This window comes from Rosa rugosa, chromosome 6, assembly GCF_958449725.1.
Source record: "Rosa rugosa chromosome 6, drRosRugo1.1, whole genome shotgun sequence".
NCBI lineage: Eukaryota > Viridiplantae > Streptophyta > Magnoliopsida > Rosales > Rosaceae > Rosa > Rosa rugosa.
Window position 1 is genome coordinate 40490345 of NC_084825.1, and position 62330 is coordinate 40552674.

General features: G+C 39.1%; 4 protein-coding genes and 1 long non-coding RNA gene across 7 annotated transcripts; 2 read left to right on the top strand and 3 right to left on the bottom strand.

Moving 5' to 3' along the window:
* Positions 1 to 11892: 11892 nt before the first annotated feature.
* LOC133718357 (cytochrome b5-like) lies at positions 11893 to 13940 on the top strand. The gene is made up of 4 exons (XM_062145187.1): positions 11893 to 12058; positions 12210 to 12302; positions 13266 to 13332; positions 13464 to 13940. Exons 2-4 carry the CDS (start codon positions 12216 to 12218, stop codon positions 13715 to 13717), a joined length of 408 nt encoding a protein of 135 aa, XP_062001171.1. The 5' UTR covers positions 11893 to 12058; positions 12210 to 12215; the 3' UTR covers positions 13718 to 13940.
* A 7669-nt stretch (positions 13941 to 21609) lies between these two features.
* Positions 21610 to 23681, bottom strand: LOC133715503 (cytochrome P450 78A9-like). Its single transcript, XM_062142015.1, has 2 exons — positions 22624 to 23681; positions 21610 to 22524 (listed from the first exon to the last, which is right to left on the bottom strand). The coding sequence occupies exons 1-2, from the start codon at positions 23587 to 23589 to the stop codon at positions 21892 to 21894; spliced, it is 1599 nt and encodes a 532-aa protein (XP_061997999.1). The 5' UTR covers positions 23590 to 23681; the 3' UTR covers positions 21610 to 21891.
* Positions 23682 to 42669: 18988 nt separating this feature from the next.
* On the bottom strand, positions 42670 to 45749 carry LOC133715368 (uncharacterized membrane protein At1g16860-like). Of its 2 annotated transcripts, XM_062141849.1 has the most exons (4): positions 45128 to 45749; positions 44095 to 44250; positions 43164 to 43372; positions 42670 to 43079 (listed from the first exon to the last, which is right to left on the bottom strand). In XM_062141849.1, exons 1-4 carry the CDS (start codon positions 45437 to 45439, stop codon positions 42866 to 42868), a joined length of 891 nt encoding a protein of 296 aa, XP_061997833.1. In that variant the 5' UTR covers positions 45440 to 45749; the 3' UTR covers positions 42670 to 42865. The 2 variants fall into 2 exon arrangements, with proteins under 2 accessions (XP_061997833.1, XP_061997832.1); XM_062141848.1 differs by having other exon boundaries at positions 42670 to 43372.
* Positions 45750 to 46050: 301 nt separating this feature from the next.
* Positions 46051 to 48033, bottom strand: LOC133715369 (homeobox-leucine zipper protein ATHB-12-like). Of its 2 annotated transcripts, XM_062141852.1 has the most exons (3): positions 47506 to 48033; positions 46986 to 47314; positions 46051 to 46201 (listed from the first exon to the last, which is right to left on the bottom strand). In XM_062141852.1, the coding sequence occupies exons 1-3, from the start codon at positions 47887 to 47889 to the stop codon at positions 46192 to 46194; spliced, it is 723 nt and encodes a 240-aa protein (XP_061997836.1). In that variant the 5' UTR covers positions 47890 to 48033; the 3' UTR covers positions 46051 to 46191. The 2 variants fall into 2 exon arrangements, with proteins under 2 accessions (XP_061997836.1, XP_061997834.1); XM_062141850.1 differs by lacking the exon at positions 46051 to 46201 and having other exon boundaries at positions 46360 to 47314; positions 47506 to 48032.
* A 10007-nt stretch (positions 48034 to 58040) lies between these two features.
* Positions 58041 to 60690, top strand: LOC133718067 (uncharacterized). The gene is made up of 2 exons (XR_009850086.1): positions 58041 to 58456; positions 58555 to 60690. It is a non-coding gene; the product is annotated as an uncharacterized LOC133718067 (long non-coding RNA).
* The last annotated feature ends 1640 nt before the right edge of the window (positions 60691 to 62330 follow it).

Below are 62330 nucleotides of genomic sequence, written 5' to 3' on the forward strand. Positions count from 1 at the left end.
CGTGTGGCCGCCAAGGAGAAGAAAATTAACATCCTGCAGCGGGAGTCTGCCGCCAGGCAAGGGGAAGTGAAGAGACTGGAGGGTGAGGTAACCCGGCTGAGGGACGATGGAAGCCGAGCCGCTGCCGCCGCTGTGGAGAGTTTCAAGCAGTCGGCGGAATACAAACATGCGATGAATGAAGCGGCGAAGGCCGGCGCCCTGGCGAATGTCGAGATGTTGCGAGCGAAGGGTGCCATTGATTGGGCCAAGGCGTCCCTGCCCAAGGCGCCGCAAGCAAAAAATGCAGCGCCGACGAAGAAACCCCCGCCAGTACCCAGTCCCCCAGCATGTGGCGGCAGCTCAGGCAGCGGGTATCAGACTCCGGCGGATGGGACCATAGAGACGCCAAGTCCCACCGCTCGAGGGACTGACCAAGGAAGCTGCGGACAGCCGTCGCAGTCCGAAGTAGGCGACGCCGGGGCCAACCCCTGACATGCCGGACGTGCTCTGTTTTGACTGTAGCCGCTGAGGCTGAAAATATTATGTACTTTTGTTTTTTTTTTTTTTGAATGTAAGGAACAATTTTTGGGTGGGGAGTCCCAGCCCTGAATATATGAAGTATGGAATTTTTGACGTTGTGTGATGACATGCCTATACCGCTAGAGTTTTGACTTAGGATTTTCTTTTGCAATCAATGAAAAATTAAAGGAATTAAGATTGGTCCAAGTGCACAACGTAGCGGACTAGGTCCGCTGACGATTGCCGGCGTTGCCAGCTGCCCTCAGTGCTAGACTTGGTAACAATGGTTTGCATAATTCCTCGTTTCATTGATAACTAACTGGTCAGCGTTAACAAAAGTGGGGATGTACCCGTTGGGTAGCTTCCCTTAGCTAAATATTGAACAAAAATTTAGCTAAGTCAAGATGCTCCTGGGTAGCGACATGACTATTTGTAGTAATACCGAAGGTGTTCGGTATTCCAAGGGTGGGTCGTAGTGACGCCATCCTTGTCCATTAAGTAGAAGGTGCCTGGGCTAACGACTTCTACTATTTTATATGGACCTTCCCAAGTTGGGCGGAGTTTTGTTGGTGCTGGAATGACTTCCTTCATTACCCAGTCCCCCAGTTGGAGGTTCCGGGCCTTGACTCTGGCGTTGTAGAAACGCGAAACTCGTTGTTTGTTTTGCAGGTTTTGCAAATGGGCCTTGTGTCGTTTTTCCTCTAGGAGGTCCAAGTCCAGGTTGATGCCATCGCCGTTGGTCTCTGGGTGGTAGCACTCGACCCGAGCGGTGGGTTGAGCTACCTCGACAGGCAGAACGGCCTCAGTTCCGAACGTCATACAAAAGGGGGTTTCACCAGTGGCGGAGGATGGAGTCGTTCTGATGGCCCATAGCACTTCTGGAAGCTTTTCCGCCCACAGGCCCTTGGCAGTGTCGAGTTTCTTTTTTAGCAGCTTCTTGATTATCTTGTTTGCCGCTTCGACCTGGCCGTTGGTTTGGGGGTGGGCGACAGAGGCAAAGCTCATCCTGGTGCCCAGATTGGCGGTGAATGAAATGAGCTCCTCATTGTTGAACTGTGTGCCGTTGTCTGTAATGATTGTGTGTGGGACACCATAGCGGCAGTAAATGTTTTTCCAGAGGAAGTGAATGACTTTGGCGGTAGTGATGGCCGTCAGTGGCTCTGCTTCTATCCACTTGCTGTTGTAGTCGATAGCGACAATGATGTACTTGAACTGTCCCTTGGCGGTTGGGAATTTTCCCATCAAGTCGAGGCCCCATGTAGAGTGGACCCATGGACCGATGATGACTGAAAGTGGTTCAGCCGGCGCGTGCGGGAGATCGGCGAACTGCTGGCATTTGTGGCAAGATCTTGACACCTGCCGGGCGTCCTCACCAAGCGTAGGCCAAAAGTAGCCCTGTCGCATTGTACGATTGGCCAGGGATCTGGCGCCCGAGTGGTTTCCGCACTCCCCGCCGTGGATTCCTGCCAACACGACCTTTCCTTCCTCCGGGGTTAAACAGCGGAGGTTGGGGTGAGTGAACCCCTGTCGGTAAAGCTTGCCATTCTGGATATTGTAGCGGGTTGCTCTCCGCTGAATTTGGCGTGCCTTGACCTTATCCTCTGGTAGTGTGCCGCTACGCTTGTATGCAGTGATCTCGTCCATCCAGCTGGGGTTGATTTCAATGTTGAAGATCTCTGCTAGGGTTTTCGTGATGCTTGGCTTGTCAAGGCATTCCACCTTTGTGTCCGCTGGACTTTGATGTGGCTGGGCGGTTGCCAGTCTCGCCAGGGAATCAGCCTTGGCGTTCTTTTCCCTGGGGATTTGTGTGATGGTGTGAAAGTTGAACTTTTTGAGCAACGTTTTGACATATCCCAAGTATGCCGCTAACTGCTGGTCCTTGGCCTGGAAGCTGTCGTTGACCTGGTTAACGACTAATTGAGAATCGCTGAATATGTTGACGCTGTCAGCCCCTGAGTCAATGGCGAGAAGTAGACCGGCGATCAGTGCCTCGTACTCCGCCACATTGTTTGAAGCTTTGAAGTTGAATTTCAACGCGTACTCCGCGTTCAGTCCCCCGGGTCCTGTTAGGATGACTCCGGCGCCGCTGGCCTTGGCGCTGGCGAATCCGTCCACATGTAGGTTCTAATCCGACTGGGGATTTGCCTCCTCGACGGTTATCACTTCCGCTCCGGGTACCATCTCTACACCGGGTTCAGGCTGACGCTCGGTGAGTTCAGCGATGAAGTCCGCCACTGCCTGGCCCTTCATGGCGGTTCTTGGTTTGTATTCTATGTCGAACTCGCTGAGCTCGATGGCCCACTTGCTGAGGCGCCCCGAGTGTTCAGGGTTCTGCATTACTTGTCTCAGCGGTTGATTTGTTAACACATGGATCGTGTGGGCCTGGAAGTACTGGCGGAGGCGCCTGGCGGCAACGATAAGTGCAAGGGCCAGTTGTTCCAAGGGAGGATACCTTGTCTCCGCTCCGTTCATGCCTCTGCCGGCGTAGAAAACCGGGAGCTCATCTTGGCCTTCCCTTCGGACAATTGCGCAACTTACCGCTAATACGGATACCGCTAGGTATATGAACAGGGTTTCTCCTTGGACAGGGACGGAGAGGAGTGGGACTGCCGCCAGATATTCCTTCAGGCCCTGAAACGCCGCCTGACATTCTGGATTCCAGTCGATGACCTTCTTGTGCGTTGTTTTGAGGAGTTTGAAGAATGGGGCACACTTATCAGTGAGTCGAGAGATGAACCGAGAAAGGGCGGTTAACTTGCCCTGGAGGCACTGGACATGCACCTTATACTCAGGGTCCGCCAGGTCAAGGATGGCCTGGACCTTGTCTGGGTTAGCCTCGATGCCCCGCTCGCTGACAATGTATCCCAGGAATTTGCTAGCGGTGACTGCGAAGAAACATTTTTCCGGGTTGAGGCGCATACCATAGGCCAAGAGAATGGTTACTATGATCCTGAGGTTTGCCACATGTCCGCCGGCCTTTATGCTCTTAACTAGCATGTCGTCCACGTAGACCTCGATGATTTTTCCCAGATGCTCCGCGAACATGGCGTTCATCAACCGCTGGTAGGTGGCACCGGCGTTCTTCTGACCGAAAGGCATGACATTGTAGCAGTAGAGGCCTTTGTCGGTGGTGAAGGTTGTGCATTCCTGGTCGCTGGGGTGCCTTTTGATCTGATTGTACCCGGAGAAGGCGTCCATCATGCTGAGGAGCTCATGTCCGGCGGTGGAATCGACCAGCTGATCGATACGGGGTAGCGGGAAACTATCCTTTGGGCATGCCTTGTTGAGATTTTTGAAGTCAACACACATCCGCCACTTGCCGCTGGGCTTTTTGACCATCACCAAATTTGAGATCCACTGGGGATAGATGACTTGGCGGATGAATCCAATGTCCTGGAGTTTGGCGACCTCTTCTCCGATTGCCCGGTATTTTTCTTCATCGAAGGCCCTCCGCTTCTGCTTGATGGGATAAAAAGAGGGTTTGATGGTCAGTTTATGAGTGATAATCTCAGGGGAGATACCTGGCATGTCCGCGCAGGACCATGCAAAGACGGAGGCATTATGACGTAGGAATTGAATGAGTTCTGCCTCCACTTCTGGATCTAGTTGGGCGCCTATGCGGACTGTCCGCTCAGGGTGCTCGTCCGAGATGCAGACAACTTTCAAGGATGTGTCCGGGTTGACCAGCTCCTTCCTCACATACCTCTCCTCCTCATCCCTAGGGTCCTCGAAGATATTTGGTGGCGGTGCCTGGTTTCCCACCGTTAGGACATCATGGCGGCGTGTTGACCGCGCCATAGTCGTTGAATAACACTCGCGTGCCAACTGCTGGCTTCCCCTCACACTGCCTGTGCCGTTAGGTGTGGGGAACTTCATGAGAAGCATGTATCCGGCGATAATGCACTTAAGCTTGTTGAGCGCCGGTCGTCCGAGGATGGCATTATATGAGCTGAGACAATCAACGATTATAAATTCTGTATGTACCTCCGCCATACACGGACTAGTGCCAATAGTCAACCGCATGTAGTCAGAACCGAGCGGCTGTGTGACGTCACCAGAGAAGCTGAGCAGTGGCTCATGATCCTGGAGCAACTTGTTATTCCGCTTGAGATGGCTGTAGCAACCGCTGAAGATGACGTTGACAGCAGACCCGCTATCTACCAATATTCTCCCCACTGAGAACCTACCAAGAATGGCGTCGACCAAGAAGGGGTCATCATGGGGTAGGTGCACCCCGCGCTCTTCCTCCTCAGAGAATGTAATAGGTTCCCAACCTACCTTTGGGATTTTGGCGGATCTCTCGTAACGGATATTGCAGACTTCCTTTGGGTGATTAATGCGTGTGTAACGCTTCCTGGCTCTGTGAGACAAGCCCGTGATTGGAGCACCGCCGTCGATTGTGTTAATGCGGCCCAACGTCTCTACGTTGGCGATCACTGGTGGCGGTTGGCGCACCTTGAACTGTTCCATCTTGCCTTCACGGTACAAGGTCTCAATTGCCGTCTTGAGTACGTTGCAGCTGTTGGTATTGTGGCCGCTGTCCTCATGGTATTTGCACCATCTGCCGGTGTTTTTGGGTTTGCCCGTCCTTGGGTATTTTGCTGGAGGAGGTGGCGGGATCTGATCCTTGCACTGATTGTATATTTCCTCGTACGAGGTTGTGAGGACCGTGAACACTGCATACCGTTGAGAAGACTCCGTTTGTCTGTTGCGGTTATCTTCCTGGGTTGGGCGGTTTCCCTTGTGGTATTGATCCTTCTGCCACTTGTTCTGGTAGTGGCCCTGTGGCCATTCCCTCTTCTTGTCAGTTGGTGATGCGGCGGGTGCCTTATTAACGGTTTCATGACTGGAGGTAGGCTGTGTGGCCTTTGCTGGCGTTACCGGTGGCGGTGGGACTTCTCCATATGTAATGAATTCCGCCTGGGCGTGAATGACCGCCTCACTCATGATATGGTCATATGCCGCATTTGGATGATTGTAGTTGAGGTGATAGAGGAACGGCCCTTTGAGGAGTCCTTGCTTGAAGGCCGCCGATGCCATCGATTTGTCCAGATCGCGGCACTGAGATGCCGCCGCTCGCCACCTTGTGACGAATGCCTTGAGTGACTCATTCTCTCCCTGTTTGACGCTGAACAGCTGACTCGTGTTATGATGTCTGGCGGACAATAAGATGAACCGGGAGAGGAAGGTATGTGACAGTGCGTTGAATGAGTCAATGGATCCTGGCGGACATTCGAAGAACCAATTCATTGCCTCTCCGTCCAGTGTTTCGCTGAACAAGTGGCAGAGGGTGGGGTCGTCAAATCCCTTGTTGTTGGTGACCTTTTTGAAGGTGTCCATGTGGACGAAGGGGTCGGTTGTACCGCTGTAATGCGACATCTTTGGAGTTTTTGCGTACGCAGGCCTGATAGCTTGTAGGATTGCAGCGGTGAAGGGCCCTGGTCTGGACGTGAAAAGTGGACTTTGAGTTGACGGCGCGGCGCCCGACTCTGCCCGGACCAACCTTTGTTCCAACTGCTGCATCCTCTCTAGGATTTGGGCTGTTGCGTCGCCGGCGGGTCCGGCGTATGTACTCCGCTAGGTCTGCCTATGCCTTGGCGCAGGCGGATCACCCTCAGTTCTTGCCCTAATTTCCGAGCGGTTGGTGCATGGTACCGACTCTGCCTCCTGCTCCAACATGAGTTGGGGAACGGGCGGCGGTCCCATCCCTAGTAGTTCGGGGGGGTCCAGCGGGACCTGCATCTGTACGACTGGTTCTGGTCCCAATGTACCAGCGTTGGGATGACTACGCCTTGTGCTATGCGAGTGCTCGCTCTGTACCGGGTTGGCGGTTCTTTCCAACGTCCTTTTCAGGTCATCAAAACGTGACATCAGCGCAGCCACCTGTTTTTGGGCCTCGGTCTTCTCTCTGCGCTCCTCTTCACGTTCTCTGTTTGCCTTGTGAAGGTCTGCCAGTGCCAACTCGTACATGGCGGCGAGGTCCTGGCCTGGTGGGCGGCTGCTGCCTGGATCCGTCTCACCGCCAGGGTTAGTTGGGGTGTTGAATAGTGCGCGGTTAACACCTACCGCTGGATTGGATGGTTGGGGGATGGCGGACTGGTCTGCCTGCTCATGGGCGTTTCCCCCGCTACCGCTAGTCATGGTAATTGTGATGGGATGACCTCTTGTTCAAGGATTCCCACAGACGGCGCCAATGTTAATGCTCAAAGTCTGGCGGTAGCCAAGCCTTCGTTTAACGCGGGTCCGGCGGGCGGACCGCTACTCCGTATATTTGGTGATTCCTGCTGGTTGCCAAATGAAAGACAGGGCGTCAGAGGGAGACCGCGTTGGGCGGTCTTCACTTCTCCGATGCCTAAGTCAGTTGATGCATATAGGCAATACAATAATAAATGAGTAGTTAATGTGTCCCTAATGAAGGGAGAAGAGAGGACCTTTTATAAGTGAGGAGAGGTCTGATCTTCTCCTTGTTTTCGATGTGGGACTGATATGCTTCAGTTTCCCAGTTCCAGTAGCTTCTGATGCCGTCTTGGCAGAGTGCGTGGCGGCGCGTCAGCGTTGATCCCGGGGAACGCTTGTGCTCAGGCCGTGGCCCGCCTGGCTGCCTATCTGTGGGTTACTCCTTTGACGGTAGTTGGTATCTCTGGCGGTACGATGAGTGTGTCTGATTATAGCTAATTATGCTTTGCAACGTACATGTAGGTACAGATAGTTAGTGTGAATCACCCAACACTCCCACGTTTCCATTAATTTGAAAATCCAGATTTAATTTCTTGTTTGATAATTAGTTGTTTGGTTTACTTTTCAGTTGCGTTTAATTTAGTTAATTCTGAATTCACATTTTCCAACAAAATTGTACATTTCATTGTGCATAATCCATTTCAGCTACAAGTTAGTAGCTTTGATTAGGCTTAGTGTGATATAAACCGAGCATTGCCAAGGCTTGGTGCCTTGTGAATATTTTATTTTAGTTTTCCTTGTATGCTATTAAGTCATTCTACCGCCAATTACCTCGGTTAGGTCCAACACCTAATCTCCGAGATACGATAATCAAGGTTTTAATACTTCCCTTACTTGAAAACTATCCGTACGCTTGCAAGAGTTTATGATTCAAGTCAATCGTTTCGTCGATTTAAATGTTCTAGAGCATAACCGAGGGAACCACAAATCGACAACCGAAACTCCAAAATTCAGAAATTTTTGATCAGTATCAATTTTTTTTTTTCGATTTCCACCAAAATCATATCCACAAGCTCTAAATTGTAAACTCAACCCAACCAGCCAAAGTAGAAGACTAGAAGCAGCCCCTCGCGTTGCCACTTAACCCATGATTTGGGTAGCGAGACATATGCCAAAAATCTTCCTCTCAACATCCCAAACCACTTTCCTAACTATAACAAAGTCCAATTCAAAGCCAAAAGTTTGGAATTTACCTCGAAAAAGAAAAGGGGCCGAAATCTTCCAAGCTCCGATTCTCCTTCCTCGATTCAAACTGGTTTAAGCTGCTTGGATGGTTTGCTATGCGGCCTAAAAGCTCCAAAACACAAAAAGAATCGTCCTAAATGGTCGCAAGAATTATGAGTTCCAATAGGGTCTTCAAAACGGGTCTGCCACAAGAATCTTTAGCATATTAAGGCTTCTACACTTCAAATCGTGCAACAAAACCCCCCAAGGATGAAGAGGTGAGTCGGATGCGATCGGTGCGGAGTCAATCGATGGTCGAACGGCGGAGTTACGTACAGCCGAGTTTGGGTTTCGGGTTGGGTCGGTTTCGCGAGTCAACTGGTGAGAATTTAGGGTTTCTACTTTGGGGCGAGGTGAGAAAACTGACTTGCCATTTTCAGTAAGTCCTCCTTTTATACCCCTTTCTCAAAATAGTAACTTTAGTTTTTTTACCATAACTTTCACTTACAAACTCTATTTTAGCATGCCATGTGTTCATTGACTCAGTTTAACGTCCTCTACAACTCTCAAGAAAAAAATTTCTTTAAATGGTCATCCTATAAAGAGTCAACTCTTCGGGTCCCCTAAATCGTTAAAATAGAAATCGAGAAAAGTAAAACTGAAAGTAAATCACTTTAATACAGTAAGGAGGTGAACTAGATACAAGGTGTATCATTCAGTGTGACTCATCTTATCCTCACCACATTTTCGTAGTAGCTAATTGGTCCAACTAGTTAGGTGTCGTCCATTATGTAGCCTCCATGATACAACCGTGAAGTAATCCAGATGTATTACATTTAAAATGACAAGACTTGATCAGCAATGTAATCAATCCAAATTAATTTACACACCAATAAAACATCATTTCCAGCAACCACACAACCAAAATATGAATGAAAAAAGGACATGCACTAAAAGCCTTGAGCTCAGCAAACTTTTTTTTTCCATGTTAGAACCACAAATGTACATACATCTACCACAAATACAGTATTAAAATGCATATATCAGACCCCTAACAACCTTCACATGCACTCTTTATAGTTTAAACAAGTTTAATCCACAATGAAACAAAACCCTAAACGTATACAGACAAGACATCAATTAAATATGAATTTGGAAGAAGAAATCCACACCCTTTCTCATTTATTCAGTCTACCATCCACTATGAAACTCTAAAAACAAATCGACATCTCAAAACCCCAAATCAGAACATTCAAAGACCAGAACCCTAAAATATTCAAAATCCACCCCCAATCCCGATTTAAACGAAAACACATACATAAAACAGTTGCAAATCACTCGCAATCCCAATTTAAAAGAAGTCCCAGACATCAAACAGTTCAAAACCATTCCCAATCCCAAGTTAATCGCTGACCTATACCCCAAAATATAGCAACAACCTCAATCCCAATCCCAAGTTAATCGTTGACCCGAACCCTAACAGAATTCAAAACCATTCCCTATCCTACTCTAATTGAAAGGCTGAATGGTTGTTGTCCCTTATGTTGCCACCACGATACATCTTCACAGTGAAGTAATCTAGATGTATTGTATCTAAAAGGACAAAACTTGATCAGCAATGTAATCAATGCAAATCAATATACACACCAATAAAACATCTATTTCCAACAACCACACAACCAAAATATGAATGAAAAAAGGACAAGTACTAAAAGCACTGAGCTCAGCAGACTTTTTTTCTTCATGTTAGGAGCACAAATGCACATCTACCCCAATCCCAAGTTAATCGCTGACCCTAAACCCTAAAATATAGCAACAACCCCCAATCCCAATCCCAAGTTAATCGTTGACCCGAACCCTAATAGAATTAACCATCCCCCATCCCACTCTAATCCAAGACATGAATCAATGTTTTCATAAAACATGAACTCACCATAGTTAGGGATTTCATCAGGTCCTTGCACAATTCGAGATACCCATTCATCTGTTGTCGACCACTTCAATGGATGATTTCCTTGTCCTTGGTTGCACGATTTTAGGATAGGGTTTAGGCGAGATTGTTCTGGGTTGCTCTATTTGGGAGATAGTTAGTTTAGAGTTTCTCGATTTGGATAGAGTTTAAGTCAATTTAGGGTTTAAATAAGCTTAATCGAAGTTGGTAGGGGGAGGCGTCCTTTGATAGATACACCATTAGGGTATAATAGGAATTTGCTTCAAATGAGGCCTACTTGATCAGTTCAACACTGCCACATCATTACTTAACGTCTAAACTAGACACCTCGAAAAATCTTGGGCACGGTTGATTGAAATTGAGAGCACATGGGTGTTGCTGATGAAATTGAAAGATGAAGGACTAACATGACGTTGAGTGCAAACCTCAGGGTAGTAAACTGAAATTTGTCCATAAGAAATTAAAGTGGGTATAAAGGAGAATTCGATTTTTTTTTTTTTTTTAATAAAGGGCTGGTGCGGCTGCCCTCAAATCTTGATTAATGAAACTGTCAAATACAAAGGGGACATTAGGCCTAAACCCCTTATTACAATAAGTATTTAAAGAACATCCTGAAATGATATCAAAAGTCTCTACCAAATAAATGTATTCAACCAGACATCAACTAGCAAAGAGTGCTCTATTGGCTCTCTACCAAGAGAATTCGATGTTAAACTATTAGATAAGGAAATGCAATTACTTTCGGTAGTGACCTCTTTGTCATTATCCTTCTTGAGTGAATCATTATTTGTAATTTTTGTTATCAATAAAATTTTGTCATTCTTCACACAAAAAAAACTACTGATATATTTGAATTCATCAAAATGTTAGGAATTCGCCAATAATAACTCTTTAATTTCTTCATATAGAAGATAAAAGAAGTACAACAGCTTGCCTTTTCTTCAAAGGGGAGTGAAATTCACTCTTCCTATTTTACAATCCACACTCCATGCATTTTTCTTTTTATAGTATGTTAACATCACATTTTTACAATCCACACTATAAAAAGACAAAACTTAAAATACTAAAAAAAGAAACATGGAGCATGAATTGTAAAATAGGTGTGTGAATTTCACTCCCCTTCTTCAATTGGCCCAACCCCACAATTTATCATGAAGGAGGTCGTTAAAATGGTTTGTTGACCCATGCAATTCTAAAGAAAGGTTTCAGGATCCTTCAATCCAAAAGGGTATATGTAGGTGAGATTGGCTTAGGGTGACCAAACTTTATACAAAGCTCACCATGAGTGTAAAATAATTACTTGGTATTTAATTTCAAGTGTAGAAAACTGATTAAATAGAGAGTTTTTATTATAACTTTTGAATTTTACACCCATATATATATATATATATATATATATATATAAATGGTGGTTTGCACTTCTTGGACTTGTTGGGTTTCACCCATTGTGACAGCGGTGAGCGCAGTGGTTGTTGGTCTTACGATGGCAGCAAACATGCTATGGAGAACGACGACATCGACATTCAAACTAGGGTTATGCTTAGGTGGCTTTTTCGGCCTTTTGGTTGTATAGGGCCCTTTGGAACCCTAGGGTTTTATTTCTTTATTTTGTTTTGGCCTTCGTCCTTTTGTACAAAAGGATGATAAGGTTCTTTTTCCTTTCTTGAGTGTGAAGAAATTGCAAAGAAGCTAGTAGCTCTGATGTACATTTCATTCTCTTTGGGGATCCTAATTTTCTTTGTTCTGAGCGCAATCTTAAAAGGTAGGTGTGCTAAAAGTGTATTAGGTAGTTTACTCTATGTAACGATTATTTCCAACGATCCTTAGGGGTGTGTTGTTATTGTATTACTTGCTGAATTGCATAATAAATATTTTTCAAGTCATAAAAAAATAATTTAAAAAAACTAATAAGTTCTTTTTTTTTTTTTTTAACTTTTGAGAAAGAAAAAAAAATCAGGAAGCCAACTTGGACCAAACTAGAAATAGCTGCAAAAATTTGACTTAAAATACAATAATTTAAACATGGTGGTGGGTGGGTCAGAATAATACTACCAAAGTAACAATGGATCTGGATTCCAGATTCAGGCAACAAAATATATAGAACCCCAAAAGTCGGGTCACTATATAATATTGGAGGCAAGGAACACAAGTTCTAACCACTCAAAGGAGGAGCTCTGCTGTGCTGCTCATCATCTTCTTCTGTCATATGTAAGAAACTCAACTTCTCCATCATTTTTGGTTGTCCATGGATCAAATCTAGCTTCAAAGTTTCTGTCTTTTCATAACTTGGTATGGTTTTTGTTGGGTTTTCATGTTTTATTTGTTTGGTGTTGGTGGGGTTTGACTTTGTGATCACCAGACAGAGATGGCTTCAGATTCTAAAGTCTATCACTTTGATGAGGTGGCACAGCACAAGTACAAGAAAGATTGCTGGATTATAGTCTCTGGAAAGGTTGGTCTTTCTCTTTGATTTTCTTTCTATTGTTCATGTCTGTAATATTTGTGAATCTATTATCTGAATTGTGTTTCTGGGTTTATTTATGATTTATCTGTTAAAGTCTAAAGGCAAGCCTTCTGCTGCCATTATTTGTTATGTGTGCTAAAAGAGAATTGCAAATGGAAAGGGAATTGCATACGGCAAACCTAAGAGATGAGTGATTTGGGTGTTATATGCATCCCAGCAAACTAATTACTTAACTTAGCGTTGTACCAAAAAATTTGAAGTTCCTTTACCGGTTGTTGAACTTGAAAATTGTTTCCTAAACTCTTGGCAGAATAGTTAAAGTGGACAATTGTGATATCTGATGGAATGTGAGGCAATTGTTACACTGTGTAGGCAACTATCTGAACTGCAGAACCATAATTGAAAAAAAAAAAAAAAAAAGTATGTCTGCGTTGAAATAATACTTATGATAGAAAAGCAAACCAGGCTGCAGATTGCTTGGCCTAGTTTGGTCTAACCTTTCAGATGAGAATCTTGAACTAAGAAGTTTCTGCAAGAGATTTTTAGGTCATTGTTTGGGGAAGAATGAATATGCATTAGCCGTTGAGTTTCTGTAATCTTTCCAATAAATTTGTTTAACTAATTAAGAAGACAAGGACGTATAGCATGTAATATAATTAGTTTCGACTTGGGACTTCGTGTATGCCCTGTTTCTCTTCAACCACTGGTAATACATGTTCCCAGTAGTGAATCCTAACCTACATGGGACGTTTAATTTGTTTCCCAACTATATGATCAGTCTCATTGTTTATAAGTTGATCAGTCACAACTGCAACAGATAGAGTAGTAAAGCTTCTCTCTGGTTCATTAAATAATTCATTATATGTTCATCTCATCCATTTTTATAAATTGATCTACTCTACTTCATTTTATATCACTGCTTACTAGTATGTCTTGAATCACTTTCCCCAGGTTTATGATGTCACTCCTTTTCTGGAGGAACACCCTGGAGGTGATGAAGTCTTGCTATTAGCAGCTGGTAAGATCGTGAATTTCGCCACGACTTAATTTGTCTTTGTGACTGTTGTTTCTCTACTGGTTCTGGAGTCCCAAGAAATAAACAACATTTATGATGTGTGGTAATCAGAAGTCTGTTTCAACGTCTTGCAGATAGGGATGCAACTGATGATTTCAATGATGTTGGCCACAGCGATTCTGCAAAGGAGATGATGGAAAAGTACTACGTTGGCGAGGTTGACACATCCACAATACCAGACCAGCCAAATTACAAGCTGCCTGCACAAGCAACAGCTCCTCAAGCTGACCAATCTTCCGGATTTGTGGTAAAACTTATACAGTTTCTGCTGCCCTTGTTGATCTTGGGGGCTGCATTTGCTCTGCAATACTACAGTAAAAAGAAGTAGTTCAGTTCTCCTTTCACACGGAACTTAATGTTATTTGAGACCAAGAATGTCTATCACTCAAGTGGTAATAATGTAGTTTTCCATTGGTACTTTACATTTTTAAATATCTTGTACTACCCTTTCATATATTTGTATGTGTGCTTGGAATCTATCGACTTGGGAATGCATATTGAAAAGATTTGCCTTTCAGCATATTGAAAAGATTTTTATGTTTGCTTGAAAAGATTTCCTATATGTTTGCTCATTTGGATTAATGGGTTTAGGGTTTAGGGTCTTCACAACCAGATGGAAAACCATCAACTAGCAACTCAAGATATGAGTCGTGCATCTGTGGATGTGTGAAACTGTCAATCAGAGTAGATATAAAATCAGAAAGCGTGGAGGCAGTGTTGTTAGAACTTCTCCAGATGTGGGTTCTTAACTTCACATTGCTTGGATTTTGTAAGGGTTACAAATTTGATTAGCTGATGCCTATAAACCCAGATTGATATTGTTCTTGTGATAACAAATGGGAGTTGGGCTTGGTGCACATCAGACCTTGAGCGCTAAGATTTGTGTAAGCCTTAATGACTCGAATGGCACCAGCTAGGAGTTGAGCAACAGTTGGTGGTCTGGTGGATGACATTGTCCGAAATTGACTCAAATTAGGGTGGTTTCATCTGTTTTCAACCTCGTGCATGCAACAATGTAGCTCATGTTCTTACAAAATATGCTTTGGTTGATCGTAACCTTAATCTTTGGTTAGAGGAATGGCCGGAATGGCTAATGAAATGTATATCAGATGATATATCTGTACCAATTTCCTCGTTTGATTGAATGAATGAATGAATTTGATCAATAAAACAAAGACCTATTTGTTGGGGACTCCATAATGAATAGGACAATTGATGATTTAGCATAACCTTAAATGAATTTCCATACATTTGCCCCTGTGATAAGTGTCTAGTACCCTATTAAAGAGTAGGCGAAGGAAGATCAAAACCTCGCGTATGCATCTGTGATCTGTTCACAATATATTTTGATGTGCTTGATCTGAAGAGTGGATTGCTTGATGATGTTGGTTTTCAATCATAGCTGCATTAGGTTCATACTAACTTTTTGTTACTGGTTCCTTTCTCATTTATCATTTGACAATTTCAGGAAGCACATAGGGGATTAACAGCACATCCCTGAGGCAATCATGAAGGATATTAAAGTGTATTTAGCCACAAAATGTGACATGGTAAGTTCCTCAACAAATGAGTGTTATTGCTCAATTGAGAAGTATATTTAAGATGGTAATTAAAACCTTAACCACATAAATACATTTACGTACCACAAGTTCATCCCTACCTTATCCTGAACCATTTGTCTGATCCCAATGGGCATGTGGTTTTCTGCATATATACCATCCTTGTCCAATAAATTTTGCAAAGAACAAAGCTTTTTCATGAGAAAAGGGTTTTTGCTAATTCTTGAAAAGGGGACATACAAATAGCTAATCCATGCAAAGTGCAATGTACAGCATATAATTGAATCATTGTATCCAGAAAAAAAGCCCAAAGACATGATTATCCGTATTCATCATTTCACCATCACAATAGAGATAGCCCAACCATAACATCATTTTCTGTTCAATCTCTTAAAGGTATGCTATTACACTTGCCTAATTTATTTCTGTGTATCATCAGCCAACTTCATCAATTTGCTTAGTGACAATTCAGCCAAATCTGCGTGATTTGTGGGATATGCTGTGTTCCTAACCAGGGTGGATTTGATAACATGGATAAGCAAGCTCACCAACTGAGAATAGAGAATCATCAAGATAGTGTTAACATTTTCTCATGAATTTTACAAAGCATGTGCCTTGCTACCAGAAAGAAGGTTTGCCTTTTTGCCATTGATGTTAATTGGTTTTCTTATCTCTTCTGGTGAATTCTCACTATCTTCAAGCTGTCTCTCTGCTTAACCTTTCTGAGGAGTGTAGGGCGCTTTGTTGAGCAGGTGAAGTCTCTTTATTTCACTATCATTAATTTTGTTTGGCCTGTGGTATTTTGGCCCTCTCACTTGCTAGTTAATTCATTGTGAGAAAGTATGATATTTGCTCTTGCTTAAACAATGGCCCTGAGTGGATCATGTCATGTGTTGCGGATGACAAGTCAAATCTTACTTTGTATCGATGTATGTATTCTCTATAAGAAATTGTTCGATATGTGATGATAAAAAATAAAAATAAAATTTAAACTTGATCGATGAAGTTTGGATTCCTTATGTTTTATTTTAAAATATCATCTTAGATCGACTGCTACTAAATTATAGCCCATGTAAACCCTAAATACCAAACTCTCACCTTAGAATGCTTCACTCGAAACCAAATTAGTAGGTCATATAACCAACTATGCCTTAAAATAGAAAAAACTGAACTAACAATATCGCTGTAACAGAAAAAATCTGCTATGTAGGTACAGTACTTATCATGATAATCTTTACATTTGTCTACCCATTAGTTGGCAAAGATATTAGGCTCAGAAAATAAGACGATAATACATGTTTACACTAATCAGTTTTGAGCCTCATGCAATTAACTTGGGCATTTTGATAGACGTGTTCTTGTTCATGATTTGATCTGAACTGAAAAATAAGTTCAATACAATTATTATACAGATACATAAACAGGTATGCCAACAATCAACAGGAGGATAGTGTTCTTGTCTTATTTCTTTCAAATTGGCGACAGATACACCAATAGAACTAGCTTGAAAGACGTATACAAACATCTGATCGAATTAGCTACAATGGTCCATAGTTCCATACCCTAAAAACTCAATAACAATTTTTATAATGACGATGTATTTTGACATTAGATGTCAAAGCATATCTAGAAAACTCCACTCTTCTTTATGATTATGTTATGTAATTCAATAATCATACCTTTTGGCTTTAGTCTTTGTTTATTTTAGAAGCAAGATTAATTATATTACGAAATTCAAAAGCCAAAATAATACACACAACAATACTAACACTTTAAACAAGTATCTCATGTTACGATCGAGTTCATCATTCATAAGTAGAATACTCTGTAAGCCTGAATAAGCGATCCTACAAAATGAAGAAAAAAAACTTTGCATTCATGATCCGAGATCGATGCTAGACTGTAACTTAGATCAGTAACCAACAAAACTAACATAAGGCGGTCTAAAGTTTGGTCAGTCTTTCTTAATGAATTTAAATTGGATGAAAGAGTGCATTTCCTCGACCATGTTTCCCATACCTCTCTCTTCGTAATGGAAAAGGAGCCCGAAAAGCCAATATTTCATTTCGTTAATCGACCTCGCAGAAAAGTAGAAAATCTCATTCTTATCCTGCAATAACGATATACCAAAATCTCAACCTATTCTATAATAGTATAATGTTCCAGGGGGTCCCGTGAATTCCTATAGGTTAGGACCAATAGGACGTAAGGCCTTGTCTCGTATGTACTTGTGGACACCTACAAGAACAAAGATTGTGGTCAGGAGAGAGGAATGATTATTTCTAACTGATAAATTTTAACTCCAAAATGATTTCTTATGGTATACCTAAAGAATAAATGATTTCAACCACTAAACCTTATGAGACAAGCGAATTGTCTCTTGAAACAAATATGGTTCATGAGTTTAAGTTATTCATAACAAATTCATGAGCGAACGCCGCACTTTTCAATAGATTTCTTGACGCTTGCTCTAAATTCCTAGTGAATAACATTTATTTCTCAAGAATCACATGTGCTTATCTCAAATTTTTTTTTTGGTTACAAGCTTATCTCAATTATTGGCAAGTGGTTATTAATTAATCTAGAGATCAAGTGTAATTAGCAGCAATCACAAGTGACAAGTCAAACAAGCATCCCATCCAAAACAGTGATTAATTGGATTAAAAACATGACCAAACAAACCCACAAAGCCATCACAAGCATATTAATTCGAACATAATATATTGTACAAGTACTTCACCATCCAAAATTATTAGAAGTTTAGAATGTCTCTTCAGGCTACTCTTGTTTCTTGTGTTTGCCTTTCTTTCCCAGTCGATATCTGTGTTCTGGGAATACAGAGCAAACATTGATCTGGAGCTCTAGATTCTTGCGGCTATTGTCAATTTTAATCCATTATTTGATTGATATACATGTAGTGGTAGGGGGGTCTTTATCAAATTATCAATTTTTTTTAAGAGAAAAAGTCTCAAAATTTTACTGTTTGATAGATCATTGTCTATGGCTCCATATGTTCTTCTCAACTGTCCTAATTGCATGAGCCAAATGAACGACAACAACTTATCAGCATCGTACACGTAAGGCACTGTTCGATTTTCTTTTGCTCTCGACATTTTCCTTCGTTTAAGGCCCCTAATAATCTTAAAGATTTAGGGAACTATTTGAATGATGTTTGCCACACCTAACTAGATGAGTTATCTGTTATTAGATGACTCATCTAATTTGAATGATGTTTAATTAGATGAGTCATCTGTTATTATTTGGAATGTACTCTATAAAGACTATTGTACTAATGTTAGAGGTGAAGACCTTATGTCCCTATCGATGCATATCTCTCATTCTACTATAATAAGTCAGGCGTGGGAATGAGCCTCCCAACTTGTCTGAGTTCCAAAGCAACTAATTTTGATCTATGTATAGAGATTTACTGTAGTGGTTTCCTCCTTCGAGAGAGGATATCCGCCTAGTATAGGCCACCACGAAGAGACTAGTATCGTCTTTTTCCGTTTATTTATTGATATGTATTAGTAAACCAAAGCCGCACAATTATTGATTGACTATATATTTGTTTAGAACTGTATAGAGAAGATCTATCATTATATTGAGCTAATCTATCGTTATCAAAATAGGAACCCTATGTATAGGCCGTAGTTCATGTAACATATATTGAAATCTATGTTGTTATTATCTTACGTATTAAGTTAGAAAGAAATCGAAAGTCTCTTGACCTGTTCTAATTCTTCACCTTTTTGTCTTTGAAATTAAGAATAAAGAAGAAAAATGATGTTGGCATGTGTGTGCATTTGTGTGCATGTTAATTTACGTTAGAACTTTTTGATGATCGGGAAATTTTGATAATCGTCAAATCCATTTTTAAAATTCTTTGTTGTTACACAACACAAGCAACTAACTGTGGCAACAGTATGATTTGATGCACCAAAGAAATTTTTTCAATTTAGTATATGTGAAAGAGACCAGTTCGTTTTGTAAATGATATTAATTAGCAGTCAATTTATTAGTGACACATGCTTAACCTATAGCTTTCCACCAGTTAATGATCAAGCCGAATAATTAATCTAATTGTTTAGCCACATTGTCAAATATAGAAATTTAAATTAATCAGGTTGAATTTGACACATAGTTGACGTGAACATTGTTCATGTCTGTTTCATACGAAGCCAAGATTTTTTATTACGTCTCTAAGAAGAGACCATAATTGATTTCAAGGAACATTAGGATAGTAATCGCGAGGTGGGGTGGTCAATAATCCCTTTTTTAAATAATTAAAGGGTGTTCATAATCTATATAATGAGCATGTTGCTCAAATTATGCCAAAATTTATGGTCTAGGTCAAGCATGAAAATGCATGGAATTGATAATTTGATATATAGTAATGAGCAACCAAGTAAGCAACTGAAAAGTGAGGTGAGGACTGTGAGGATTTGAAAAATAGCAATGGTTGAATTCAATTCAATAACTTCTATCGACTATAAAAATTCGCAAGTTATGGTGAATTTCATCAGTGAAGATCGCCTGGAGTCCTGGTGATTACTAATATTCAAGATTGCCAAAAGTTATTCGTTAGGAGGGTTGGACGAAGCCAAAAGTTACCCCAAACCAAGCCTAAACTAGCTCTTAATCTTGTGGTATCTTTATTTCTAATATTAAAGATTGCTTTCTACTATTGAAAGATACTCTCAATCCCAATTATATCTGCACTAGTTGATCAAAAAGCAAGAGAAACGAAAACATATTGAAGAAACTTGATTATGACTTTACATTGTAATGTCGAACTTAGATAATATTCACATGATAACTTTTGTTCAGTCAGGGGCAAATGTCATTCAAAGAATAATTTAATTTTTATGTCGAACTAAAAATTAAAAAAATTCAACCCAAAGAAAAAAAACAAACAAACAAAAACTAAAATGATTTTCTTAAGACCCAAAATCATATACGATCTCGCAAAAAACAAATATCACTAAATCTCTCAACGTATTGGCTATCCAAACACAAAGTAGTATATACTAATTCGATATTCACATTTTTCTATTCGTCAATAGGCCTAACATATTTATAAGTTTTAAAAAAAACTTTCTAAAAAGAAAAAAAAATTAAAAATGAATAAATGGATTCTCGGTCCATGTTCAATACTGATTTTGTGTCCAAAAATGTTGGAACAAGAGGACTAGAAGGGTTTGGAGTGTTGTGTGAGCCAGGTAAATAGCCGCAACAAACTGGGTCTAGTCCCATCATGATTCATAAACATAATTCCAAAATTTGGTTTGCTAGATAATACATGGATCAAATTCTTGGCTGTGCTTATGAATGTTATGGGTGTTCTTTCTCATCGTAATGCTTGATTGGAGTTTTGGTGTTTAACTGTTTATATATGCGGTATTGCTCTACAAGGTGTTACTTTGATGTTGACCATAATGGGTGATGTACATGCTTACATGGTTCTGTCTGATGTGGCACTGTTCAGTTGCCTTCTCTTCATTGGTGGCTCCTTGACAAGGGACTATGGTTATTCATTTACTCTTTTTGTAAAAGAAAATTTATAATAAAAAATAAAAAATCTTGGCTGTGCTTAGTTCAGAATCAATTTCGTTCATTATAAAATACAAGATTTTTTGGGTGTATGGAGGAGGCCGGAGGGAGTGTGTTTGTGCATACCAAGCAAAAGGTTGGTGCTTGTGGTGGAAATGAGAGGAGGTCTGGTCTAATTGCACCCAAAAAAAAAGGGTCTGGAATAAAAATCTCGTTCAGTCTAATTTTCTAAATTCATGAAATGTCACATTAGTTTGATTACATAGGCATGTGGAAGAAATCAAGGGGAAGTTAGTCCATATATAAAATTGTTATATTGCACATCAATTTGAACATGCATGTCTCTAGCTAGCTAATTATTCTTAAGGGTTGTGGTCCTGGTAGACAAACCTAAACCCACCACATCAAGGACATACAGTGCTTACTTGGTGCCTAATAACCTTTATCATTATTTCCAAGTTCTAACACATATACAAAACAAGATTAAGGGTAGTCATTATCTCAATGATAGATTGACTTGTTAATCATTTATATTAGGGTACCAATGATAATCAATTCTCAAATCCCATGCCATGATAAGAAAATTAGGGAAAAGAAAAGTGAGTAATCTAAAGATACATAGAAATACATAATCTATAAATCTCATGCCATGATAAGAAGAATTTGGTAAAAGAAAAGTGAGTAACCTGAAGATACATAGAAATACATAATCTATATATATTTTTAGGATTGTTCTCGGTTAAGAATGGTTCTTATAATATTTTATATTGTACGTATGTTTAGAAATAGAAATGCTAGGGTCAATTGTCCATGCAATCCATGCATCGAAAAATCAATAATTGCTTTTAATCGTTTCCAAAGAGTCTGACTCTACTAATTAGTTGTTGTTACTGAGAAAACTTACATAGCGGTTTAGGGTTTAACTAGCTAAACACATAAATAAAAGGTTGTTCATCTCATTTGCTTAACCCTCTATGTACCATGATGTTATATAGTGTCATTGCTAGCTTCGTTTGGAAAAACTTTGGGCTTTGGGTCACTGTCCAAAATGAAGAGAATTTTGTTTCCTATAACATCTTCTTCGTTGAAATTACACATAAAGCTACGGAGATCCATGAAATTAGACACTTTGATCATTATTAAGGAAATCAAATTTAATACTAGTTTTTTTTCATCATTATTTACAATAATTATAATTAAAACACTTCGATCATCTAACTCTCTTGGCATTCAAGACAGTGACAGACCAAGAAAAACAACATGACCCAACAAGTAAAGGGTATATGCTTTTGTGAACCCACCCGCATTAGCCCCCTACAACAAACAAACACTTTTTTACTTTTACCGTCTCTTGTTTTTTTTCGTTCTTTTACTTTTCTACTAATGTTAAACTTCACTGACTTGTGCTCATCCTACGCCTTGGGCACACGTTTACAGTCAGAGGCTTGGCCATCTCGCAAGACAGCTTTAGCACTTCAGACAAGTCCACGGTCTTCTGATCGGACGGCATCCATTCGTACTCGTGCAAAAGTGAAGCCACCCAGTACATGACAGTTGTCAACCCCAGTGCCTTTCCTGGGCAAGTCCGCCTGCCCGACCCGAAGGGCGCGAGCCTCAGATCCGACCCGAAAACCGAAAACTCCATCTCACCCTTTTGCGCCACAAATCTCTCCGGCTTAAATTCCAGCGGGTCCGCCCAAACATCTGGGTCCCTCGAAATGGACCACATGTTCACCATCGCAGTGGTCCCCCGGGGCACGTGGCGCCCGTCGATTGTTGTATCGGTGATGGCCAAGCGAGCCCATGATAAGAGTGGGCCCGGAGGGTGCAACCTCAACACCTCTTTCACCACAGCCGTCAGATACACCATCTGATTGACGTCAGACTCATCAACGGGTCGGGACCGCCCAACTACTTTGTCCAGTTCAGCATGCACCGCTGATTGAACTTCTGGATGAAGCACCAACCTCGCCAGAATCCACTCGATCAGAACCGCCACTGTGTCCGTCCCTCTAAATATCATTTCCTGTAAAAAAAAAAAAAAAACGACGACGTTTGGTTAATCACAAGAATTAGATTCTAATATCTGGGTAATAATATCAGAGCTAGCTTAAGCTTAATTTACCCAAAGCACGGCAATCATATCAAAGTCGGATAATTTATCGGGTCCTTGGAGCGAGAGCAAGACGTCAACGAAGTCCGGGGCAGATTTGTCACCGGTTCGGGCCCGGTGCTCGGAAATGATCCGGGTAACGAACCGGTTTACTTTGGGGACAAGTTCGGAGCATCTGAACCGGATTTTTTGGGTGTCAAAGTCCGCGAGCCAAGGAAGATGGTCAGACCAGTTCAACTTACCCAATAAGTCGTAGCCTTCGTCCACTAGCGACTTGAGCTCTTCGACTTCGTCACTGACCGAATCAAGCTCATATTTGCGTCCAAAAACAGAGCACATCATGTTGTTGAGGGAGGCTCTCTTGAGGGCCTCGCGCACGCACAGAACGTGCTCGTGCGCGCCGAACATTGCCACCATTTGGGAGGCAATCTCGGACCGTTGCGACTCAGAGGCCTTGATTTGTTTCGGACAGAAGAGATGCGCGGCCGAGATTCTTCTCAGGGTTCGCCAGTACACTCCGTACGGGGCGAACCCAATGGCCCGGTTGAACATCAGACTGTAGGCCGACTCCTTCACCGGCCGGTCGGCGAAGACGGAGCTGTTGAGAATCTCTCTCGCCACGTCAGGGTTACACGTCACGATGACGCGAGTCTGGCCCAGGCTGAACGCCATGAGGCGCTTGGCGTTGCAAGCCTCGGCCATGGCGGCGGTTTTCCGGTGGGCCAAACCCGTCATCAGGCTCATGCTGCCTGTCAACGGCAGACCTCTCGGACCGGGAATCATAGCAGTTGGTCTAGTAATAATATTTTTGATGGTTCTTCCCCAGGCCGGACCGCCGGGATGAGCCCAGTAAAAGAGAGTCATGGCGAGCCATGAGAGAGCGATGACAAGAAGAGAACATGCAATGCTTTCTTGGGAGAGAGCTCTGCATTTCGAAGCGAGGGCGAAAACCCAGAGGCTTTCAATGTCTGTTTTCATGGTAGAGTGTGAGAGAATACAACAAGCTAGGCTTTCTTTGGTAATCAGAAAGAAAGAGAAGGCTGTGCTTTTCAGTTTGAACTAGAATGAGCTGATGGACGGGACTATATATAGGGGAGTTGGGGGCGTAGTTTCGGGGGCTAGCGGAAGCAAAAGCCGTTATACTGAATAGGAACGTATAAGAGTAAGACAGGAGAAATCTTTTTTATTTTTCTTTGGTTTACAAATTTGGGGCAGTAGAATTCTTTTTAGATGCGCCGCCAGATACATGTGCGCATGTATTTGGGCGGTTAGTCCAGAGAGCCGACCTGAAATTGAATGGCATGGTTTGAAGTATAACGAAAAAACAGGTACTAATATTGAGCAAAGCTAAGAGACACATCAAAGCAGGTAAAACCGAATTAGTGTTTTCACATATTCTAATTTAAAAAATTTCTCTTAAGTATGTAGAACCAAATTAATTTCTACTTTTTTTATGTGCTAATGATGCTAAAGGAACTGTTGAATAATGCATCCCTAGCTAGCAGTACATGTTAAAGCAGAGAGTCGTCAAGGTTTTTACTGATATCTTGTAGGAACTACTCACTCACCACTCACCAAATTGTACGTACATCTAAGTTTCATAAGTTTGGTAAGTTCTTTCAAACTTATGTAAAAACCTGATACAAACTTGATACATATTCTAGTATCACGATACATATTCTAGAAGATATCTAAGAAAAAGTTTACTTATTCTAGAACTTATGTCTCAAGATACATAAGTTTTGTAATATATAAATGAGTGTTCACTAATCAAGAAACTGAAATATAAAAGCTAGTTGTAGAGTTTTATAAGCTAAAACACTAACAATAAATTAGGATATTACCTAATACAATACGATTTGGATGGCGCATTGCGTACTAGTCTTTATCTACATTTTATAGGTTATGCTAAATGCATCTCTAACTTTATAAGCTTTTCAAACACCTTGATTAATTATCACAAAATTAAGCAACATTAACCTTTCTAATTCTTATGCTTACGCTATTTCTTTTGAAGAACTTTGAATTTTTTAATCATGTTCACATCTCACACGTCAAACATTTTGCATCTAATTTTCTCAGTTAAGTTGTTTTGGCCTAGCGCTTATAATCTTGAAAACTTATTTAACAAACTAATTACCTCATAAACCCAAATTAAAATAAATTTTTCTTTATTCAAACTACACTTTCGCGTCGATTTAAGAAGAAGCTAAAACTTCAATTTTCAGAAAAGCTTTGCGCGCGCATGGAAGAGCACCGTTGTGGCTGAGATGTTCCGTCCGGGTCTGGACAAGTTAATATGGCCGCCGTAATTTGGTCTAACACGTGGCGGCTTTTGGGGTGGCGTTGTTCGGTGAGAGGGGTTTAAGGCGCACATGAGGCCCATACATTCATGGCTCTGGTGCACTGTCTTTAGGTCTACGTAAAGAAGATGAAGTACGGTTCACTTCTGGTTTATCGACTCGTGGCAGTTGTATGCCATGTCCATGAGTCCTTGACATTGACTGCTCCTAACCCACCTTCCCAAGCTAGCTCCTGGATATTCCTGGGAGACACTCGATCACTAGCTTGGAAATTGGAATTCAGGGTTAAGACCTGAAATAGATATCCCAGTAAAATCATTTCAGGGCACGTTTACTTACTTGGAATGGAATGGAATGATTACGGAGTAAAAATACTCCTGTGTTTACTAACACATAAAGGAATCGGAATGATTCCAGGTAAAAGAATTCCTGTGTTTACTAACACATGAAAGAATGAGAATTGGTGTAGGTCCCATCTATTTATCAGGAATATATTCCTGAATACTCAGGAATTCGATTACGAAGGGGGGAGATGGGTTTAGGAATCATTCCTCCAGAATCAATACTGATTCCTTTCTTCTTCCATTCCACTTGTCTCCGATTCATGATTATTTTCCATTCCAAGTAAGTAAACGTGCAAGTTATAACAACAGGCTTTTGATTCAGCTTAATTACGGATTTCGAAGGGTTCAAAAGTTGATCGATATGGGGATTGTCGAGAGGTATCCCTAGTTAATACTGTTGAGAATATATACATCTCACATGGAAAAAATGAGACATTGCCTATGAGTTTATAAGGGTTTGGGCCACTCCATCCATTGCCAATTGGTTTTGGATGTGAACCTCATATTACTTTATCATGGTATTAGAGCGAATTATCCCACGTGTGCATGCCTCGCGGCCACACGTGCTCCACGTCACCCAAAGTTGTCCACGTGTATGGTTTGAAAATTCGCCACACGTGCGGGGGCATGTTGAGAATATATACATCCCATATGGGAAAAATGGGACCTTGGCTATGGGTATATAAGGGTTTGAGCCACTCCATTCATTGTCAATTGGTTTTGGATGCGAACCCCATATTACTTTATTATCATGGTATCAGAGTGGGTTATCCCACGTGTGCATGTCTAACGACCACATGAGCTCCACGTCACCCAAAAGTTGTTCATCATGGTATCAGAGCAGGTTATCCCACGTGTGCATGCCTAACGGCCACACGGGCTCCACGTCACCCAAATGTTGTTCACGTGTATGGCTTGAAAATTCGCCACACGTGCGGGGGCGTGTTGAGAATATATACATCCCACATGGGAAAAATGGGACCTTGTCTATGGCCCTTTATAAGGGTTTTGGCCAGTCCATCCATTGCCAATTGGTTTTAGACTCCATCCATTGTCAATTGATTTTAGATGTGAACCCCATATTACTTTATCAAATACAAAGAGATTTTTGCATTATGTAAATTAAATTTAATTAAAGTCTGGAAGGCTGTCAACAAGTCCACAAATTTATTACGCTCCGTCAAGTTTTAATAAAGTATCTTGATATAGCTTTTTTGGATCAAGAAATATAGTATTTTGACTGATTCTCATAGTACTGTTCAAGATTTTTCTATCACATCCGAGAGTATCGATATTACATTGCCTTAAATATACTGGAGACAGTTCATAATGTTGAGGAAATTTCTATAACCTCTATATTTTTTTTTTTTTTTTGAAAGCCTATAACCTCTATGTTTTATGTATCAGTATTGGGCACTTTTTATCATTAAATAAAAATTATTACACATTACCTCCAATTTCTCAACTAGATCAAGTTTCAGTCCTCACGTTCAAACTAATACAAAAAGAACAACAGCACGTTAACAATACCTAATATATGATGCATGCACTTGTGAGTAATCGGGTGTTTTGGTCTGTCCCAGGAGACAAATGGAGATGAGTCGTCTCTGGCTTGTACAGGAAGTTAAGTACTCTGGAGAAGGGCTAGAATCTGCAGTGAAGTTTCGTAGTTCAATACCAGTCCTAAATCGATTCTTTTCTTTGTCTAAGTAAACCAGATTCAGGTCGAAGGAACACATATTGACTCAGCATGATCGAAAATGCCAGTTGCTTGAAACTCAAAAGACTTGCGACCATGACTAGATTCAGCAATAGCTACTGTATTTTCCCTTTTTAACTTTTAACACGGGAAATTCTACGGTACCTGTATGTATGTGATACACTCATTTACAAATCTGACAACAATTTTGTTGTCATTATGGTAAATAGAGTTATTTTTTGGGTAATTTTAGTTCTATTACAGGTAATTACTCCACCTACGATATTTTTACAAGTTTATGAACAAATTATTGTCGATGTAGTAACTTGGTTCAATTATATGTAAATGGGTAAAACAAATGTGATAACTTTGTTCTTAATGTTGTAAATTTGGTTCAACTAAATTATAATTTTAGTTCAATTAGATGTAAATGAGTGTATGATAAACATCCAAGTACTCTAGACAACCCCCTTTTAACACATTTATTTAGCTTTGTCTATTTATTTGTGTGTTGGAATATATCAATTAGTTGAATGTAATTTTGTCCTAAGGTATGACCACACAATAATTTTCTGATCTTTATACACAAGACCTTATTAGGTGTTAGAACCATGGTAATGTCAACATGTACTATTTTTACCAAAAAAAAAAAAAAGAACTATCATGACAGGTACCTAGGGGTTCCAATATTTTGACTAAAATCTTCTAGTATTAAGTTAATTTATTAAAAAATTATGCTTCAACTTGTAGACACCGAAGAAAATATTGGATATCTCGAACAAATGAAGCAATGCAGCAAGAAGCCTCCCACTTCCATTGTTTAGCAATAAGATATTGCACCTCTTTTCACGGTCAACTTTTCAAGTCACTTGGAAATGTTAATTAGTTACATTATTTTGATAATAACATATACTGTTGTACTATCTTGTTTAGCAATAAGATATTGCACCTCTGTTGTGTGTTTACTGTTGTTTCATGGTTGCAAATAAGTCCCCCCTCTGTTGAGCGGGGGTTTGGGTGTTTCCGTGCTGCGTCGATGCCATTGTTATGGTGTCTTGGCCGGTTCGGTCTTGTTTTGTTTGGTGTGTTATTTCATTCTCAGGATCGCAATTTATATCTTGGTGGTCAAAGTTATGGGGAGAAGCTCCCGCACATGGTCTGGCGGTATTGGGTCATGGTGCTTGAGAGAGGGGCTGTCTTCTTGAGGTTGGCTGCGGGGATGTGCGTTGTCTCTTGGGGGAGTATGGAGGTTGTGCCATTGACATGGTGTTTTTTCCGGGGACTATTTGGTTTACTATCGATGTTCTCTTGCTGTCAACGTGATTGTCACTTGTTCATGCACGTGGTCTGGTTGGCTTGGGACACGTTGCGGTTGGTGGATAGGTGGCTGGTTGTTATGTTGGATGCAGGGTCTTATCGTGACTCTCGGAAGTGGTCTCATATTGTAGCCCGAGGTGAGGGCGTTTGGTGGTTAGAGTTTGGGTCCTTTGGCCTGATGATCTCTGTAATCGCGGTTTCTTGGGGTTTTTCTGGGGTTGTGCGCGACTCATCTTTCATTCGACCTGTGGATGAGGATGGTGTTGCGGCTTATCACACCCGTACTTTGTAGTCTGTTTGTTTGGTGTTGAATAAAGGACTATGTTTTCTTCTCAAAAAAAAAAAAAAAAAAAGATAATAACATATACATATTGTCTTATCATGTATGTTATATGTGTACCAACTTCTCTATATAGTATACTCTACAAAGCTTGAATTGGGAGGTTTTTTCTTCGTCAAACTTTAGCTAGCTTTTATCCTGAGACTTAGCAGCAAGAAAACAAGAAAGAAACCTTAAAAATTGTAAATTTTTTAAAAATATTGGGAAGGATCCTGGAGCAGCCTAGGCACTAAAGAGTTATTATAATTATCCTTTTTCCTAATGTGAGGTGTGAACAGTGATTCTAATACCTCCAACACCCATGATGGCTTTGAATAAACAACATTATAAACTAGTAAATGGAAGACTATAAGACCAAATCAAATATACCCCATCTTGTGGTTACCTCTTTAAGAGACCAGCATGCTTCAAGAAATTTCCAATGTTGGTCATATCTGGATAAAATATATCATATACATAAATTTCCAAATGCCTACAAGACAATACCACCATCGATCATAGCTTACTTTATATATAATTCTGATGTAATTAAACATCTATAGTACAAGACCTGCGTGCATTGTCCGAATCTTTTAAGATACTGATCTGTAATGGACTCACGGTGTTGTAAGGAGAAGACTGAAGACCAGAGGCGAAATTACAGTGAAAGACAGAAGAAACTGAACCAGGAATTATAATATTGTACCACAAGGTTATTAATTACTCTTTACAGAAAGACCAGCTCACCGATAGAAATATAATTAAAATACAGAAAACCGATCGATACGAACAAAAAGATGACCTAATAAGAAAGCTAGGGTTGGTCTGATGGCGATGAAGCCGATGATTACTATGTCATATTAGGTTTTTGTTTCAATATCAAACTGTTTTCTATGAAGAACAAGAGATAATGATAATGAATATACTAGGCCAAATTAAGAAAACTGCTATGCAAGAAAGTAAGAATCTGCAGCCACCGTACGTATAAAGAATATGTTATATGATCACAGTATTTGTAAACTATAACTACATGCTTGTATATGTTATTACGTGGTCCAAAACTTATAAATTTGGCTTGAGAACCAGAGGAAAGGACGGAGATAGCTAGGTCATGATTAATTAAGACATACTGAGAATCCGTACAGATACTCTTACCTAGCTGTGTATGATGTTTGATTTTTATAGTCTGAAGTAAATCCATTATCATCATCCATTGGGTGCACGTTGATGAAACTTATGCCTTTTTTTCTTGGGTCTTTCCGCTCGAGAATGTGTGCAGTACGTAGCTAGGGTTTTAGTATGCGCGTTGCTTACGACATATATGACTTGTAAATTAATGGAGGGATCCAACAATTTGACGGAAGTTCCCTTCACATATTTCTTTGGCATGATTCACCAACCTCAATGGTGTATAAGTACTTCCTCTTACATCGGAAGACAAAGGAGTCGTTACATCTTAAATTTGAACAACCTGTTATAATAGGAAAGCCTTATATCTTGAAATTAATTCATCTTTTACCCGTACAACCTTTGCCCCAATCATGCTATGGGAGGTATCTCGATCAGAAGCTTTTGAATAGTATATCACTCCTAAGTCGAGTCGAGAACAACTATACCTCAATTTATCATCCTAAACCTTATTGGAGTGTCACTTTTGAGTCTAGTTTGGTAAATATAAGTTTTAGTTCCACTCATAAGTTTATAAATTGCAAATTCTGAAAATACTAAATGATGAGACCTATCGTACGATAGATGTTTTATACTCATATGATCGATTTATTTGTTTTACGATGGAGAAAAATCTTTTACAAGTCATGCATGTTCAAATTTCACATTTACGATGAAATTTATGAAGATTGACTCGCTCTTTATTAGTCTGTACATTTATTATTCTGTACAAAAAGATCCTGCCTATATGACCTAAAGATTATCCACCCTAAAAATATATAAAAACACTCTGTCTGAATATGATTTCAGCCATTCGAAAGTATTATCGTTAATTTAAATATATGATGTCATTGGTATAATTGAGGAATTGTTGCTTGAGTTAAACTAAAAATTTAAGGTTGCTTACTTGAGTGTATACACTAAATTCTTAAGCCTAAGCCATGTAGTAGTCGTACATTTGATGCCCAGTACCCCCAATTAATTCTGCTCCAACAAGTGTATTTTCATCGAGGCCATCCTGATTAAATCATTGGAGAAGGAAAGTCAAGTTAACAATCATTGGAGAAAAAGATCTAGTATTAGTATTGACCACTGAGCATGCGCATGATCAAATACCTTTTCAGCTAATGACATGAACCACTGAAAGTAAGAAGTTACTAATCCTTGCAGCAAATCAATGCGTGAAAAAGGAAACCTCGATCATTATAGAAAATAAGGGTCAAGTTAACAATCCAATATATTTATGTGGCCTTCAGCTCGCAAGTACCTAACCCACTTCCACTTGATTATTTTGAACTCTAAACTACTCCCACGATCGAACGATGATTGGATTCGATGCTGAAATCAAACTGATCATCACAATGAGTTCCATTTTGACTGGCTTTCATGGTGAGTTGGGAGAGCACTCTAAAGGTTCTTGACTCTAAATTTTTTTTCCTTCAAGACTTGAATATCTTTGGATAATGGAGCTAGAATATATTTATGTTCAGCAACAGCAACTTTTGTCGATCCGTGGTCCTTTGAGAATGCTTGGCTCCTCTTCTCTTTTTGGGGTTCCATCTTCTGGCATAAGTTGATGTTGATACATCGCGATCACCCTTTGCAATTGCTAATTGCCACTTTCTTTTGACTGAAAAAGATGAACAGAGGTAACTCACAAGTTCATTTGGGTCCTACATGTTAGATTTGCTGGTTCTCCAATATCACTTTGGAAATATTCCAAGTCACTGAATCACTGAGATTTGTTTCCCTAATCAGGCTAGGGAATCCCTCTTTCGAGTTTGATTAAGATTAGGAAAGAACAAGATGTTACCACCCATGTCTAGTCTCCTAGTTATCTCCCAAAAAGTAAACAGATTGCTGCACAATAACAAAAATCCTAATGAATTGCTTCTTTCCTATTGCTAGATGCTTTTTCGCTCATTGGACATGCATTTTTCGTGAAGCCATTTAAGCAACAGATGCTTTAGGATTTATGATAATTAATTATTGCTATACGTACAATGAAGCTGCAAACACTAATCCGATTTAGGTTTCCGGTGAATGAGAGAAGTTGATGTCTTGTTTTGATGAGGGCATAAACATTTTGAATTAGGGAGTAAATTGTGAGGATCTTTTTTCTTGCTTAAAAAAAAGAAAAAAAAAAGTGACTTGGTCCAATCTGGAAAAGTGATATTCGTTAAAATTCTAAGGAGTCATCAAGAAATTGATATGGGGAACATTAGCATTGCATTGTTTAGTTAAGCACACTGATTAACACAATGGTGAGGATATAAAAATTGATCATATTTACAAACAATATAGGAGATGCTTACTTTTAAAGGAGAACCCACTTTAAGAAATTCTAGGGCATAAGCAAAGTGAAACCAACTAGATATAAACAACAAAGGCATAATCTTGAGCTCATATTCTCAGTTTTCCTTTGTCCAGATTTGATTCGAGACCCAATTTTGGTTCTTCATCATAAACTGTTTTATACAACTTGCAAGCTAGATTCATTTTCCCAGTCCAATAATAGTCCTTCTATGTTGTTTCCTTTTCCCATTTTTATAGTTCTTAAAAGCTTGGTTGGTGCCAAACAACCCAAAAGTACAGTCCCAAAGATCTAACCAAATTTAATGCGCTATATCTATCTAAACTCATTAACTTTATGCCACCCATGTTCACATTCAACTTTCATTAATCAGTGGAAACATTACGATGCATCAAGATGATTCATAATTTAATCAGTGGAAAACATACATAATATTATATTGTGCATGCAACTAACTAAACAATATCTGTTTAAGATCTAAATTCACGTTTAGGGATCAGGAGGATGATCATAGGAGTGAGCCTTTGGCTGCATTGGAATCATATCTTGATTTCAATTAAAGGTAATAATTGTGAAGGGATATTATGCTAATTTCTTTGTTCTTTTTTTTTCTTTCATTTTTTGACAAAGATACTCGGACCAACTGTGCTAATTAACAAGCATTCAAGACATATCTAACCTTATCATGGCTTATAATTAGCTTATTAATTAAATTCTAAGTGGTATAGATGAAGCAAGAATGAAAGGTTATTTTTGGTTCCTGTATATTTCTGAGTGACAGTGAATTATTGATTGATATAAGACGCATTACAGAGTTAATGCAAATCAATGATGTATTATCGGATGCTTATTCGAATGAATGTGAACATTAACAATTTTTTAGAATTGATTTATTTAAAATTAAAAGAAAAATAAAATAACATACTCCCACCAACTTTGTAAGATGTACTTCGTCACATACGATAAGCACATAGCTTTTTGTGGATTATATAAAATGGTTGAGTTTTGTTTATGTTTGACGACACAAATAGGGTTCGTGTGCAACAGTAATTGATGTTTAAAAAAAAACCAAATTTTGTGGTTGTACGTGGAGGTAAGGATATATGGGCAAGAAGTAAAGACCACGCACAAATGGAATCTTGATTTGATTATATATTGGAACTTGGATGTTCCACGATTTCTACCTATTCTTAGATTATGGCCTGAACAAATAAAGAAACAAAATCTGGTCTTGGATTATTTGTAGGAACTAGCACCTAGGTCGTAACATATTTTCTCTTTATGAGCTCATATGATTCGATTCACCAACCTTTTGGTTCCTTTTACTTCAGAATTAAAACAACACCTACAGCAATAGTCACACTTCACTTGGTCTTATTTCCCAACAAATCAATATGCAAGATCTGTTATATACAAGGTTTCAAATTTCGGTTTCGGTTTCGGTACTTCAAATTTAAGGAAATTTCGGAGAAAGTGGAAATTTCGGTTAAAATAAAGAAATCAAATTAATTGCATTTATAAAATGATATTTTTGAATGAAACTTTTACATAGACTAAACGAACCTATAATAAACCTATTTACAATGTAACATCTCTAAAATTATACATTTATCATAGAATTATGATATTTTATATGGACGAGTAATTAACTAGTACTGTAGTAGGTTGCTAAACTAGTGTTTTTATCTATGTGTATTGATAATGTAAATATGATTTACTTTTTTTAATAATTAGAAAATTACAAGGGAGTGGGGCGGGGCACGTAAAACCAAAACCCCATGAATGAAAATGAACAAGTATAACAAAAGGAATATAAAAGCTACTATGATGTGGTTCGATGTAGCTGGTTGAACTGCTTTCATTTAGTATCATACAATACTGCTCCCAAGTACATGAATTTTGGAAATGATTTTCATACTTCATCACATGGTTATTGTATGTGTACGTGTTGTTCCCTTTCCACATGCAATCCATATATCGGATATTGTGGAATTACCTAATATGATGTTACAGTGTATGAAGCATACAATATTTGAGACGAAGCAAAAATGAAATCATGTTATGGTTGGAGCATTCAACTTTGTAGCAGATAAAAACAAAAAGGTTTTTTGTTGTATTCAACTTGATTGCAAAAAAAAAAAAAAAATTCAAAATTTCATATTTTCTCTATAAAAGTATGAAGTAAAAATTCATTGTAGGTGACATAAAAATTTAACAGAAATTTTAGAGAAATTTCGGACAAAATTTTGGTGTGAATTTTTAAATATATAGTGTGTGTAGATATTTCGGAAATTAAGAATTTTGTGGAAATGTACAGAAAATTTCGGGAAACTTCTGACGGAGATGATATAGCATATGAATTTCGTTTCGGTACTTCAAAATTACGGAAATTTCGATGAAAATTTCGGCAGTTTCGGAGAAATTTAAAACCTTGGTTATATGTAGTGAAAGTCTACAATATATTATCGATATATACTTGATGGAGTTGCAGACCAATTCGCTGACACTATATACAAAGTTGTTCATCAATTGTGAAAGGCAATTTGCCATTGCAGCAGGGACCTAATCTACCAATAATATAGTGATAGGACATTAATTTTGTATCAATCTCCATGCTAAGATCCTTGGGATCATGGTGGATTATAGCCCATTATCATAAAGTAAACAATTCTTAAGATAAGCCATATAAAAAAAAAGATAAACCATATAAAATTTATAAAGCTTGTTTGACTAAATTATGATATTGTAGTTTGAATTATGTCCGTCTTTAAAATCATTTAATCTGTTTTTTTTTTTTTTTTGAAATGGAAAAAAAATGCATACAGTACTTGACATTTGGCCAATTAGTAACTTTTGTACCTAACAAAAAAGAAATATCACTTTGGTACCTAAAGTTCGGACCCTGACCCAACTTTAGTACCTGGAGCCGTTAACTCAGTAACGGCGTCTGACAGGTGGCATATATTGAAGGGTAATTTCATCATTTCATATTTAATTCATTATTTTTTTTTCTACCTTATAAGCTTGCTAAATTGATTTTTTTTTTTCTTTTGCTGCCTTCTAATTCTATACTCTCCTTTGCTGAGCTCAAATTAGACGTTCTATCAGGGAATTCAAGCTTTGAATTTGGTGGTTTAATTGAGGATTATGAAGTTTGTTGACATGCTTGTGCTTAAGTCGTTGAATCAAGTTCTCAAGATCACAAATAAATTCCTCTAGGCTTTGAATTCTCTTTGGAGCTTCATCTAAGTTTCTAGATGCTTGCTCTAATGCAGCAATGGCACCTGCCATGTTTGAAACTATCTGTGTTGCAGAAGAAATGGCTTGCAAAGCATCCATTACTAAAAGCACAATGTTGGACAAGTATTGACCAATTCAATACACATTCTCACAAAATTCAAATTGATCTCTGGGATATTGACCTCAGTCCCAATGGATCGCTGAAATGGGATATAGGCATATATAAGAGAAACACCATATTGGATTGATCAAATGGAACAGTTGATATCTTGAATATCAGCGAGCTATTTTGAGGAGCCATACCTATTAGAACCTGGATTGGGTTTGGTCTTGCTACCACAGCAACGCATTTTCCAATCAAGATCAATGGAGGAAACCTAGCTTGGGATATCAAACAAAATTCCAATGCAAAAACTCAATCAACTCATTCGCAGATCTCTCTCTGACTTGTCGCTCAATCGCGGCGTCTGCGACGGCGATAGCGACATGGGGGTTGCGCCGCCCGATGGTGGTTCGTATCAAATCGGAGACTCTAATTCCAGTGACTCGGCTGGTTTGGCATTCAACTCTGGTCGAGAAAGAGCAAGGGTCAGCCTTTCTGGGCCAGTCTTTACTTCTGATTCCTAAAGACGACAGGAGGTTCTTCTTCATCATAGTCAATGGAGGTTCTTCTTATTGTTGTTGTTCTTCTAATTCAACTCAAGGATTGGTTTTTTCTCTACCAAAGAATAAATTCAAGCAAGAAATAAGAAACACCCAGACACTAAGTTCAAGTCTTTATGAACAAGAAACTCTTCTCTGCTGTGACCGTACCGAATCCATACCTCCTGGAATCCGTAACCTCCGATGGGTTCACAGCCTCACTGCCGCCGCTGCCTAACAATTGCCAACTCTCCGATCAGGTTTCCGGTTCAGTCACCACAGCGGTGCGGTGGAAATGTCGGACTGGATATGGGCAGCGCGGAAGGAGCCGGGGATGGAGAGGTGGTAGAGCTTGTTGGAGAGGTCAAGATTGAGAGAGTCAGATAAACTGAAATTTGAAGCATGAGAGCTTGAGAGGTGAAACTGAGTTTGAACTTTGAAGACGAGAAATAGGGAGAGTTGGGAGGAAGAAGAAGATGAATAGAGCGTGAGGATCAGAAGAAGAAGAAGATATTGAGTGAAAGGACGAGAATGCCCCTCAAAGTTTGCCGCCTACCAAACACCGTAATGGCCAACAGTGTTTCAGGTACTAAAGTTGGGTCGGGGTCCGAACTTCAGGTACCAAAGTGATATTTTTTTTTGTCAGGTACTAAAGTTACTAATGGGCCAAAGGTCAGGTACTATTTGCATTTTTTTCCCTTTTAAAATAGAAGTTGAATTCATTAGATCAACAGCAAAATGGCTGAAGTCTACCAAAACTTACACAAGAAATCCGGCAAAAAAATTCGGAGTAACCTACTTAAGCTAAAGCAAACCTTTAAAGATCACTGGGACGTTCACATTTAAGTAAGAGTGAGCCTATACAAGAATGAAAAAACCACGCCTTCTACAGAAAAGAAATCATTCAACTAGCCCCTACTTACCAATCACGCAATTGTGGTACAAGTAAGACATTAGAAACGTCATAGAAGTTAATCTAACCTCACACAGGCTCAATACCCTAATACATTAGGGCCCAAATGGCCTTGACCTGAGCCCAAGCCCAAATCAATTCCTGCCTAGCAAGAAAACTCCCATGACTCATCAACCCAAGGATGAGCCCAAGCCCAGAGACCCAGGCCCAAACCCAAGCCAAAAGAAGAAGAGAATCATTGCATCGCTGCTCCTTTGTTTCCACCGCCGTCATGTCCTCCGGCGGCATGCCGTTCGACCATAGCTCTGGCGGCCGGCTATTCCAACCGTGCATCAACATCGAAGACTTGTTGCTCCAAGCCAAACCAGTCCACCACCACAACACGCAACAAATCAGATCGACAACAATCGATCAGTCTGGGCCGCTCTACTCAATCGTTGATCAGCAACATTGTCCAAGCCTGTAGCAAAACACAGCCAGCTGGAAACCAGCGACCTAAACGCTGCGAAGGAGATGTAGACACCGACGTTGACGCCGACCCGCGATCCTCAACACCACCGCAGCCTCTCGTTGTGACAACACAAAACCACCGCAGTCACACCTCTGACCAAACAGTCTTCCTCCTCAACCAAGAGGTCGCGCCACCTAATCTCAGAGGAAGGGAACTCGACGTCAAGCGCCTTTGGGCATGGTGCAATCCCACCCAAACGAGGGGTGTCGCCGCTGTTGCACGCGAAACCTAGGTTTCGCTGCGTAAAACTCTCGAGAGACTTGATTTCATAAACTTGTTCCCTCTGACTCTTTTTTTTTATTATGTTTTAATTAGTTCAAAGATGATCAAATGGTGTCACTCCTGCCCCCATGATGACTCGAACTCATGACTTCGTATATAGGTAGTGGGTGCTCTAACCACTGAGCTAACACCACTTGTTCCCTCTGACTCTTAATCCCTCATTTAATCTATTTTGTTTATTGACCATTTGTTTAATTTATTTTAGTAATACTGTATTTACTTGATATAGAAAATAGATGATCGGGTATAACGTTCTAGAGGTATTGAAAATATTGAAATAAGCTCATTTATCCCCAATCATGTAATCTAAGACTTATCTGAAATGAGGAACTTTATTTTTTTATGTGGAGCTCACTTCAATTTCAGTTTATTTGTATATGTTAGTAAATGTAATATATCTCATGAATTGAAATAGAAGAAATCTCACACTCAAATTTTTCAAAAAGCTAACTTCATTGCTGATAGTTTGGTGTTCTATCGCTCCCAAAAATTAAGCAGCATTTTGAATCAATATTTACTGCTCTCAGCTCTTAATACTTTTAACTATGATAATTTTTGCTCGAGATGCTTTAGGGGTTTCTCTCTTTAGTTTATATTCGTCTTTTTCATATTAAAAATAGAAAAATTATTTGACATAAATGTATCATTAGTTGTTCAACCTACAAACTTTGGACTAAAATTAAACTGTCTTTTTCCATAAGAATGTTAAAATAGAAACCAGATTACATTGTAAAACTTGACCCAAGTTTGGCGTACCAAAATTGTAATTTGGCCAACTAGTTTTCAAGTTTTATGATCATCATAACCCATTGGTATGTGTACATACACATACCGGCCTTGGGATCATGGCTACTTGGCTAGTGCACTTGTCTATTTTACTTGTTTTGCAGATACCTCAATACAATCCTTTTCCACCCAACTGTATTAAGTAATAATCAAACAATTTCCTACCTATTAGCTGGAAATTAGCCGTACATAATTGAGTTGACTAAGAGGTCAAATCCAAAATAAAGAAGGTCAACCTGGAATGTCAATTTTTGGATTAAACATTTGTGGAGGTTGGTCACTTGGTTAGGCTGCTCAAGTCTAGTTGGTAGAGGTAAATGGGGAGTCGCATCTTCTACACTACCCCATTAATATTAATATCATATAAAGAGTGAGAGTGAAATATAATACGTATATATGCCACACACACCCTTATCACTAATCAGCAATTAGGCAAGTGATTGACAGTTTTTTAATGATTTTGATGTGAGAATATCCTAATCCAATATCCTTGATTTCATATCTGTATATGACCCCAAAACTGCAGGGCTGGGCATTTTAGCCCGAAAGCCCGCACCGGCCCGTCAAAATCCGACCCGTACGGTCCGGGCCCAATTTTTTTTTTTTTTTTTGGCTAAACGGTTCGGGCTTGAGCCTTGAAATCAAAAAGACAAAAAGCCCGCCAGGCCCGTATTGATTAGCAAGAGACACTTGTTTTTATATGATTGGCAGTAATGAAGGGCTCAAAACCCTTTTCATATATTTGATTACACTGAATCCAAGTTGCAAATGACATCATTTAGCTCCCAAATCAGAACCCACGACTCATTCTTCACAATTAGCCCTAAATTCCTAATTCCCAAATCAGAGACTAAGACCTTCGCCGACTCGTGTTCTTCACATCGTCTCCGAGCGTGTCTGATGTAGGACGAGAATGAGCCTGGTTTAGCCGGAAAACTAGAAAAATAAAGAAGCGGCGTAGAATCAAGAAGAGTGATTGGAAAATAGGTAATTCACGCATAATGAGGTTACTAGCCGCTGCAATATCCAAGAAAATTTGGTTAGCAAGAGACACTTGTTTTTATATGATTGGCAGTAATGAAGGGCTCAAAACCCTTTTCATATATTTGATTACACTGAATCCAAGTTGCAAATGACATCATTTAGCTCCCAAATCAGAACCCACGACTCATTCTTCACAATTAGCCCTAAATTCCTAATTCCCAAATCAGAGACTAAGACCTTCGCCGACTCGTGTTCTTCACATCGTCTCCGAGCGTGTCTGATGTAGGACGAGAATGAGCCTGGTTTAGCCGGAAAACTAGAAAAATAAAGAAGCAGCGTAGAATCAAGAAGAGTGATTGGAAAATAGGTAATTCACGCATAATGAGGTTACTAGCCGCTGCAATATCCAAGAAAATTTGGTTAGCAAGAGACACTTGTTTTTATATGATTGGCAGTAATGAAGGGCTCAAAACCCTTTTCATATATTTGATTACACTGAATCCAAGTTGCAAATGACATCATTTAGCTCCCAAATCAGAACCCACGACTCATTCTTCACAATTAGCCCTAAATTCCTAATTCCCAAATCAGAGACTAAGACCTTCGCCGACTCGTGTTCTTCACATCGTCTCCGAGCGTGTCTGATGTAGGACGAGAATGAGCCTGGTTTAGCCGGAAAACTAGAAAAATAAAGAAGCGGCGTAGAATCAAGAAGAGTGATTGGAAAATAGGTAATTCACGCATAATGAGGTTACTAGCCGCTGCAATATCCAAGAAAATTTGGTTAGCAAGAGACACTTGTTTTTATATGATTGGCAGTAATGAAGGGCTCAAAACCCTTTTCATATATTTGATTACACTGAATCCAAGTTGCAAATGACATCATTTAGCTCCCAAATCAGAACCCACGACTCATTCTTCACAATTAGCCCTAAATTCCTAATTCCCAAATCAGAGACTAAGACCTTCGCCGACTCGTGTTCTTCACATCGTCTCCGAGCGTGTCTGATGTAGGACGAGAATGAGCCTGGTTTAGCCGGAAAACTAGAAAAATAAAGAAGCGGCGTAGAATCAAGAAGAGTGATTGGAAAATAGGTAATTCACGCATAATGAGGTTACTAGCCGCTGCAATATCCAAGAAAATTTGGTTAGCAAGAGACACTTGTTTTTATATGATTGGCAGTAATGAAGGGCTCAAAACCCTTTTCATATATTTGATTACACTGAATCCAAGTTGCAAATGACATCATTTAGCTCCCAAATCAGAACCCACGACTCATTCTTCACAATTAGCCCTAAATCCCTAATTCCCAAATCAGAGACTAAGACCGTCGCCGACTCGTGTTCTTCACATCGTCTCCGAGCGTGTCTGATGTAGGACGAGAATGAGCCTGGTTTAGCCGGAAAACTAGAAAAATAAAGAAGCGGCGTAGAATCAAGAAGAGTGATTGAAAAATAGGTAATTCACGCATAATGAGGTTACTAGCCGCTGCAATATCCAAGAAAATTTGGTTTTGGACTTTTCAGGTTTCTCGTGCGAAAAGTCAGGTTCTGGATTGTGAATCAGGTTGGAGTAAATTTTGGCTAGAATGTCCGTTTGAGACGCACGATACCTTTGTGGCATGGGAACGACGAGATCTTCAAGACTCACTTTAGTGAGCCCTAACAGATTTAGGCCAAAATATATCGTTTTAATTATCCGATTCGGGATTTAATATTTTTAGGCTAGTTTTACATTTGTTTTAGGATTCTTTTTATTTAGGTTTTTTATTTTCCTTTTTAATTTGGATTCTTTAGGATTTCTTGTTAGGTTATGATTGTGATTAGGTTATGACTTGGATGCCTATATAAGCACCATCATGCTATGTATTAATAGCAGTTTATCATATCAAATTTAATAAAATGAGAGATTTTTCTCAATTTCTCTGGTGGACTCCAGATTTATCTTTTTAAGGTTTATTGCTTGTAAACCCTGTTACTTCCGACTGCGTCAGTGTCTGAATGGAGAGAGTTTAGTCTGAGTTCGTCTTCATCTTCGTCTAAGTTCACATAGTTTTCGATTCTTTGTCTTCACCGGAGAGAGTTCACATCGTCTTCGTCTCAGATAGGTAGGCGACGATGTAAATTGAATTGCTTCGTCTTCGTCTCCATACTTAGTCTCAGATGAGTTCGCCTTTGTTTCAGTTCACATCTTCCTCTTCGTCTTCAATCCGAGTTCATCTTTGTCTGAGTTCACATCGTCTTCACGAAATTGATGTAAATTGCAGTAAATTTTCAATTCATTTGGGTGTTTTCTGATGTAATTTTTCTTCTCCCTGTTAAGATTGTACCATGGCTGTTGATGGGAAGGCTATTGTACCATCGCTCCGACATGTACTCATCCTCCCAGACCCCTAAAGAGCAAGAGGAAGACTGGAAGAGGGCTGAGATCTGAAAAGGTAAAAAAAAAAAATGAAAGGGGTCGGTCCCTATTGGATGTAAAACGGGCTTTGGGCCTGAACCGTAACAAACAGGCCTGTCCCGGGCCCAGCTCCCCCCCCCCCCCAAAAGAAAACCTTTCACTAATTACAAATACAACTAAACTAAAACATGAAAATGTCATTAAATTTTTTTTTTATGCATTCCATTTGGAATAATGCTAGGTGAACCACCTGTATCTTACTTTATGTGAGCTGATGTGGCATAGCCACGTCATTTAATAAAATTTTGTGATAGGTTAGACTTTCGGTTACATTAGCTGCCACATGCAAAAATTGGTTTACCTAGCATTACTCTTCCATTTATTTCAGCATAGAAGTATGCCTTGAAAGATGCTGTAAAGTTACCGGATATTAGTGATTTTATTAGGAAGAAAAAATATGGAATTCTTAGAAAATTTGCAATTGAATTGAAGGATCTGATCTAAATTGATGCATTGGTTTTGGTTTTCTTGGTCTAATTTTGAAAGGGATACAAACCTAGACCAACAACGTACAAGGTTGGTCTTACATTGTTTTAAACTGGTTTTGTTCAACACGTGAACGAACTTATGAGGCTCAGTTATAGCCCATTTTAATATGATTATATATATATGTTTGGTTTGGTTGCTGTCTTGCTGAGAACCTAGAACCATATACCAAAACTTTTGTTTACTTTATGCTAATGAGCTATAATCCACCGTCACCTTTTCATTTGTTTTTCTGGTTTTGCTGATGGAATGGATCAATATAACTTTTACCATACAATTTCTTGCTCTAAGAAAATGAAAGATATTCACACATCAGAAAGTAAATTCAGAAGTAATGTAGTCAGAACAAGACCTTTCCAGAGCTAAATAATGTTAGAGCTAAAGGTTTACATAGTGATTAGCGAGACATCAAATCAAGTAAGACAAACATGAACTCCTGAGCTGAAAATTTGTGTCATCCTTCAGAGATAATGTGCTACCTACCTACTATCTTTCTGGGTGTTGTATAGAATTTTGGTTGACAGATTGCCCAGCCATCGGAGAGACCCTTAGAATGAGTCCATCAATGTCAACAGGGAGAAGCAGTTTTCGCCATAGACAACCACTGGAAATTACTTCCGGTGGTTGAACAATCGTAGTCATCTCATTATTTCTGTGCAGCATGCCAAATACAGTCACAGTGCTTCCTTCTTGTACATACCTGCCAAAACTCCACGGTACATAAGGATGCATATATGACAACAGCAGGGTATTTGATTGAGATTTTAATGAAAAAATTGGATACCCTTCCTCCAGACGTAGCAGACGGGATTCAGCTGAGAGATTTCTCTCACGTAACCATTTCGTCAAGTGAGGAGAGAGGATTCTGCATTTTCTTGTGTTGACAAGTTTGCTCTCAAAGACCAGTGGGATAAGATTACAACCAGAACCAGCTTTGACAATAGCTCTAAGACCAGATTTCCGATCAGTCAAGAAAAAGTCTGTTGAGAATCTCTGTCAGGTGAAAAGCCGAAGCAAAAGAAAAGAAAAATTATAATTCCAAATAGACTGCCTTTTCTATTTTTCATCGTTAAGCTAAACAAGTATAGGCATGCAATCCAGATTCTCAACAAAGTGATCCTCACCAATATAATTGAATGTTATAAAGAAAACAAAAGTTGGATTGGCTGGTCCACAAAATGGAATGATTAACACTAGCACTCATGAATCATGACTCAATTTTCGATTCACTTAGGGGAATGAATTACTAAAGATATTAAAGCATAGCATCTATAGAAAAGAATGGAAAATTCTTCAAAATGTATATTATTGATACTAATTATATTCTTATTTCTACTAAAAACAGGCAAAACAACCCAAGGTAAAGAAGCAAAGCCTAAGGCCTTCCTTGTAATGATTCATGGCATAAAAGAAGCTATTTGGATCGAGTAGCAACTGTTATTACAGGAAAAAAAGAAGTTCAGGGTAACTTGAGGTTCACATGATCACATGAAATGGGAGATAACTATGAACATCACAATGTTTGAGCATCAAATAAGCATTCTAATCCTCGTAAAGTTAGTGAAATGCATAAATTAAGTAGTAATTGACTCAAGTATGAAAAAACATGGGAACATCATTAGCCATCTTAAGAAGGTAACTGAAACCTATTTAATCTAATGAGAAGGACAAGAAACAGTCCTTTTGCTGATCTATATGGCTACAGAAGAACGTACCTCACAATATTCTAAGTGCCACTGGAAGCATGATCTCTTGACATTTCTAGGTTGAAGAGTTAATCCCTTGTATGCATATAAAAGAGTAGAGGCATATACACATCTAGTAGCCTTTTCATATGAAGATTCCAGGGAGAGACTCCCACATGAGACAAGCTGAAATCATCACAATAACAAATTATGATCCACCCCAACAAACTGAAGGAAACTATAGAGTGATAAACCAATTAATGAGCAAGAAAAAATGGACAGAAACGATTTGCCATGAAGCAGATACGTACAAGTAGAGACTGCCATTCCTCACATGGCATACACAATCAAAATATTATTTGCTAGCCAAAATTAGTTTCCACATGTAGATGCAAAGCTGCAAGAGGCTTATTTAGGAACTCAAATAGCATCTCCTCATACAATATTCGTTAAGTCGATCATACACAGGAGAATCTATAAATTAGAGACTGGTATCCACCATCAACATACGCAAAGGTTGAACCATCTAAGGTCTGTGTTCAGTTGCAAACCCCTGAATTTAGTTTAATGGGACACACTTTTTTGGTTTTTCACCCACTATATTGTCAATTAAATCAGCTGTGTTTGTCATATCCTTGTTGTTCACTATGTAATAAGCCCAACAAAGGGCGTCTTTCTTGAATACCATTGATGTTTAACCCAAACAAACTAATATCAAGCTATAACTTATCAATGTCCTGCTCAACTCTGGATAAATGCCAAGTCCTTTTTATTGGCGGCAACAGATACAGAAATCTTTGCAGATGATAAAACAAAGGTAAAAAACACTAACACATTTCCTCTTGTTTCCTCCAATTTCTCAGCACCCAAACTACATAACACTCAAATAAACGCATTCCCATCCTTGGTTCTCATACATTCATTCTCACACAAACAAGACTTCAAACTAAACTCCCAAAAAAAAAAAAAAAAGATCAACCAAACAGAGTAAAGAGAGCAACCCATTAAAAAGTAAAAGAAACCCATCACAGAAAACGAGCTAAAACATGAAGAAAATCAGTACCCCAGTGATCTTGACCAGCTCTCCATGCTGAGCCACGCGAAGGTCAGACTCAGGAAGAGAGTTGAGAAAGAACAAGACTGCAGCTTTAGAAGCCCAATGACGCGTGTTCCAGAGAATGAAAGCGAGGACGAGAGCAGAGAGCAAAAGGAAGAAGACGAAGAAGAGTGCGTTGTGGACGACAATGAGAATGAAGATGGAGACAGAGAGACCTAAAACAAAGATGGGTATGAGAATGTAGAGGACAAGGGATGGTATGGGCTTGAAGGTACTAGTATGGTGGTCTCTCAGAACCGCGTTTGAGAGGTCGTTCATTACTCCTCTTCGGTGCTCTCGCTCTCTCACTAAAGCACCCACCTTTACCGAACCAGTAACAGGGGAGTGTAAAATGGCTAAAATCAGGAATGGATTGGATATGATGGACGAAACGGCGTCGCTCAAGCAGAATTGGAGGGGGGAGTTGATAATGTTTGGGATCAAACATTACTGCTCATGTGAAAAACATGAGTATTTTTACATAACATTTTGGGATCTATTTACAAAAACATCAAATTCTTCGTTGCATTTAAAAAAGCAAATCTCATGAGATTCTTATTAAGTCCCAATTAACCTTCTGCATTGTGATGAATAATTAATTGTATACAAAATTTTTATCTCTCTCATTATTACTTGGACAATCAGCATACAACATTACAATGAGAGAGATTGATAAATCATGTATACAACTGATGAGAAGGAAAATCACGCCCTACGATATGCACCAACTTTATGATGTGTTTTTTGATCGAATAGAAAAGTTGCATTAAAATTAAGAGGCAGTAGCCCATGGAGGGTAAAAGTCTGTACTGGACATGCTCCAAAAGGAGCTACAAAATCAAACCTAACACTTGACAACATGAAATAACATACAGAGGCCCAAAAAATGGGTCAAAAACATAACCCAGCCCACATACGTTAATCTGACAGAAGAACCAGACGCCGCCAAGACTCGCCGTATATAGCAGTGAGAAGCATAGGCCAAATTCCGTGAGAATAATTCCAAAGTTGAAATCAAAGCTCCAAATGACTCATGCACACCTTCAAAAAACCCAATATTGTCAATATATATCGTGTTTCAATAAAGTTTTGTTTTTCAAACAGTTCAAATATTTTGACTTTTATATATATTTTTTTTTAAGAAATTTCAGAATATGTTGCTCACTAATATACTGTTAACATTCCCCCATAGAGTTAAATTATGTTCATGCTAACTTTATCCATTCATGGTAATCTAAATCGAATATTTTGTGATCCAGTGCAGTATGAAACTTCTAGTTTGTAAATGGGCACTTAGCTAGCTACCACAAATGTTCTAACATACTCATACATGCATGGAATCATGTTAGATGCTAGATCAGGGTTCCTGGGTTTATTGCATAGACTAGCATACCAACTACAAAGTTAATCCTAGTGCATATATCGGTGTGCGCTAATCTTTTGGCTAAGAGGAAAAATTGTACATAGGCCCGTTGTATTTCTCATCACATCTAGTCTAACATGTGATCGGAAGAGTATTATTGTAACGGTTATATACAAAAATTTCTCCTTGCCAAAGGTTAGCTAGCTCTTTGAAAGCTTTATACTCTTTTGCCTCCCCATTGTACTTGTTGGCAGAATCATCCTCTACGTGACATGATGGTGTTCACTGTCACTTTTTGTATACAACTATATGTAACTTTCTCACGCAGCTAGAGAGACAGACACCTAGTTGTATACACCGGTGACAGAGGGGAGTTACTTGTAGCGATAGTGTCCACAAGTGGCAGCAAGAATATTCTTCTTATTTTTACACATTTTCATCTTTCAAGACCAAAAATCCCACCACTGGTAATCACTAGTCGATTGGTCAAAGAGACCACCATCGGAGTTCAATCTACCCCAATCTTCAGGAGATGTTAAGGACCCATCTGCAGATTCCACAAAGTTCACAAGGTTCGGTTCCTCCTCAAGTCCAAAGTACTCTGCCTTTATGCTGCTATCATCATCTGACATAACTCGAAGCCGATGTTCTGATTTTTCGAATGACATCTGGTAATTAGGCTTCCCCTCAGATTCCGACCTAGTAGCATCATCTCCATTGTCCGATTCGCCATCAATGCTATTGTTCCTTTCCTCTTTTGGCCTTTGCATCTTATCATTCAGCTTCTGCAACTGTCACAAAACAACACATCCATATCAGATATTGCTTCCAATTCATTTGTACTAATCTTAAGATGTGGTGTTATTATTTACTCTCGGAAAGTCATTCTGTAATCTGTACTAAAACGGAAGGAGTGAAGGATGACTCTCCGAGATTGCTAGCAAAAGTCCCCTTTCAAAGAATGAATGAATATATTAATTACCTGAGTAACCAAGGCCTGCTTTTCTTTCTTGAGAGCTTCAAACCGGGAAGCCAAGTTACTGTAGTTGGCTCTGAGTATGCTGTAGTCTCTTTCAAGCTGCTTCGACTTCCATCGAGCTCTCTTATTCTGAAACCATATCGCAACCTGCCTTGGTTGCAACCCCAGCTCTTTCGCCAGCTGCAGCTTCTTCCTTGGCTCCAACCTCGACTCGGACTCAAAAATGGACTCCAACGATCGAATCTGCTCATCACTGAACCTCTTCTTGTTGTTCTTGCTGCTCTTCTTCTTTAAACTACTGCCTGCACCTAACGAGTCGTTCATGTAGCTAAAAGCCTCGGCTTCTTCCGGTGAGGGAGAATATCCAACTCGGTCTACCTCTAACATCTCGTTGTTTTTGGGGATCAGTGTCACGGGAGAGAATGCTTTTGGGGTTTTGTGCTTTAAACTATGTGATCCTCAGTGTATGTCATGGTTCTTTGGGTCTGACTGGGTTTTGTGATTGCTGCTTTATATTCAAAATCCATGGGTGGATCTGCTGGCGTAATATATATATATATATATATATATTGCTTTTCTTTCTGTTCATTTAATGTAAACATTCCCCATACTATTTTTCTTGCTCGAATATTAGTTTCCCCATTTCATTTCTAGCTAAGCAATTTACGAAGCTCAAGCTAGCTAGCTAGCCAGCTTAATTTGTGTAGCGGATTAAGCTGGTTCTTTCTGTGCATTGCATCACATTATTAGCGTTTTTTAAATTGTTTGTGATATGATATAATATGGCCTTTGTCATTGTCGTGGTATGAACCGTCTTAATTACTTAAAAGAAGTCTTCGATCTCCCTAATTAAGCTTATATATGGAGTGTCGGCATTCGGCAATACGTGAATCACGTTGTCCAATTTACCATCCGTCCTTGTCGATTTGGTGAATCCATTGCATGTTACTCAAAGCGTTGTCTTCTCCTAGGAGTAAAGAATGAAGTTCAATAAGATCGAGTCTAGATTAACGCGCGTGAATAATGCCTAATATATTAAATTTTGGTTAGGATTCTTAGAATCTTTAGATCAATAATCACTCTCGCGAACAAGCCTTATTAACATGTCAACCTATTTTGTAAGCTTTGCTTTACGATTGAAGCTGTTGTATAATAATCGGCTTAAAATTAAGTAGGTTGATTGTCTCATACAAAATAAAAACTGTATTTTAATTTCTGAAGTAATTTCTCACTAGTTTTGTGAAGTTTGTCAGACATTACTTTTACAAGCCTCGTATTACAACAACATTTTTGTGAGGATACATGACTACAAAAACTTTACTTTTAAAAGTTTATGAAGCATTGTACAATTGCGTTTTGCAATACTTCAAAACATGCAATGTATTGAAACGCTTTACTTCATAAGAGGAAACTATATTTTTCAAAATTACCTTGAATCTTAAACATGTTTAGATTATATAATATGATGACTACTTTGTCAAATTCTATGATTGTCGATTAAAAAGAAATATTTGAATATAATTGTGACTTTCAAAAAAATTATGCTCTAGAACTCAACAAATAATGTGTCAAGTTATGTATGAAAAAAAATCCATCACGTATATCACATGGCTGGAGTCTTACATAATCCATCAGAAAACTAAACCAAAATACGTAATTAGTCTTCATCATTAATCTAATCTCCTGGCATTGTCTCCATCATTAATAAGCTAATGAGTCTCAATCCATGAGCTTAAAAAAGCGAAGCCATGAACACATCGACTCACTCGAGCCATACTCGTAGAATTGGTTAGGGTTGAGTCGCCATCGAAGACACAAACACAACGTGTCCAACTTTGGTTGTCCTCGATAAACATTAGAAAACTCGCAAAGGATATTATTATAAACCCAAACACTCATCTGTCACACGCAGCCAATCAGAGCCCTCCACATTACCCTCGGTCAAAGCTTAGTACGCCATTTTCTTTGGCGTTTTGGTGCGGGCCCGTTGACGTGGCTGAAATCCGGTGGTTGAACGTAGAGAGCTTGTGGAGTACAGAGGACACGTGCCCTTGTCTTTGTGCCAATCACAGTCGTGGTGGTAGGGACAAGTCTTTCAGGTTGTCCGTCTGCCGCCTTGCTTGACACGTGCTACTGTAGACCACCTATTGAACTCTTTTAAAGACATTTAAAATAAATAAATAAACACAGAACTCTGTACGTTTCACTTATCTGAAATGAGAACTTAAGTTTATATATGAATTACGAATTGTTTTAAGAAATTAGATTATGTCTATAGATAAGTATTCTAATCGCTAATTTCTTTTAGAGAGCTTGTCAATGATTTCTCATTTTTATTTTAAATAAATAACTGTGATGATCGATGTGTCAAAAACGATATTCATAAAATTAAAAAAAAAAATATTAGTTTCGTCAATTATTTAAATGTTAGGCGTGTTTTAAACTATTTCAATTAGGTCTATATATGAAATAAGACCTACAAGATAATTCTAGCGGCTAGAAGAATTCTATGTAGGGTAGAGGAATGTCCTCACGTTTCTTCTATGTTGTTGTTTATCTTCTGGATTTCAGAATTTTTTATTGTTGGAAGTGTTGGTTGTCCATTTTCTCCATTAAATTTCAATTGTGTGTAGGCAACAATTGGAGGACGGAGATTGGATACTCGAGTCTTTAGGGTACAATATTGTCCTAGCTCGGCAGATCTTACTCTTATCATATCAATGGGAAAGAAAGGCATGACGACTTTAAGTTTGTGCTTGGACATAGACTTATCACCATGTAATGTGAACTATTAATAATCTAATAGAGATTTAAATAAAGAAAAAGAGATGCATGGTAAGTGATGAAGATAGTGTGTGAAAATGACACCGTTTTTTATTTGTATTAGGCGGGTTCATGATCGTCGACCATTGTTTTGCATTCTTTCCCTTTGCCTACCTGCTAGCAAGGAAGTTTGAGTGGCTATAGCGCTCGATCTTTATGGCACATTTGCATAACTAGCAGCCTGGCTTGAAATGAGTGATCAGATATCGATAATTATAAACATCAATGGCAAAGAAATCTAATGGGTCACCGCCAGAAAGCCACCTCCATCTATCTCACTCCATGTAGAAGAGGGAGAGAGATAGTGACTGTTCGGTTGTTAGCTAGTTTCTGTTGTGTTATTTGGGATTAGTTTAGGATTGATATGACTTTAAAAAAAAAAACTGCTGCTGCTGCTGTTTCTGTGTTGTGAGAATAATCAATTGTGAATTAAAACAGATTTGTGTTTGGTAATGAATACTTTTAAAAGTGTTGTCAGTACATAAAAAAACTCCAAAGCGTGTTTTAATTGAAAGTAACTTCTAAAAGCAACCCAAATGTTGCTTCTGAAATCTGCTGCCAGTGATCTGTAATTTTCAAATAAAGCTGTTTTTTACTCATTTAACAAACACAAGAAAATCTAAAATTTTAGACAAAAGCTTCTTTTTTTTTTAAAGTGAAGCAATCTCAAATGGGATCTTAATGGAACATGTACAATGATGATCAATCTTAACGGACAAATCTAAGTTTTTTTTTTTTTTTTTGGGATGTAATTGGGATCAGATGACGGGATCAAGAGCATTGAACAGGGAAAGGATGAAATTGAAGTATAGTCATGGTGTTTATGACATTTGAGGATTAGAGTTCTACTTACGCATCAAAAAAGGTTGGTGGAATAGTGTTCGAGTGTATGTCAGATATTCATAAGAAGGTGCTTGGCGTATGTTTATGGTTGCCTAGGTTAACTAGACCACTCAAAGTGCCACATACATACAATCAAGGTGTGATTGTCTTTGTTTGATGACAATTTGTAGCCAATTACATGAAGAAGATCGGTTAGTGAAGATGTACGTACCAATGGAATGGCTTGAGAGTTTCCTTTAATTTGACGGAAGGTAGAGAGAGTACTTTGGAGAACTCCTTTTGGTTTAATTAGAGGTTCAATTAGTCTTCTTTTACTTGGGAAATTACAATTTTAGCAAAAAAAACAAAAGCAAAAACACAAATATTATTCAACAGGGGAAACGTAAAGGAGGAGGGTTTTGTGAATTTTTGCTCAACCTTAGCATGAGTGTGACTCTGGTTTTCTTCCTTGTCTAAATTCTAAAGTTCAATTCATTTTCAACTTCGATTCAAGGAAAAATGTTTAAATTCTAAGGATAATCATTTTACTCATCTTTTCTTGGTAGTTGACAAGAAACTTCCATACATGTGTTTAGTATGTCACATTGTTGCAAACAGAAAATGGTAGGAAACTAGGAATAAGACGCAAATTTCTTCCGTACACTCTTCAAATATAAAGAATATACAAGTCAAAACGGTTGTATTAAAAGTTTGGATAATGAAAGAAATGTCGCAAATTTCTATGCACATTCCATACTTTTTTTTTCTCAGAGTTGGGTATTTTTTATTTCATTTTATAAATTTCGAAAAGTTAAAATAGCAGTGTCATTACCATTTATAACTTCTTCTTTTTTTGGATCAAATACCATTTATAACTTTTGATGCATAAAAAAAATAGTACCGTTAGTGTCTTTCAAAATAGAAAAAAAAGGTGTTTATACTCTCCTACTCGTGCAAGGGTGCGGCGGCGGCGGATCTATGACTAGGAGGATGGGTTATCCCTTTTCCTCTAGTTGACATGAGGGCTTTGGCATCGGTGGTTTTCTTCGACGCGACTCCCTACTTTAGGCGTCGGTGTTTTGATCGCTGATTTTGGTGACGGTAGACCTTGTGTTAATTATCAGTTTTCCCAGTGGCAGATTGGGTGCTAGTGATGGACGATGAATGTTGGGGGTGGGCCTCATTATAAATGATTGAATGTTGGAGGAAATCCACCTTTGAGATAGTAGGCCCACTGTGATGTTAGGACCTCAGGGCCTGACAATAATTTATATCTTCTCAATTAGACATTTAGACAAACAAGGGCTAGGCCTACGATCATTTTTTTTGGAAAGGGATTTTAGCTTTTAACCGTAGATATTGTTCCCAAATATCTGTGCTATCATATATATTTGGAAAGTCGACTATTATGTAAAAGAAGAAGGCTGAAAGAAACTAAAGTATACATGAGTTGTAGAACCAAATGCACAAGCTGCAATTGCCAATATTCCTCAATAAAGTGTCGGGATGATAAGCGATCAAGCAGCTCTTTTGGGTAAGCCTGTGGAGATCTAGCTGCAAGAGACTAAAGAGAGGTCTTGTGTTCAATTGTCACTGATAGTGATGGTGAGGCAAAACCTGGGGTATGGTTGCCCCCGTATGTGGTGCATACTTAGGGCAAGTTCACCGGGGCTCAAGGCGCCCGGGCACCACGTCAAACGGTGACCCAAGTCACCAAAATTCCACTGTTCACCGTTCCACCGATCTGGGCTTCCCCAACAGTTGGCGACCCAGGACAACAGCTCGTGCAACTTCCTCCCCGAGCCCGTGACCCAGGCCTCCAGCTAGCCCAAAAAATGAGCTGAGGGGAGACGCGCCAGGAAGGTGGAGTGCAAGCTAGTCGCTTGTCTTCTAGCGGCGAAAAGGCTGCAGCGCGTGGGGAGGCCGGATTTTGTCCGGTTGTGGCATGTGGGTGGGTGACGTGGCGTCTAGCCATTGGTTTGCTTGGAAATTTGAAGCCAACGGTCCACAGATCTCGACCGTTGGTTTTAATTATGAATGGGATCTGATGGGTAGCAATTAAGGAGTTAGATAAATTGAGAAAAGAAAAAATATATATATTGTTTGTAACCGTTAGATTAAGAAAAAACAAAGAACCAAAATTTCCTATAAATACCTCACTTCCTAATTTACCTCTCACACAAAAAAAATCATATTTTCAAAAACTTTGTCGGTGGTGACGTGGTGTACATGTGATAAAAGTGTCGGTGGAGTTAAAAAAAAAAAAAAACATGTCGGTGGACATATAATTTGTCTACCAATAAAATTTTCTTTGGTTGCATTTTCAAATTGTTTATCAATACTATTTATTTACATCATACATTTCTCATTTTCCAAAAAAATATATATATATATATTCGATGAACAGTAACTGACTGATGACCCTGACCCAACGGGTGGAAGCAAAGATCCAGTGGCAGTGAATAGTTTCCTGCCTTGGTGACCTGGTGACTTAACGGGTGAACTTGCTCTTAGGGACACTAAGTAGTTTCTCAAGAATTGTATCCTCTCCCTATTGAAGTTTTTTCCAAACACAAAAAAGAAAAGGAGGAGATTAGCTTAGCTCCGTGATGGGCATTGACTTGAACATGCTAAATTTTCGTTTGTTAACTATGTGTCTAAACTCAATGGATGGGGCAAGCGCCGAAATGGTCGGTTCCTTCATCTCTTTTCATATGTAGCCCTAAACCCTGCAATGCAGCTAGATAGCTAGCTAGCACACAGGAAATTAGGTCTGTTTTCCTCATGGTAAAAAGCACTTGTTCCAAGTCTACCATTACTTTGACCAAAGAGAAAAAATAACTGTGATCCTTTCACTTAACACTGAACAAACTAATTAACTACACGTACTGACTGATTAGTATTTAGTAGTACAAAGTACGTGTATCATATCAAATCATTTCGACATCATATCATCTCTGTAATATTACATCGAGTCTTTGCTTTGCTTTCTCGATCCAGACACCAAATTGACTTAAGCGCTCCCAAAAAGCTTTGCGCAAAAAAGCTTTCTCAACCTTTTCCCCGCCCTCTCCCTCCTTTTCAACTACTCCTCCTTCCTTTTCCTCGCCTTCACAACTCAGTCACACAGACACAGTAGTAGTCTCACAGTTCACAGACACAGCACGTGACCAAAGCATATGGAAGATAGTGAAGAACAGCGAGAACTGAGAACCCAGGTCCAGGTGGGGTGGTGTACTTTTTGGAAATTATATCATATACTTATAAATATACTGTGATGAAAATTGAAATGTCGACAACCTGGGTTGGAGATGCAGTAGGGGGGATTTGACATTTACGTGTTGTTTCTATCTTCCCTGCTGCTTTTCGTTTTGAATAATAAATTCATCGTTATGATATGTATGTATGTTAGGATTTAATTTATATATACACACACACAATTTTCAAGGCCTGCTGTGTTATGTAAGAGCGTTGAAATCTGGAGCCAGTGTCGTCCTCTCCGTTTGTCACTCTGATGTACTACAAAACACACACCACCAACACACAGAGAGGAGAGAGACCTAGGGTTTGCTTGGTGGATCTGATCGATATTATAAGTTCGGTGGTCGAGGGAGGTGTGCACAGTTTAGGTAGGCATGGCAGCACAACTTCCGGGCACTCCCGCATTTAGATAAAACAAGAGAATACGTTATAAGCTAAGCAGCTCCCCAAATCATTCCAATTCAAGAATATTTCACTAATCAACTCAACTGCCTTATATATTTTACATCATGAATCATCAACCCGTTCCTAATTACTCAATGACCGTGTCAATAATTATTAATTAGTCGTCCTATGTTTTGAAATTTGAATGCGTGTGTAATGGCTGAAATTGGAATAGGAGTGGAGTCAGAGACTCATGTTAGTAATACCTCTTTTTATCAATAGAATGAAAGGCAGAGGGAATATAAGAGCATTTCATAACTAGAAAAAATGGTACCAAGTTAGCATAAAAATGTTAAGAGTATTGGGCCTGGGCTCTGGTGTCGGGCTCCATCTGGGTTGTGTTCCTTTTACTTTTTAGCTACTTTGGTTTTTCAGCTCTTGTTTATTTTACGTTTTCAATAATTCCTGACCTTTTTTTGGTTTGGAGGTGTGGGCTTTGTCCCGGCCTGCGCATCTTGCGTACCATGTTTGCTCTAGGTAGGCGGCGAGTTCCTTACTTTGTCAAATGGTCGCAGCCTCCTAGTGGCAGAATGAAACTTAGTGCCACCGGGCTATATTTCCGGTGGCAGCATACTGAGAAAGCTGCTAGTATTAGTAACTTATGGCTCTGCATGAGCATTATCTTTCCAGTTTGTCACCACATTTGTAAAGCGAATAGAGTAGCCTGTAGAGCACTCTTCGCTAAATGGTGCATGTTAGAATGCATATTCTTAGGTGAGGCGCTTGTTATCATCTCGGGTGGTTCTCTTGATACTTATTGCAATTCGGGGTTAAGGTACTATGTCCCCCCCATGAAACCATAGGTTTCATTAATGGATAAGGTGTAAGGGTCGCTGCACCAGCCCTTTTTCAAAAAAAAAAAAAATGTTAAGAGTAACGGCTTGCTTTGTTATTAGATTCGGTTGAAGAGATTTTCATTAATGTTAAGAGTGAATCAATGATGTAAGTAGAAAAATGCTTTTACTTGCCATTAATTTGTCTTCCCTTAATTGTATACAGGGCAAATATTAAAATTAAGCGCATATGCACGCGCGTTAGAGATATTAATGTCTTGTAAGTATAAATTTCATATTAAATTTAAAAAAATTGTTGTTGTGAATTGTACACAAATACATGCGCTACAACTCATCAATTATCATCGTTTAACTCTTGTTTGCAATCACATTTGGTGTTTGAAATCTGTGCAAAGAACTCATAGGATAACTAATGCATTTGGTAGGTAGGTAGCTAGAGTTTTTCCCATTAGTTGTCTTTGATTGTTCTTTAAATTGGGTTATATCTCGTATATATGATTGAGAAAACTTTTTCCAACCCTGATTATAATGAAAAGCCAGTATATATGGCTTGAAGAAGACGTGTGTATAAGTGGAAAAACCTTTACTCCAACAAAGCTGCATATTATTAGTACTACTAAAGCTAACCTATCTCTGTCAATTAGATGTCCTGCAATTACATTACATTATTAAATAACAATTATTAGAGAGCATTTCTTGAACAATCCATAGGTAGGGCATTTAATTTGCTTAATTGAGCTAGCTAGCTTGCACCCTTGAACAAACACCAAGTTGCAGGACTAGTTATTAGTAACTGCTACTACGTCTAATCATAAGATAATTGAGTGGTTAGAAACCCCAAATTATCTTCTTTGTTTCTTTCTCGCCTTAAAATTCAAACATTCCACAGTGTGTGATTAATTGGCTGTAAGTTAAAGGTCGTTGTTCTCTTCTGCAGCTTCATGTAAGACAGAACATGGTTAATAAATTAACCTAGCTACCCGATTCCTTCTCATCAATACAATGATGTATGTATATTTATCAGCAATAAATGTGAAAATCCAATCAAGATGAAATCAATATTACACATTTCAACCTGCTATTTGATCGGTAGATGTAATGATGTAAGAGCCTGTACCTTAGTAATTTCATATCAAACAAGATACTATTGCATTTCTCGACAGTCTAACCTCCGTTCAATAAGTTGCTAGTCTGATGCTCTTCGTCTCTCAATCATGTTCTCTCTGAAATAGTTTCATTTTGTTACGGTGCATAATAGACTTCGAAGAGTCTTGGGTGAACCAAGGTCCACATGCACCATGAGTTAATTCCCGGTACTGTTTATGAACATGTGGACCTTGATCCATATTAGAATTTTCCTAAAAACTTAACTAATCTCTTTTATAAGAAATGGGGCAAAGGCCAGGAGGAGAGGCAAAGTAATGTCAATTTAACATGGGCCTAAAAGGAGCTGAAATCATTATCACCAGTCATATTCATGGCTTCTAAACTCCATTTGCACCAAAACCCTAAACATACTAGTTTGACAAAAATAATGGAGGTGAAAAGTGAAAAACGGCGAACGTTTGACCTAGGGGGAAAAGATTTCACCCCCAGAAAAGTCGCCGAGGAATTGGGTGCTCGGGAATAGAGCAAGGTAAAAAATCCTCAATTGAAAAGGTTAAAAAGGCAAAGTGAAAATGGACCCATCTGTCGGTCCTCGCCTCGAATTCCTCGCCCCCCTGACCTCAAAAGTGACACGCCAGCCGAGGGTCCTCTCTCTCTCTCTCTCTTATTTTTTTTTCCTAATTTAATTTTTTTACTTTGACAAGTACAAATTTACGTAATTACCCAAAAGGTTAAAGTTAAGAAAGTGACAAAAAATATTGAATGGGGGTTTCTACTATCGGGCAGCTCAATCTGTCAACCACTCCTCTCTGACTCGGTTCATAGCCCTCTCTTGGTTTTTCAGATTCCCTTTCTTCAATTATTATATTTTTTTCATGATTGTACAATCATAGTATCTTACGGTCCAAATTGGGCTCCTTGGTCTGTAGGCTACACCAAACCCTAGAATAGTACCATTATGGTTTTGATCATCACCACCATGTAAGTGGTATTGCTTCTTACTTCTTACCTCTTAAGCTCAATGCTTCCTAGCTCAGTATTATTGTACGAGGTGAGCGTCATCATCATCCTTTGCCCTAATCCTACGGTCCGTATGATTTGATCAAATTTGATTGGGATTAAAGTTTGATTAGAAACTGACAGTGCATGGAGGGGAGTCGTGGTCATTTCGGGGAGGGTGGGTAGGGTAGAGCCTGCACCAATGTTTTTTGTCTTGTATATCCAAGCCTTTACTACTCTTTCGTATTATAAAGTCCCTTTATAACAACCCCCCCCATACCCATTCACCCATATCATTCTCTCATTCATCATCTTCACCTTCTCCTTCAATCTTTCTCTCTTTCTCTCTCTAACCCCCTTGAAGATAGGCGAGTCTCTTGGGGGAAAAAGAGAGAGAGAGAGAGGGGTGAGGAATAGAAGAAACAAAACACAGAACTAGACAGACTCTAGCTTTGCTTGTAAAAACTACAAGGCGAGTCCATGGATGTGGAGCTTTTGCTTTTTTGAGGGGAATGTTGTCTGGCTCGAGGACCCTTTTCCTTGAAAGATCTGTAATCCTATAGATCAATCTTTATATCTGTATATATTGATCATGACTTTTTGGTGGAGTTAGTGTCGTCGGACCAGGCTTCATTCCCCCCAATTTTACAGCTTCCACAGTCCACAGAGCTTAGCTTTTTCCTCCATGGCATAGACTTCTCCAGGTACTGAACTCCAAAGGGTTGCTTTTTTCTATTTTCGGGATTCTTCTAAATTATGGGTTTTCGTTTTTAGGGCAATTAAGGATGTTAGTTATGTGCAGATTGGTGTAATGATGGACTCATTTGACTATAAAAAGGATTTCATCATTTGCCGACTTTTTCATTCGTGCTCATGATGATGATCAAATTATGATGAGGATGATGCGGTTTTTGTCAGTCTTAAGCCAAATTTCCACTATCTGATCTGTCTGTTCTGCAATTGTTTTCTTTTTTTTTGCTTTTTTCTTTTTTCTTTTCATCAGATCTGATCTGGTCTGCCATGGCCTCCTCCTTTAACTTTGGTAAATGTTCTTTCCTCTCTTTCACGTTCTGCTAGCTAGCTACCTCTCTCTCTTAGGGTTTCGTAGTCTAGATTGAGGCTCTGTTAATATCTAAAATAAATGTGCTGAATAATTGTATCACTAATAAGCCTTTGCTTAGATGAGCAAGCAAGGAAGTGGCAGCCTTTCTGACACTGTTTGAAATGCTATTTTTCATTGTTTAATTGTATATACATATAGCTACTGCATCATCCTTAATCTCGTATCTGATTCTGAATGATAATATATATATGCGAAGTATATCATAAAGAATATATAGTACTATTCTACTCAACTAGTTTGCAGATGTCACTACATTTATACGTTCGGCTTTAGCTAGCTTGTTCAGTAATGCCTTACACATCTCTTTATGCCTTGAAGTACTTGCATTTCTTTCAAAATGTGATTCAAGCAAAAGACAAATGTAACTTTGGGGAAATGAGTGTGTGTGAAAACCTAGATGCTTATCTTTTCATTATTGTCTTATCAATAGGGTGTTAATTCAAAACCCTGGTCTTGTTCATCTTGGGTACTAAATGCATTTCTCCTCTTTTGCTCTCCTGGATCTATGTCCATTTGAATTATTGTTTGTGTTTGTGTTAGCTTAAAAAGCTTATAACCATAACCGAAAACCAAAGTTGAGCTAGTCAACAAATGGAGCATTGTGCAGGAAAACCAAGATGGATGCTTCAACAAGTTAGGGTCACTTGATGGTTTAGTTGTTTCTTAATCATTCTACTATGTCATTTGTATCCGAGCTTTGCTTCTGCATTAGGGATACAGGACAACTTCTCAAATGAATACAGAGGTCTTGAAAACAAGGTTGATAATATATAATAAGGTCTGGAAAAAGGGGTTGTTTTTCCTTCCGGTTTAAAACACTGTAACTTACTAGCTTACTCTAACAATCTTACAGAGACACATTAATATTCAGATGCTTGGGAATGATGATTGATCAAACAAGTGGTCTCCTAAAGTCACTATTTCAAGATTTTTTTACTTTTCCTATTACATTACCAGTTTTTGGAAAAGGTCCATCTATGTAAAAGCAGCAAGTTTGGACTTGAGGAAGCAATCTCAAATGCTAGCAACTATTCCCTTGTCCTTCTTGTACTAGTAATGAGTGCATTTTGAGTTTTATGAAATCCACTTTCTTGTTTGAATTACATAAATGTAGGTGTTTATGCTTTTCTTTCACTATCTTTTTTTTTTTTTTTTACTCTTCTTGATGGTCGTTGTAAATTTATTTCCAGTATGAGATTACTGTATTACAGATTGCTGTAAAGACTAAAAGCTCCTTTTGGGAAATTGGATCTTTTTGACCTCTGGAACTTATAAAGCAGAAAAAGCTTTATTGCTTTCTTTTTGCCCATGATTTTCCTCACAGAGTGACAAAGGGAGGAGACAGAGGTCGATTAATTGGGTGAGAGCTTTAGCTTTATGCATGGCCACAACTTTCAATGAGTGTATAATTGTGGTGTGATTGTTCCACTTGACCAAGACTGGATCACTGGAGAGTGAAGACTCCCTGATTAATTAACTAAAGCCTAGCTTTTGAATCAGGGTTTGGGATAATTGTTCCTATTAATTAGATGAGATAGATGCATTGGAATTTTGGGCTATTGGTCCTAGGGCATGGGAAGCTGTAAATAGCTCTCCATACTCATTGGTAGGCTAACAAAACTGTGTAATCATCTATAGCTATAGCTATAGCTAGCTAGGCCCTTGGCTCCTAGCTAAGCTAGTACATTGAGGATCCAAGGCAACTTAATTTGGTTGGTTCTGATGGAGTTGTGCTTGTAGCTGAGATTTGACTTAAAATTTTGAATGGCAATGTGATCAGCTTCATTGTTAATTTAATATTCAAATTGTGAATCAGTTTGAAGAAAGGCCTTGAAGAAATGTTCCTTCCACTAGAGCTATGAGTGTAAGCTATTTCCAATAAGTTGGACTTAACTTTTGGGCTACTAGCTTTTGGGCTGCTAGTGAAGAGCCCTTTTTGAAATTGCATCTTTAAGCGTTAACTATACTGTACGCCTAATGGACCCATATAAGCTTCAACATTGATGTCCAGTTCTTGTTAGGACATCGTTTCTCTATGATTATGCAATTAAGTTCAAAACTTTTCTTTGTTTAATGAGGCTGTTCTTCTTTGGTAATTAGGCTCCCCTCATGCCAAATGGGAAAAAGTTTCTCTGTTGAGACCTCCACATCTTCTCATCTGACCTTTCTTTATCACTTCACTGTGAATGAGAGCTTCCAACCTGCTAAAGAGAGAAACACATGCTTCTCTCTAATCTCAATAGCAACCTTTTCTTCTTTGATATTCCTCACCCATGTGGTGATCCTTCATTTTTGTGGTGATTCTTCATCCCTAGTGGTGATTCCTCAACCTGAGTGGTGATTTAATGTTACCTTTATTTTTTGTCTACTTTTGCATCTGATATGATTTTGGTCCTCTCATAGATCAAAACTAAGAACATTTGAATTTCTAAGGTATACTCATATGTGTTCTCATGGTGATTCTCAAACTTTTTTCTTTCTTTGTTCCTCAAAATCTTCAAACCATGAAGAAAGCTCATTCTTCTTGTCTACCTTGCCCTGTCATGGAAGATTTCATAGTTGTTTGCAACCACCTCTTTAGCCATTTGTGTACCATATTATTGTTTCAGCTTTATAGTTTGCCGAATTATATATGTTCGTAAACTACACAACGAAAAAACACTCAAACAATTTTTAATTTGGATGAGTTTCTTTTTTATTTACAAGGATAATTCTTAAAAAGAAAACCAAACAATGAACGTTCCGATGATAACTCAATCTAGTCAATTATTCGAGATAACAAGGTCTTTAATTAATAGCAAAAAGACGCTCTCACTGAAAGAAGAATCTGTACATTTATCGTTTGCTAGCTAGAACTTCATTGTTGAGCATGTATAGTTCTTGTTGGATGAGTTTTAATTCAGGATAACACAAATCCATCCCAGCTACTTCTTCACTCCTTCCTCGCCACTAGCTAGGTGATAGTATATACAGTACGTATGCATTCAGTTGTATATATTGGACTCGGTCTACTAGTTAGCGTATGTGTTCAACACTCCTCTCCCTTTGACAAATATTATTTTCCTTTTCACCATGGTTCAAAATTTGAAGCACGATGGAAATAGTACATAGCTTCACCAGTAGAGTTCTTCCGCGGCCAAAGTTCCACTCTCTCTTCCCAATTATATCTTTGAAAATAGCACCAAACCCTAACACGCTGTTAATGTGCGCAAATTTGTTTTCCAGAGTTGACTTATTATGATCATCATGGACATCATTGGAATGCAGCTAGTTATGCCTTTCAGAGAGACCAACTTTATTCCCACCAGCTAGCTAGCTAAGATAGTACTAGTTGTACCTGGTGGAAATCCATATAAGCCTGTTTCATATACAATCTTAAGTGCAAATTATGCTACCTAAGTGCCATTGACCTTGATCTGCCAAGGTCAAAGGAAATTATGTTTGAGGAACAATAT

What these genes read in the sequence shown, in the direction of transcription:
- LOC133718357 (XM_062145187.1), top strand. Translation starts at nt 12,216, where the DNA reads ATGGCTTCAGATTCTAAAGTCTATCACTTTGATGAGGTGGCACAGCAC. An exon ending in GGATTATAGTCTCTGGAAAG is followed by an intron (nt 12,303 to 13,265) that starts GTTGGTCTTTCT and finishes CACTTTCCCCAG; the next exon opens with GTTTATGATGTCACTCCTTT. An exon ending in AGTCTTGCTATTAGCAGCTG is followed by an intron (nt 13,333 to 13,463) that starts GTAAGATCGTGA and finishes AACGTCTTGCAG; the next exon opens with ATAGGGATGCAACTGATGAT.
- LOC133715368 (XM_062141848.1), bottom strand. Translation starts at nt 45,439, where the DNA reads ATGAACGACCTCTCAAACGCGGTTCTGAGAGACCACCATACTAGTACC. An exon ending in AGCTGGTCAAGATCACTGGG is followed by an intron (nt 44,251 to 45,127) that starts GTACTGATTTTC and finishes TGATGATTTCAG; the next exon opens with CTTGTCTCATGTGGGAGTCT. An exon ending in GGCACTTAGAATATTGTGAG is followed by an intron (nt 43,373 to 44,094) that starts GTACGTTCTTCT and finishes TTCACCTGACAG; the next exon opens with AGATTCTCAACAGACTTTTT.
- LOC133715369 (XM_062141850.1), bottom strand. Translation starts at nt 47,889, where the DNA reads ATGTTAGAGGTAGACCGAGTTGGATATTCTCCCTCACCGGAAGAAGCC. An exon ending in AGCAGGCCTTGGTTACTCAG is followed by an intron (nt 47,315 to 47,505) that starts GTAATTAATATA and finishes GTTTTGTGACAG; the next exon opens with TTGCAGAAGCTGAATGATAA.
- LOC133715503 (XM_062142015.1), bottom strand. Translation starts at nt 23,589, where the DNA reads ATGAAAACAGACATTGAAAGCCTCTGGGTTTTCGCCCTCGCTTCGAAA. An exon ending in ATATGATTGCCGTGCTTTGG is followed by an intron (nt 22,525 to 22,623) that starts GTAAATTAAGCT and finishes TTTTTTTTACAG; the next exon opens with GAAATGATATTTAGAGGGAC.